General features: G+C 46.9%; 1 protein-coding gene across 1 annotated transcript; it reads left to right on the plus strand.

The window, feature by feature from the left end:
• Window positions 1-11,959: 11,959 nt before the first annotated feature.
• On the plus strand, window positions 11,960-54,265 carry LOC142566627 (uncharacterized). Its single transcript, XM_075677463.1, has 5 exons — window positions 11,960-12,142; window positions 12,328-12,447; window positions 27,116-27,285; window positions 48,897-49,070; window positions 54,127-54,265. Exons 1-5 carry the CDS (start codon window positions 11,960-11,962, stop codon window positions 54,263-54,265), a joined length of 786 nt encoding a protein of 261 aa, XP_075533578.1.
• Window positions 54,266-72,089: the final 17,824 nt, after the last annotated feature.

A 72,089-nucleotide genomic window follows, 5' to 3' on the forward strand; every position in this document is an offset into this window, starting at 1 on the left:
CACCGCAAGCTAGGCCAGCGAAAGCGGACATATCGCAGACGCCGGCACCACCCTCCCCACCCGGTTATCTGCTTTCCCTGCGCTCGCTCGACACCACTGAACCCTTTCGACGTCTGCGTACTCCTCGCCTCTTTTCAGCCAATCAGATAAGAAAACTGATTAACATAGGCAATGCCATTCGCCTTGAAAGCAAACAAAAATGACTTCCTGCAAACAATGAGAGTATTTGATTGGGCTCTTCAAACAATCTTACGGGTTACCGCCCAATTACGGCCTCGGTGTTTTTGTAAATTTCATGTAAGGAGATGGGGATAAAAGCAAATTGGAACAGTTTTACATTATAGGGCCCAGTATAAGCACGAAAATGTAACAGCTTAAAAAGAAAAAGTGTTTCGTATAATTTGCATTTCCTGGGCTTTCAACCGTCAAAAAAAAAAAGCCTTCAACGAAAATTCTTTTATGTAACAAGTATTCGGCGACTGATAGCTAGTTCGGGAATTTCACAGCGAATCTGTACATATAGCTACCCTGCGGCGGTGGTCGATGTCTGTTCGTCTACATGTCGCGTCGACACAAAAACATTTCCTATTCAAGTTTCTCGCGAATACTCTGCAGCCCTCAATATATTGCAGGCATGTTGTAAAACGTTTTTAAAATTAGCCGCTAAGAAGACTTACATTACGCCGAGTTTCATCTACTTTTCTTAATCAGATAGTTCACAGTGAAGTATATATTGTCGAATTCCCGTCTGCTAAGCTACGGTATTTGCACACATCACTACTACATAAAATACTAAGAATAAATCCCTCCGCAGTCAAAAGATGGATTCGTTGTCTGTGCCCTTCAATAATATTAATAATAATATACAATCAAAGAAATATATTTACCGTGCCCAGGAACAACTGTAAGGTCTGAGCGCTGGCGGAGCATACTTTGAAATCCAAAAACAAAAACAATAAGACTGCAGGGGAATACCATTAAAAAAGCAATGAATAAAAATAACAATTTTGAAAATACAAAGTTACAAGAAAGCGCAATATAAATAAAAAAGAAAAGGAGAAGAAGAGCAGTTTAACAATGCATGAAACTATGACAAAAGGCAGCGAACGATGACAGCGAGGTATGAAAAGTATCAAAATCATTAAAATAGGCGTTATAAAGGCAATGTATTCTGTGAACGGTTTCGTGTTGTTGACGACAGGCAGGGGCATGGAAGGGTCTATCTTATCCGGGGATCTTGCGGGGAATACAAAGCATGATACAGCTGAGGAGTTCGGGACAGGTGAGGATACCGACAAGGAGTTTGAAGAGAAACAAAAGGTCAGCGCGATTACGTAGGGAGCGAAGGAAGGGCAATGACAATAATCCAACAGGTTTAGAACATGGTCCAATGTCTGTGCTTGCGAAGCGGTGATAATACATGCTTAGAAACTTTTATCTGGACCTGATCTATAATGTCACTGTTGGATCTGGAAAAGCCATACCCTATGGCCGACGTATGTTAGAGTTGAGGAAGACATATAGTTGTATACAACTTGCGGAGTGGTGCAGGGAACTCGAATTCCGTGGATAGTTTGCAAACATAGCCAAGAGAGCACATACCCTGCATAGCAACGCATTTAGTGTGAGCAGAAAAGTGTAAGGGTGCATCAAAAAGTACACTAAGGTAAGTGATCGCACAGAACTTACACAATGACACAAAACCTAAAGAATGAAACAGAGAAATACTTCCTGTTTTGCGTGTGAAATTCATCACTTTGGCTATAGCTGCGTTCAAGGAGGGATTATTACCTTTCCACCATTTAGAAAAGCAGGTCCGACTACAGGGTGCGACTATCAACAACAGTGTCAATTTTCTTTATAATTTTTGTCTCATCGGCATATAGAAGGAAAGGAGTGTTCCGAATATCGGAATGAATGCCATTATTAAATATTAAAGAAAGGAGTGGACCTAATACTGATCCTTGAGGGACGCCGCTAGTGGCTATGTAAAAAGAATACGTTTGGCCATTGACTCTAACATAACATGATCTATCGAGAAGACAGCTGCTCAAAAGAGTGACAAATTACGAGTCAACATCACAATGTGGAAGCTTGATCAGAAGCAGTGAGTGGCAGACTGCATCAAAGGCTTTGTTCAGGTCACAGTAAACGGTGTCAACTCTCCCTCTTTGAAGTACCGGCGCGGAGATCTGTGTCACGGAACTTGCGAGATTTGTGATAGTGGAGCGGCCGGTTCGGAATGAGTGAGTTCTTTACAGTAAAAGACAATATGTTGTGAAGAGCAAGCTCAAAAATCTTAGACGGGCGATAATTCGAGACATAGGTGTTAAAGCCAGACTTAAATACAGTGAGGGAAATTGGAAGTAGTCAAAGAATTGTTAAATATAGATGTGAATACTGGAGCAAATATACTGCCGTAAGCTTTTAGAATTGCGGAGGGGATGCCATCGGGGCCGCAGGATAGGGAAGGCTTCAATCTCTTAAGGCATTTGGGGATGAGCTTTTCATTAAACAACACCGCACTAAATGTGGTAACCGTCGTGTGCTGCTGACTGACTCCAGCGTTGAGACCTGCAGCTTTATATATTGTCGCAATCGGTAATGTGGGAAGAGCAGGACGATGCTGGTGACCATGGAGACGACGAAGATAAGTGTAGCATTATCGCTGCTGTACGCTTGCTGGCCCAGCCATTAAAAGCCATCTGTAAATAGACGCACGCTTCTTCCTTCCCGTAACATCTTTGGTGGACGTGCGGGGTAATCACTTGCGCAAGACGGAGCTCCGCAGCGGGCGTAACCTGGCCACCATGTCACCCGAAGGAGAGAGTTCAATCACGGTCCCGTCGTCGCCACCGACGGTCATCCTGGCCCAGCCTCGCAACCCTGGCATGTTTTCCGGGATCGACAACGTTGACGTCGACGACTGGTTGCAGAATTACGAGCGGGTCAGCGCACACAACAGGCGGGATAACATGCTTATGCTGGCCAACAATATTCTACCTCAAGAAAACGGCACGGCTCTGGTTCGAAACACACGAAGAAGATATTACGAGTTGCGACCAGTGCAAACACAAGCTTAGAGATTTGTTCGGCAAGCCGGTCGGCCGCCAACGTGCTGCGAAGAAGGACCTTGGGACCCGTGTACAGACGTCCACTGAATCTTATGTGGCGTATATCCAGGACGTCCTCGCCCTTTGCCGCAAAGCGGATAACAATATAGCAGAGGCAGACAAGGTCAGCCACCTCTTAAAAAGCATGGCGGAAGACGCGTTTAACCTGCTTGTTTACAAGAACGTAACACCGGTCAATGAGATCATTAACGAATGTCGCCGCTTTGAAGACGCGAAGAGTCGCCTCATAGTTCAACAGTTTACGCGTCTACTTAATAACGCAGCTTCATCGAAGACGTTTGTCCTCCGCGTGAGCCCACCTCCTGCTAGAACGTCGTACGTATCGTTCGGCGAGAAATCGAAGCAGCGTCTCCTGCCGCGTCAGTTACGCAGTGCTTTGACGATTCCCGGGCGCTTGCGTCTCTCATTCAGTCGGTAATTCGCCAAGACCTTGCCAATGTGGGTGTTCCATCCATCTGCTCCGCCAGCCGTCCTGACTTTGCTTCGCCTGCTGCCTCTGCCCCTGTGCATCGGAGCCAATACAGTCCAGATCCGAGCTATCGCAACCCGGCCGAATGGCGCACACATGACGATAGACCCATCTGCTTTTACTGTGGATGTGTGGGCCACATCTCTCGCCACTGTCGAAGTTCCTGGCCATCGCACTCTCGACCAAGCTTTCCCGCCTACCGCCGCTCCCCACTGAATCCTCGCCCGCCATCACTCTCCACCAATGTTGAAGACGCTCCTGACAACGCTCGAGCCACCGTAACCAGCCGCTCACCATCACCAGATAGTCGCCGCTCCCGTTCACCCCAGCTGCGGCGCTCTCCATCCCCAGCTTACCGTCGCCGCTCTCCGACGGGAAGCTAACTGGGGCAGCTCCTGGAGGTGACGCTGCTCTCGAACCCCGGCCTAAAATTCCTCTGCTGCCCTGCCTACTAATCGGAACCTCCTGGACGTGGACCTGGATGGTTTGCCCGTTACAGCACTCATCGATACTGCAGCCCAAATTTCCATCATGAGTGCGGAGCTTCGAACGCGCTTGAAGAAAGTACTGACTCCTGCTCCGACTCGACTGCTCCAGGTCGCCGATGGTGGCACTCCGGCTGTGCTTAGAATGTGTACTGCTCGTGTCAGTGTCGCCGGTCGCCACACGTCCGTTTCGTTTAGTGTGCTCGAATGTTGCCCTCACAATGTTATCCTCGGACTCAACTTTTTGGCCGCCCATTCTGCTCTGATTGGCTGTTCCGCCGGCATTGTACAACTTGACCTAGCACTACCTGTCCCCGTTTACCATCCTGCTCAAGCTCCAACTCAGCTTTGGTCCGAGGATTTTATACGCCTGCCATCTCTTGCAGCAACCTGCATCCCTCTCTTAGCCTGCCCACCTGTACCTGACGAAGACTATGTCCTTACTCCCGCGATTTCAGTCCTGCTTTCTCACAATGTCTCCTTCCCGCACACCAGCGTTTCTGTTGTGGACAATCAGTCATGTCTTCCCATCCTAAATTTCGGACAGTGCCCACAAGTACTTCCTCGAGGCATGTCTCTAGCCACGTTGTCACCGACGCACGAGTGCCACATGTCCGCTCTATCTGTTGCGCCGTCTTCGACCAATACTCATTCTGCGCCTTCTGCATCAGCCCCGACCGAGTACTTTACAAAGATGATTGCACCGGACCTCTCAACCCAACAAGCCGCAGAGCTCCATGGCCTCCTCGAGTCCTACTCCGACATTTTCGACCTGAACAATCGCCCTTTGTATTAAACTACGGTTGTGAAGCATCGTATAAATACCGGCGATGCAGCACCTGTTCGCAGACGCCCATACCAGGTGTTGCCTTCTGAGCGACAAGTTATCCAGAGCGAGGTTGACAAAATGCTTGCCAAAGGGATTATTGAACACTATTCCTGCCCGTGGGCGTCCCCTGTTGTTCTCGTCAAAAAGAAAGATAACAGCTGGCGATTCTGCGTTGACTATCTTCATCTAAACACGGTCACCAAGAAAGATGTATATCCACTTCCCCGCATTGACCATGGTCTGGATAGTCTCCACGGTGTCACTTATTTTTCATCTATAGACCTTCGCTCTGGATATTGGCAAATTGCCGTGGATGAAATGGACCGTGAAAAAAACCACATTCTTCACAGCAGACGGCCTATATCAGTTCCGGGTAATGCCTTTTGGCTTGTGCAATGCCCCGACGACCTTTGAACGCATGTTGGACATGCTCTTTCGTGGTTTCAAATGGTCCATCTGTTTGTGCTACTTGGATGACGTCATCGTATTCTCTTCAACTTTTGCGACGCATCTTGAAATACTTTCATCTGTTCTTTCTGTTTTTCGCACCGCTGGCTTGCAGCTCAACTCGTCCAAGTGCCATTTCGGTCACCGCCAAATAACCATGCTCGGACACCTTGTCGATTCGTCAGGCATTCGCCCCGACCACGCTAAAGTTCATGCTGTGCAGAATTTCCCCGTACCAACTTGTGCCAAAGATGTTCGCAGATTTATTGGCCTTTGGTCGTACTCCCGCAGGTTTGTGCAAAATTTCGCCCATGTTGCCCGTCCCCTGACTGAGCTCCTGAAGAAAGAAGTTCCTTCCTGTTGGGGCTCTGAACAAGCGTCTGCATTCTCGCCGCTCATGACGCTGCTTACCACACTTCCTGTTCTCGCCCATTTTGACGCCTCCGCTCCGACAGAAGTCCGCACTCACGCCAGTGGCTACGGCATCCGCCCAGTGTTAGCTCAACGCCAATGTCGGCACGACCGCGTCATCGCCTTCGCCAGCCGCCTCCTCTCTACTGCAGAGCGCAATTACTCGATTACTGAGCGCGAATGTCTCGCCCTCATTTGGGCGGTGGGCAAGTTCCGACCCTACATATATGGACGACCATTTACAGTTACAACCGACCACCACGCCCTTTGTTGGATTTCCTCCATCAAGGATCCCACAGGATGCCTCGTCGCTGGGCCCTACGGCTACAGGAATACACATACACTGTGGTCTACAAGTCGGGTCGTCTACATCAGGACGCCGACTGCCTGTCTCGTCATCCCGTCGATGTACCGGACGGTTTAGTGGATGTCGCACCGATCTGCGTTCTTTCGCTCTCAGCCTTGCAAGACATTGGCGCTGAACAACGACGCGATGAGTCGTTACGTTCCATTATCGCACGCCTGCTCTCTGATCCGTCTGACCCATCCCTTCACATGTTCGTGCTACAAAATGGCATCCCGCATTGCCGCAACATGCGCCCCGACGGGCCCGAGCTCCTAACTGTCATTCCGTCTCATCTGCGATAGCTTGTACTGCAGCAACTGCACGACGTTCCCACTGCTGGACACCTTGGCGTCACGCGGACCTGTGACCGAATTCGGCGACGGATTTTCTGGCCCCGTCTCAACCGCTCTGTCCGGCGCTATGTTGCCGCGTGTGAGTCGTGTCAACACCGGAAAAGACCAGCTGTGCCTCCCGCCGGACTGCTGCAGCCTTTGGATATACCGGCCGACCCTTTATTTCGCGTTGGCGTTGATCTTCTCGGACCATTCCCTATATACTATGACGGAAATAGATGGATTGCCGTCGCTACAGACTATAGAACTCGGTATGCCATTACTAAAGCCCTACCGACAAGCTGCGCCACAGACGTCGCTGATTTCTTGCTTCACAACATTATCTTGCACCACGGTGCACCTAGACAACTTCTCACCGATCGTGGCAGATACTTTCTTGCCAAAGTCATAGACGACCTACTTCGATCATGTGCTACTATACACAAACTTACAACCTCTTACCATCCTCAAACTAACGGTCTTACCAAACACCTCAACCGTACGTTAACTGACATTTTAGCAATATAAGTTTCCCCCGATCATCGCGACTGGGACATTGCTCTACCATTTGTCACGTTCGCCTACAATTCCTCGCGCCGCGACACAGCTGGATATTCACCCCTCTATCTCCTCTTCGGGCGTGAGCCGACTTTGCCTTTCGAGACTCTCCTTTCGACCACACTCGACTCGCCGACAGAGTACACTCGGGATGCCATAGCCACAGCGACCCAAGCCCACCAGATTGCCTGCATTTGTCTTTCTGCTTCAGAGACGCGCCGTGCCGTTACGACCAGCGCCATCACGACGTGCACTACGAACCAGGTGCTCTTGCAACTCGGCGTGTTGGTCTTTCGGAGAAATTCCTCTCGCAGTACTATGGCCCTTACCGCATCCTTCGCCAGGTGACCCCTGTCACATATGCAGTGTCTCCGCTGGATGCCTCGGTGCCTTTACCTCTCTCTGACATCATCCAGGTCAGCCGCCTCGAGCCCTACCTTTCTCAGACCGATGAGTCGCACCAATAAGGTGCTTTTTCCGACGGGGGTGATGTCACAGTCGGAAATGTGGGAAGAGGAGGACGATGATGGTGACCTTGGAGACGACGAAAAAGAGTGTAGCATTATCGCTGCTCTACGCTTGCTGGCTCTGCCAATAAAAGCCATCTGTAAATAGACGCACGCTTCTTCCTTCCCGTAGCAATATGGATGAGGAATGGGGAGCAAAACAATCCGCGGCTGCTGAGGCTTCTACTCCTCTAGAGTCAAGGAGGCGAAAACACTGCCCTCATATATTAGAGCGCTTACAGGTGCACTTCCAAAATTCCGCCGGCCGGTCGGAGGCACTCTTTTCCAAGAATGCAATAAATGAGCCTTGATCCCGCTTATAGAGGCGTTTAAAGAGAGCGCAAAAAAAGCGTAATTCTTTTCTCCACTCCTTAGGCACGATATTCTAGATTTTCGGTGCACGCAATCTTTATGTTTTACGGCAATTATGAGTTGAGACGAGAACCAGTGTGGATATTTAAAGCGTTTAGGTCTGTACTGTGGAACGTATTTGCGCACACTCCTCAAAACAAGCTCCTAAACTGATCTACTTGGTCATGAACATTCGTTTTGTCTGTAACCAATGACCAATCTCTGGTGGACAAGAAATCATATAACCCAAAATAATCACCACACCTGAAATCAAAGCGAGAGGGCTCATTTACGCCACTGCAGGAGCTCTGCCTCAGAGATGACAGAGAGGCTGCTATCTTAAGTGACGGATGAAACTTATCGGGACACACGAGGGACGGGTCAGAACGAATGATATCTACAACTTGAGCATTCGAGATGCAAAGGCATAAAAGGGTGCCACATGAATTGGCGATCAAGTTATGCTGCTAAAGTAAAAACAAAGACAGAAAGTCCAACAACAGGTGGCATTTGTTCTCTATATAATGATTGTGATGGGAATATTGAAGCGTGTTTTAATCAATTCTAGGTGTATTAAAATCACCAAAAAGGATTACTCTCTGCTTACTATGGGAAGATATTGTTGTTCAATAGAAGCGATGACCTCGTCAAACAAAACAGGGTAAATATTCGGCTGTGCGTAGAAAAATCCAATCAACAATTTTTCACAGCGCGCTAGGCTGACTTCAAGCCAAGTCGAGTCATGTACACTGTCAATGTTGTTGCGCCGAAAACATCTCAGTGGGTTGTCCACATCTACCAGTGTGCCACCACCTTCTTGTTGAGATCCACTGAAGTCCCGGTCACTGCGGGGGACCTTTTAGTGCGGTGGAAATATGTCTGAAGAGGAAATTTCACTGCTGCGCCAAGTTTCAGAAATAACGAAAATAGGAAACGAAGACGAAATACAATTGCAGAAAAATTCACGCGCTTTCGTGCGAAGTCCACGAGCAATATGGTAATAGATGTCCAAATAACACGCCATTTTAATCCTTAGGGTTTATCTCGGAAGCATGAAGCATGTCGTGAAACTCCCCATGAAACGGCTTGAACAGGCATGCTTGGGGACATTGACGGGTCGTTCAGGCGCTTAAGAGCTTCATCATCGACGGCTACATGAAAAGAATACGGCTTATGTCTTGTTCTAAGCCGGCAGGAGAGGGGAGAAATATCAAAGGCAGTCAAGCGCTTCGGCAAGTCGGAAGAGGTTCTTTCAGTGCTTAGATTATAAACAAAAATAGCCTTAAGTCGTTATGGCTGTTGAGCTACAAACAATGTCGAACTCTTTAGGGCACCAACAGAGGCAGGACTGTTTTTTTTTGTTTTAGCCTCCGGGGAATTCTAAGTGGTAGAACCGAAATCACGTGGAGAAACGGTGGCTCCTTGTTCTGCAGTGCGTAGAAACACAGGTAGAACTTGTCGCGTCGAGGCAGGAGTAGAAGAAGTAGAATACCTTCCGCAGTGGACAAGCGACTTCCCAGGTGTGGCAGCTGCACGACGCAAGAACTCGTCGCGCAGGCAATAAACCTCCGCTAGAAGGGAGGCGACGACTTGGGTCGGTTACTCCGCTCCACGGGAGTGGTCCTTACGAAGGCGTTCATTGTCATCTCGCAGTTGGCAAACTTTGCCGCTAAGGAACGAGATTCCATCTAGCGCGCCGAGGCGGCCACGCAGACCGGCCACGCCGCCATCAAGGTCCCCTAGTGGGGCACAAGAGGAGGAAATGGTTTGGGAAAGGGAAAGCTGCATGGATCACGCCGTGAGATCGCTGTCGCTAGGCTTAACACGTTGCTGTGTTAGATCACACAAATTGCAGCAAAAACAGCTCGACCCGTACTTCAAAAGCTCCAGTTCGTCGTCTGGTGAGGTCACACACTTCGTATGGAAACGTTTTTCACACTTTTGACAGCGATAGAACTGCTGTTTTCCGAAAAAAAAAGAAGGGCATGAGCAGAGCAAGCGTGTGTCTTTACTGGGCGCCATGCTGCGGCACTAATAATAGAAATAATAATAAGAAGACCAACAACAACAACAACGACAACAACAACAATAATAATAATAATACCTATATATGCATAGATGTGTCGATTCAGGCAGAACACACCACAGCTTCGCTGTTCGTCTTTCCTTACACGTTTGTCCTGTATATAATATTTGAGCGGTTCATTAAATAATTGCTAAATAAGTAATTAGGAGAACTATCCTAAAAAGAAAAAGCTTTACACTATGTGGAAATTAGACGAAAGGAAGCCTATGCGGCTTATTTACTTAGAATATTACCGTTGAAAAATAGCCTTGTACCACGTGGCTAGACCATGAATTATTCTCTTGGGTTTTAACGTACTCTCGGACCGCCTAACCACGGCAACTCAATTGCGCTGCCAGGAGCCATCGACGCCCTGTTTTTATTATGCTTTGCTTGCTTGCCACACTGATGCTGGGTTCACGAACGCCGTCTGGCTTCTGAGGCTGCTAACGCATGCCACCTCAACGTTGCAAACATTTCAAGACATCGTCTCACTCCTACGCGCCTTCGAGTTCACAAGCCCCTTTTTTTAATAAAACAGGGGGAGGGGGGGGGGTAGTGACTGACTACTTCCTGAGCACTCATCAAGCCTGATCAAATAATGGAAAATTAACGGGCGTACAAGTGAGACAATGTGACGATGTTCACTCATCGATATAATACAGACTACACAAGTACAGGCTTTGGAATGGACTTTAGTCTTTCTCAACTTCTTTTGGCTTGCTCACCTCCTCATGCGACGAACATTTCATGCAATTTGATACTTCTTTTTCTTTATTTGTTCCGATCGCTTGTTTCCAGCGAGTCTCCACCTAAAGATATCACATCTAATATTTAAAACTAATTGAGGCCTCCCACGTCGTGCCGCATGACTATGTAGCCGGCTGTTAGTCAGTAGATGGTGAATTAATTGATGCTACTTTGTCAAACCAACCCTCGAAGGACACAGCGTAGTTTTTAGACAGTTGGCAGCCGATGTTCTGCAAAGGACAGTAGGCCATCTCACAACCAGTACATCTGAATCTGGCGCTTGACAGGTGTTTCAGCAGCTACATCCATGCAAGCGACGTCCGCAAGTAAAAAAATTGCGATGCCTGTTGTTGAGTGCCGCCGGTTTTTAGTAATTACGAAACACTCAATTCACATTGCATTCAAGCATTTATAGGTTTTGTCACAGCTACAACTGCAAGGCTAAACTGCGGACGTCCCGCTTAGGTACCTTCGTTCCTTTGCTCTCCATATAAAGCTTATGGTGCCCTGCTGGTGAGCACGAGGTAGTGAGAACCCTTCATAGCCGCGGCCACCGAATTCCCATAGCAGTGCAATGCAACAACTCTCGTGTACTGTGACCGCGTCGCATGGCAAAATCCCTATGCAGTAGAGGTCAATTCAGTGCCCCTCACTACGACGTCTCCCACCACCCCAAGTTGCTGTGGTATATTAAACCTTATAATTTATCATCAGCGATCACAAAGCCATGATGTCAACTGCCAGTCTTGAAAACCGCCTTACCGATTTCTTATTTGGTGTCCTCTAGTTTCTGGAAGAAAAAGCTGCGCAACACCGTGGACGCTGTGCAAACGGTCGCTCTAACACACTAGTGGCGCGCAGAATTTTGTCTAGACGACATCGATTACAACTATTGCATACGAACGCGTTAATTTCATGCTCGTATTGAGATTATGATCCTGTAATGGCGCAGTGCCCGCAGCGGAGGGGTTTTATTTCCGTTTAAAGCGCAACCGCAAGTGATGGACATTTGTTTGCCATCGTTTTATATTTACGTACCCTGACAAGCACGTGATAGAGTGACAAATTCAGCGAACACATCCACTTGCGCCTTTGCGAGATGCGAGTTTAGCTATTGTTCGACACAGGAATTCTTCAGGAAAGGCAAAGTTGTGTGAATATTTAAAAGCCTGTGCTGTACCGACCTAATCCAGCGCATTTTATGTCGTGCAATGTTCCCGAGTTCATGACGCGATTTGCATACGCAGGTCCTTCCCGGTGCCCGGAGAACACTCGCATGCTCATCGGTGTGTGGTGGGTAGCCGTTGTCTTCGCGACCACTTCATTCACGAGCCACATGCAGGCCAGCATGGCCATTAAAACTGAGGTTCCCCGTCTCGAAAGTGTCGCCGACATCATCAAGCACCGGCGCATTGTGCCCACCATCATCGATGGCATGGCTTTCGATGTCTTTTTCAAAGTACGTACGACAGATTATCGCGTGTCTACTTCAAGATAGTGAGAGGTGTGCTGCGTTGCCTTTGGATAGGGCTTTACACTTCTTTCTAGGTTTTATATAACTAATTTCCGAGCGTGTAAAAAGAGAGGATAAAGCACCACGTTCTTTGTCTTGTACGGTTTGTTTACTTTTTTTTCTTTCGGCAGTCATCTACCAACCCCGATGACCAAGAGCTTTGGCACCGAGTCCAGCAACATCACAGCCAGCTTCCCTTCAGTAAAGTCTTCCGGCGGGAAACTTATGAGGCCGTGCTAGATGGTCGACAGGTAGGACAAATCACTGCACACAGGCTTAGATCCACAACTCTAGATTGGCTCAAGGATGTTCAGAGGCGGTAGTGCAAATATCTAACAACGAAAAGCAAGCCAACGCCTTCACGGCAACTCATGAGCATCGGCTGTTTTAATTTTTTTCATTAAACAAGAACTAATTGACCCGAATCACGACCTACTGGAATACTCTCGGTTTTGCCATCGGAGCGCACAGATATCCGTTGAACACTCTAAGAGAAGGTGATTTCACCGGAAGTTGAAATTCTTGCGCAAGAAATACGTCGTAAGCTACAGTGCGACAAGGAAAACGGGAGAAAATGCCGCTTGCGTTTAGTCATATTGGGCGCTTTGCAGTCGTGGTAGTTCAGTAGACGCGTGAACTGTCAGTTTGGAAATAAAAATATCTGAGGCATACAATGACCTCCTTTTGAGGAGCATCATAAGGAAGAATGTGAAAGGCAGAAAAGCAACGAATCGAGATCAGAAACCCATAGAGAGATGTTTCCAACGCAGCCAGGCTATAATAGTAGAAACGTGAAAAGGCATTGACTCTAATTACAATGACCTCATAAGAATCACTACAGATATAAAAAACATTACCTGCCTCAAAGATAGATTTACATGGTGTGACACCACCATGAACACCTTACGGGGTGGACGTAGTTTGAGAGATTAGCACTGGATCAAAATTGTTGCACTGTTTCAACATTTACGTCTTGGTTTCTGTTCCGCTGTTAAATTATTGTCGCTACAAGCTGCTTCTATCAAGAGAATATAAAAATAACGATTATTTTTTTGTGTGGCCATCTTGGCTACCTCAATCTGTGAGCAGTCTATCTACCGGCAGCATTTTTGAGTTCGCAAAGGTCTTTATTTTATAGACCAAATAGATTATCTTGGCTTGTTCAGGTAATAATAATAATAATAATAATAATAATAATGTTTATTGCCACACAATATACAAAACAACACAAGCAGGCCGGTCTAAGCCTTAGTTGGCTTGTAGGACCGTGCCAATGAATATGACAGACAAGGCAAAAAGATGTACAAGAATTGATGAGATGCATGAAAAAAAAAATGAAAGGCAAAACATTAAGAAGAACAAGATAACATTTAGTTATCTACATATAACAAAATTGAAGAGGTAAATATTGCGATGCAAAAAAAAAAACAATGTACAAGCGGGTAATTTTACTCTAGCTGCTTTAAGATGTGTTTGAGCGTTCTTTTTGATGTCGCGTTAAATATCTCTTATGGTAATTTGTTAAATATGTCAGGCACATAAGCACAGCGTCTGGCCGTACCATACCTTGTGGCTGAATGCGGAACTACGTAACGGACATGTTTTCTAAGCTCCCTTGCAGCGGCACGTTTTTGTTTGAAAGCGGAATTCCAGAAATGTTTAACTACAACTGTTTCTATAAGTAATGAATGGAAGTTTGGTAGCCCAAGTTCACGGAAGATGTTTGCAGATGTTACTATTGGGGAATTGTACGCAACGTTTTTAAGAATGTTTTTTATAATCCGGTCAACCCTGCATCTCCAACGATCCGAACAAAAGCCAAAGACTGTAATGCCATACCTTAACACACTGTAACCTAGTGCCTGTGCTATAATCTTTTTTACAGACAAGGGTGCAATACTTTTGATATTAAATAACAGCCAGGCTACTGACCTCAGTTTGGAACAAATAAGTGATAAGTGATGTTGCCACGATAAATTACTATCGAAATAGATTCCGAGATATTTCACACAATCCACGTATGGAATAGGTGCGCATTTACAATGAACACAGTCTGACTCATGCAAGTAAAGAGGCAAGTTAATAACAGTAGTCTTAAGTGGGGAGCGAAAACAAACAAGTTTTGTTTTTTGGGCATTTACAACAATTCCATTATTAGAGAACCAAAGCATTGCCTTGTGCACGTCATTCTGCAACATTTCAGTGGATGTTTTATAAGAAAGGTGTTTCGCTAATAATACAGTGTCGTCAGCATACTGGAATACTGAACATTTCGAAATTGCCAAAGGGAAGTCGTTAACAAAGATATTAAACAACAATGGCGACAAAATGGACCCTTGAGGAACTCCAGCTTTTACCGACAGCTTAGAACTAAATATGCCCTTATCATCGGTAGAGACCACCTGAAATCTGTTGCTCAAATAATTTTCGAGAACTTTGTAAAAAGGCCCACGAAATCCCCAAAAATGCAGTTTACTTAACAAGATTTGATGATTCAGGGTGTCAAACGCTTTCGCTACATCTAAAAATAGCGCACATGTGAAAAGATTCTGATCAAATGCCGAGAACAGTTCATCTGAAAATTCCTCAAGCAGTGCCACAGTACCACGCCCTAAAACAAAGCCAAACTGTCGATTGTTCAGGATAGAAAATTTGTTAAGAAAAGAAGACATAGTGTGGAAAAGAAATTTTTCTAAGACCTGAGCAATAATCGGCAATATTGAAATTGGCCGATAGTTTTCAATACTATCTTTCTTCCCTGACTTATGTAGTGGTACAATAACTGCAGTTTTCAAGCATTCTGGAATTTCGTCGCCTTCCAAAAAACCATTCAGTATATGCCGGATAATATCTGACAGCGCATTGAAATTCCTTCTGATGGTGTGTAAAGAAATTCCATCATATCCAGCGGGCTTATTAGGACGGAAACTGAAAATAATTGCCTCCAGATCACCCTTCAAAATTTTCGGAAGAAAAGCCGACGCAGATACGGAATGCCCTAACGGTGAAGTGCTTGTATATGGAGAGACGGCCCTTTGGGACGCTTTAACGAAGTGCCTGTTGAAAGCATCAGCCACTTCTGTGGGAGGTTGTTGAAAAACACCGAAAATAGAACGGCTGTTGGAACTCACTCCTCTGAGATGATTTACCAAAGACCAAGTTTTGCTTACATTATTTGAAGATTGAAATATATTGTAGATAATAATAATAATAATAATAATAATAATAATAATAATAATAATAATAATAATAATAATAATAATAATAATAATAATAATAATATAGCCTTTATTTTTTCCATCAACGTGATGGGGGAGGTAAGGGAAGAAAAGCTGAAACAGACAGCTTGGCTAGTTGCCGCACCCCCAAAGAAAAAATTCATTCCATAAAGGCAGACAGCTCAGCTACCGACAAAAAATTAAAACACATTTTTTGATTGTACAAAAATAATACGTATCACTACAAGCGTCTTTGTGGCATATAAATATGCACATTCGCAAACGTGTGAACATGCAACTGTAGTAATGACTTTATATTTACAGAACACTGCTGGAAGACATATGTAAACACCCATACAGACAACAGCGGCTCACTAACATTTGCATAAGGGTATGTCCCGAATATACATCACTAAATTTCACACACACAAAAAAGAGTTCAGGAAACACGTCAAAGACAAAAAGAAATCTATGATATGCATACCAATTTACACAAACGAGAACAATGTTCAGAGAAATACACCTAAGGTAGAAAAAAAAACAATTTTATAACTCTGTTAATGTATTTTCTAGCTGCATAGCGTGTCTGTGACAAAAATGCCATAATTCTGGCAGGTTTCTTTTCATCATTTGCTGTCCATAGGTAGTTCTACACGTCTCTACATTCCAAATTTCCCAACTACGTGTATTATATAAAGGAGTTTTCTTTGACAAAGGAGCTAAAGCTGAAAGAAAGTTGATGTTTTCTTTTACATCGTTTTTATATACTAAACACAGGAGGTAGGGATACATCTTTGTAATGTTCACAATTTCCAACTTCTCAAACAAAGGCAGAGATGGGTGATTTCGAGGAACACCGAGAACATGTCGCAACATTCTTTTCTGCATTGTAAAAATTTACGTAAATTTGTAACAGTCGTAGTTCCCCAAACTAAATGTGCATAACTAACAAGAGAGTGAAATAATGTATTGTAAAGAATAACCTAGATCTGCACAGGCAGCATCTCTTTATTAATGGACGTAACTTCTACGAAACTTGAAATCTCAGAAACCACATGTTCCACGTGGTCTTCCAGCGTTAAGTTCACATTGTACACAACGCCAAGAGTTTTGAATGCGCGGAGTATCTTTATTTATGACTCACCTAACAAAAGATCTGTATTTATAAAAACGCTCTAATTCTCGGACAGAAAAGTATGGCTTTTGTCTTGGCCGTGTTTATCATTAATGCATTAGCACTTGACCACTCATGCAAACGCAATAGTGAGCTATTTGTTTCAGAAATTAGGTCATTCGGACATGCAACTGAAGAAAGCATAGTCGTGTCATCGGCATAAATGATATGTTTAATGTTCGGATTAATCCATATAATGGCGTTCAAATGGATAATAAATAACAAGGATCTAAGGATACTTCCATGAGGTACTCCTGACGTTATTGTTTTCTTTTGTCTGAGCAGAAACCATTGAGGTAGACATATTGCTGTCGATTTTCTAAATAAGATGCTAATAGTCTTACTGCATTAGCATGGATTCCATATGCATCAAATTTTTTGAGTAAGATCGAATGTTTAAAGGGAAGCTGAAGAGTCTATCGAATTCAATAAGACGCTCATATACGGATGCGGGAACCTTATAAACCATGTACGTAAAATTTGGGGTTTTTTTTTTCAATTAGGAGCGACATAATCGTCGGTTAAAATTGCGCTGTAGCTCCGCCCCCCGTCGAATGCCGCGCGCTGCTGCTGACGCTGATGATGCGAGCGGAGACCGGAAACCGCGTTGTTGTGACGTAAACTCTAGTGTTTTGTTCCTTCGCAGCCTGCGCGACCGTGCCTGACCGTGCTTGTTTCTGCGTGCGTGGCATCGTAATCTGCTTCGATCGACCCTGCATCCCTTTGTTGGTGCGTCTGCGTGTATGTAGAGTGGTAGTCAACGTGCGCAGCATCAACTGAAGTGGTGGGCCGATCATGGCGGCTTTCTGTGCAGCCTACGGTTGCACGAGCACCAGCGGCCGCGACGATGTTGTCTTCCATTGCTTCCCACAAGACAAGAAGCTTTTAACGAAGTGGGAGTCTGCTGTGAAGCGAAACAATTTCAAGCCCTCAAGAACAACAGTGCTGTGCTCCAACCACTTCCGTGACGACGATTATCACGAGAATTTATCATTAAAACGTGCGTTGGGTTTGCCAGTCAAGTCGGCTCGTCTAAGGCATGGCGCAGTGCCGTCAGTGTTCGCGTACACAAGGAGCTCGTCACCGCTGTCAAGGCCAGCTTTCACGAAAATGAGAGAGTGAGAGAATGAGAGAGGACTACTTGCCACTAGCAGGCTTTCTAAACGCAACGCGAAAAGATCGGAGCAACGAAAACAAAGACGGCACGAGTGCGGACTGACTGATGATAACTGGTGTTGGAAGGCCTTATGAATACACGAACTCGCCCAAACCTGGATTTCGATTTACTGCGAGCTCCTTCATGTTAGCACGCTGAACGGAAGGTGCATGTTTATCTCCCGCCCTTGACGCAGGTTTCGTCGCAAAGCGCCGCGAATTTTCTATTTGCACGTGTGTTGTAAAACAGCCTGCATGCAGCTACCATAACGCAGTGCAAATGTAGAGTTTGCATGTGCTGGAAAGCCGGCGCACGCCAGGACGCTACGCTCCCCCCTTCTCTCGCGCACAGCGAATAACCGACCGTCTCACGTAGCCGACGGAATTCGCCGCCTTTACGACTTCGGTTACGAGTAGTGTGCGGATGGCGCATAGATGAAGGTCACTACACGTACTGCATGAACCGGGAAGCTTTTCACGCGTTTAAACCGTCTTTGTAGATTGCCCACAGCTTTGGACAGCGCACAAATGCCGACGATCGCATCCCCGCTTACGTTCCACGAGGAGGCATGCAGGAACATAACACTACAGTTGGTTGACCGAAAACGAGCTCACTAGATCGGCGAAAGATCGGCGAAAGATCGGCGAGATCACTAGATCGCTTTGCAAAAAACATAGTCACCAAAGAGCATTTCCAACACGAAGAGATCCCAAGACTTCGCTTTCGTTCGCGTCGAAAGCACTGCTCGCACCAGCATCGTTTGCTTCTTCGAGAGGCTGGCTCTTCGCAATCGGCTCGTACATGTAGGGAGTAACGCCAAACTCCTCAGAAAAACGCAGTCTCTCTAAATTTTCGATTACCTCTTAATTTTCCATTACAGCACCAAACTACCTGGCACCGCGCTTCATGTGTAGCGGCAGTGGTCGGTCACTAGAGTTGACGTCACGAGGCGCCCGACCAATCACAGCTGAAAACGAGACGCGCGAGCTGGGCGTGTCCGCTGCTTATCACTTTTCGTCGAAATAAAATATATTTGCGCCTTCTTTCGCTCAATTTAGATACGATATTCGAATTCGGAGGGTTGAAAACCATTATGTACATATGTTCACTCATTTCTTCTGGAAAACCTTTCAGCTTCCCATTAAGAAAATCAAACGCCTTTGTGAAGTCTACAAAAACACTCAAGACTACTTCTTTCTTTTTCAAAGCAGTTTAAAATAAATTCTTTCTGCTCCAGTAAAGCCTGTTCCATCGACCTGTGTTTACGGAAGCGAAATTGTGACCGGGAAAATATACTGTATTTATCGCAGGAATTCATTTTGGCGTAAATTACCTTTTGCAGCCCTTTAGAGAAAATCGGGGGTATGGACACGGGTCTGTAATTTCCAATGCCATTCTTTTCGTGTCTTTATAGAGCACTGTCACCCTAGCAACCTGCAATCGCTTTGGAAACACTCCCTGTAAAAAAAAAACACACACACACACTAAATATGTGCGTTAGGCACGGTGAAATTAGTTTAATTACATGTTTGACAGGTGCAACTTTTTTACCGTATACGTCGCTGCTTTTACTGTTATTTAGTACTCGGAACGCCGAAATAACATCAGGCTCTATTAAAGGATTAAAAAAAAGGGATTCCTGGTTTTTAGTTCTGAAGTAACAGAGTGCCCCTTCAGCGGGACGTTCTACGTTAAGTTCAACAAAGTATTTGTTCAACTCATCCGCTAAACGAGAGCCTGTGATGCCTTCATTGTTACGCTCAATCTTTGTAACAAAGCTAAAGTGTTGGTGGCGATTTAGAACTGCATTTAGTTTTTCCCATATTTCGTTTGTTTTTCCTGCAGTACTCTGAAAAAAAATGCAAATTTAATCATGTGTTGTAGCTCTAATCTCCTTCGCTAATTTATTGCGGAACACTTTAAATATTTTTAATATACCTGGGTCACGTGTGGCCATGAATTTTGCAGACAGTTTGTCTGTAATGTCAATCTGTCTGAAGTTTTCCTTGTAATCCATGCCTTACGTAACTTCTTTGGCTTCGAAAATACTTTTTGGGAAAAACATTTATTCTATATATCGAGAAACAGACTAAAAATATAATAAATGTACTTTCTTTCAGCATCTGTGTCGTTCAGCACAATTTGCCAGTCTACACAAGAAATTCGTAATTTGAAAATGTCCATATTCGCTAATGAAAATTCTTGAAAGTATTGCTGTGCGGGTGTCGCTTTATGCATATGTATATCTAATCACATATATATACCGAAGTTATCACTTATATGTGTGTGCATTATTGCAGCCTCCATATTAGACGCATGCAAGTTGGTTAAAACATTAAGCAGCGAAGATGTGGGAGTAATTATAGTAGGCTTATTAATGACATTCATACATCCATAGATATTTCGTCGAGTTGTTGTCTTATAGCGGTCTCGCGTCCAAACTCGGTAAGGGCTCTGGCAAAGTGGTCGAGCGCACTCTTCGGTTATTGTGCGATGCTTTACGACCGATGTTTGTCGAATCCTCGATGACGTCGAAAAGTAGTCTTTGTATCGTCGAAGCAGACTTCTGAGCTGTTGCTGCTTAATCACGGGGAGACTTGGATTTATGTCGAAGTCTGGCTCGGGAACTATGGTCGTCGGGGTAGATGCGACAGATTCAGAGAGGACAAACGCATTGCTGGTTTTCAGAATTTCCTCGCTGTATGCGATCGTCGTGCCCTTGTTGATGTGCTTGAATTCCTGGCTGAAGTTTGTCAGCAATACTTTCGTGTTTCCTCCGTGCAGTCGAATGACTCCTCTTGCGAAGCAAATTTCGTGATCGAGCAGTAGACGTTGGTCGCCTTCGATGACGCCTTCGTAGACAGCAGGTGTTTTGGTGCCGACCGAAATAACAATGCTGGAGTGAGGCGGGATGCTCACTTGATCTTCGAGCACACTCGAGGCGTGGTGACTAGGAAGCCTCTTCGGCGGTATCGCTTGATCTTCCGACAGCGTTATTGACTTCGACTTCAGGTCGATGATTGCGCCGTGCTGGTTCAGGAAGTCCATGCCGAGAATGACGTCTCGTGAACATTGTTGGAGGATAACAAAAGTGGCAGGGTAAGTCCGGTCGTGAATGGTAATTCTTGCCGTGCACATTCCAGTCGGCGTTATGAGGTGTCCTCCAGTGGTCCCAATTTGAGGGCTTTCCCATGTAGTCTTAACTTTATTCAACTGGGCGGCGATGTGTCAACTCATGACGGAGTAATCAGCCCCTGCGTCCACTAAGGCGCTAACTGCGTGGCCGTCGAGAAGCACGTCGAGGTCGGTGATTGTCTGGCGTTGCAGTTAGGTCTTGGCGTCGGTTCACGGCTGCGTCGTGTTGAACTGAAGCTGGGACGTCGCGTAGTCAAGTCGTCTTTCGTCGGTGTAGTCTTGGCTTCCTGACTTCGTCTGGACGGCGGCGTGTAGTTATGTCGTCGAAATGGTCTCTCCGTCGTCTTCGTCGGCGGGGGAGGATCTTCGTCAGTTCGACGAACAGCAACCGCACCTCCATTGGTTGCTGCTTTTAGTTTTCCGGATATGGGTTCGCAGACCGGCCCCGGGCTGGGCCGGTGTATGGTCGGCGCTGCGGCGACAGGTAGCGGCCTGGTGACGGCGAACGGGAGGGTCGTCGAGGGCTCCACTGAGTGGCGGCGAGGTAGTCAGGGATATCGCGAGGTCGTTCTCCAATCTGTGGTCGCGGCGCGTTAACGGTGAACCCTCGGAGTCCCATCTCCCGGTATGGGCATCGGCAGTAGATGTACCCGGCATCTTCGGGCACATGACGCGCCCCCGACCACCTCCAAGCGGACGGTGGTCGGGGCGCGCCAAACGTCAGTCTTCCTTGGAACGCCGCGTGAGGTGACGGCTTGACGTGCTGGCGACGGTGATGGTGGTGGACGACGTAACTATGTCGTCACTGGGCCCTGCCGTGGGCGCGGATGGGAAACGTGAGGGCGGGCTACAGCAGCGTATGTCATTGATTGCGGCTGAGCCTGCGGCGATTGAGGGCCTACTCCGAGTTGTCGGAGCTCCTCACGTACGGCGTCGGGAATCGAAGACACTTGAGACTGTGATGAAGGCAGCAGCTTCTGTAGTTCCTCCCGCGCGACCGCTCGGATAGTCTCGCGCAGGTCGTCGGTGGCCAATGACGCCACTCCGGCGTAGTTTGTCGAGTTCATGCGGCGGTTTAATTGCTGGGTCCGCATTTCCAGTGTCTTCTCGATGCTGGTGGCCTCGCGAAGAAACTCGTCGACGGTGTTCGGGTGGGCTCCGTATCATTCCGGCGAAAAGTTCCCGCTTTACACCACGCATCAGTACGGGGACTTTCTTTTCCTCGGACATTTCCGGGTCGGCGTGGCGGAATAGGCGGCTCATTTCTTCTGTGAAGATCACAGTGGTTTCATTAGGCAGCTGCACTCTGGTTTCTAGTAGTGCTTGGGCTCGTTCTCGGCGTACGAGGCTTGTCAAGGTCTGCAGGAAGCCGCTTCGGGAACATGTCCCACTTCGTTAAGGTGGCTTCTCGGTTCTCGAACCACGTCCTGGCAGCGTCTTCCAATGCGAACAAGACATGTCACAGTTTGTCGTCGCTGTTCCAGCTGTTAGAAGCAGCGACCCTCTCATAAGTCTCAAGCCAGGTTTCCGGGTCTTCGAATGTTGAACCACGGAACGTCCGAGGCTCTCTGGGCTGCTGCAGCACGACGGGGGACGCTGGGGCTGTCATTGGGGTCGCCTTGGCCACAATCTTCTTGATATTCTCAGGTAGAAGTCCGTGCTCCGGGAGCAGCTGTTGAAGACGGCGGCTTGCTCGATGGTCCGGGACTACATTGGTGTTCTCTTTGCGGTCCGGGTTTGTATCACGACTTATGGGGGCGTCCGGTACGTGAACGAAAAGTACCTCCACCAGATGTCACGTGGTGGTGACTTTGAAGAACACAGTAGCAATACTGTGAAAGACAAAACTAACTTTTATTGGGCGAACCTGTGCCCACAAAAACAGGCTACACTTATAGCACAACGATAGCGGCGAACACGGTCGGCGATCGTCGAAAATCTGATCGACGGGTCAAGCGCGTCGGCTGTTATACATCAATTTTCGAACGTTCCAGACTAATCGTTGGGACCCGCGTGCCTTCCACAAAATTCTAGACCATTCGCGTCACGCGATGATATTAGATAACACAAGGTTCGGCGACAACAGACAGCGGATAGAAGCATCGATAACTGTCCAGTAACTTCGGATACATGCAGGCGCGTCCTGCGCTGTACGATAACATGTGTTAGGTGGTGAAACGTCTCGCCGGAAAAGACAAACAAGTACGCGTGTCAATATGAAAGCATATGCTCGGCGGTGCTCGGTCAGTTAACGCCATGGGGCGGCCTTGGAATGTTTGTACTGCCGAACTGTGCGCATCGCGAAGCTAGAGTTCTTGCGATAAGGGAGAAACAACGGCAACGACGAGCCGATCCGAGCAACTTGGCCAGACAGGCTATAAGCCAACTGGTTGCGACTACGCGAAGACCCAGAATACTGCAGTCCAGAGATAGCCAGGATTGCTGCGAAACATCGAGGATTACGCCAAGACTCTCGCATGAATGCCAAATCTCGCTGCAAATCTGCCAGAAATATGGGAAAACCACTTGAAGCCAAGTTTCAATCTGGCAGCTGCCAAGTTACAACCTACCAGTAGCCGGAATAGCCCCCAATCGACCAGATTCGCTGTTTCAAACCTCGCGCGACCGAGTACGAGCTTGCCTGTTTTTTTTTTCTTTTTACTCTATTACTTTGGACTTTGCTTCTTTGTGGTTTTGTCACGTTTGTTTAATAAATGTCCTGCTAATTTTTGGTTCTCCTGTCATGTTTGCAGCATCGCGACGATCGTTTATAAGAGGAGGGCATTGACACGTGTACTTTATCTTTTTCGGGTGACCGCTTATAACGGCCTGACAAATGTTATCGCACAGCGCAGGATGCACCTCCATGTACCGGGAGTTTCTCGAATGTTATCAATGGTTCTATCCACTGTCTGTTGCCACCGAACTTTGTGTAATCTGATTTCAGGTATGCGTAAAGGAAATGGTGTAGAACTTTCTGGAAGATCCAAGGCACCACCGAATACTCTGGAACATTCGATGACTGATGTATAAAAGCCGATGCGCTTGACCCCCTGATCAGATTTTCGACGATCACCGCCCGTGTTCGCCGCTATCATTGTTCTTTGAGTGTAACTTGCTGTTGAGGGCAAAGGTTCGCCCAATAAAACGCTACTTTCGTCATTCACAGTTTTGCTGCCTTCTTCACCATCACTGCCACGTGACAGCAGTGTCTATCATATACGCATATTACGTTTTGGTATGTACCCTAGCTGTCTTTACTGTGCGCCCCCCTTACACAATGCCTCATTCGAGGACTGTAAGGAAATTTTTAATCAATAAACAAATAAAACTAAACTAAATCGCCAGAACTCATCTCACGATGACTTTCGACGGTGATGCGTTTAGCGCTGAATCAACACAGCGGCACAGCATTGCGGCCATCGATAAGGGTTATGTATTACGCGTGTGCTGCAACAGGACTCCTCTTTCGCACTTCCTTAAGAACACGGCGCCATCTAACCGGGATGCCGCTAAGACTGCGCATGGCCTCCAAAATAGATGGAGCGCCGTTACATGAACTACATAATGCGGCAGCAGGCCACCTCTTTCGCGCTTCTCTCGCATCTTCTGGCGAGGCCCAAAAGACCGCGCGTGGCCTCCAAGACGAGAAGCGTGAACTGCCGGTGCCTGCGAGCTAAGAGAATTGTTCCATCGCTTGCTGCACTCCTTGTTGCACGTGCTGTGTGATCAAAGTTCGCGAGACGTTCATTGAAGAGCGGCTCATACCAAGTGCATTCCTTGATAAGCGGCGCGTACGAAGTGCATTTGAGGCGAATCCTGCTAAAGCATCGGGTTGCTATCTTCGAGAAACCCTAATGACGTGGCGCAATTCCCCCCTGCATCGGATAAACTTAAACATCTTTTAACATATTAGAATTCTTAGGTTACGCCACGTACATTTTGGTGTTGGGCATGTATCTATGTTTGTATCGAATCGTTCTCCCGCCTACTTGGGTAACTAGGTGGTCCATGTCTAATGGGTAGCGCATCTAGCTGCTGTGCTGAGGAAACAGGGTTTGAAACCAACCATCGGAACAACTTTGGTCACTCGGTATGTGACAATGTGTGCATATGTACGACTCTTGAAGAACCACCTTCACGCCGACATGCTTCATTGCAGGTGCGCGACTGGGTACAGGTGTTCAGTTAAACCCTTTGACGCCGACTTGGTGCACTAAGTTTGTGCACTTCGGTTAGTGGTAGTCTTCTATGAACCTCTTTGATGCTAACTTAGGTAAGTGGATATACACCAGCAGGTGTGTGCCGCTCTTCAGTGAACGTCTTTGACGCCAATTTGGGTAACTAGGTATGGGCGACTGGGCGGGGCTGTATGAGTGGATGAACCCTGCTAGTCACTAGGACCTGACTCATAATTGTCAGCGTAATCTTCACTCTTAGCGGAAAAGCCTACGTGAAGTTTTAAAGTCATAAGGATATTGGCAACATGTAAACAGAAGTTCCGTGACGTGTTCAATACCGGAAAAATCCTTCACTGTTTGTCGCACACAAACTACTCACCTTCGTCGGTTTCTGGACTTCTGTCACACCTTTACTTCAGTGATTGTTCAATAGGTCAACTATCTCTTTGACAACATTGGATGGCCTCAGGTTACGTGAACCATTTCAAGCACTGTTCCAGCGGCATCGCCTTCGCTGAGGATCGCGACCACGTCACTTCATTTCTTCAGGCCTCTTAGGGGTATTACAGAAGAGAGTAGAATCAACACATATACAATAAATGTTGCCACAGGTTCCAGTTTGACGACGAGCGCCTTTTTTCTTTTACCAATTACGGTAAGCAAGTAGACGCAGCTCCCTGATGACGAAAGACATTGCTGTTTTTGGATGCTCGGTAGGAACACAATACTGAAAATATTTTTCTGCGAGCATAAATGCGCTACCTGAAGGAGATCAACATTGCGGTGAGATCGACGTGATAAAGGGACAATGTACGGAGTGCGATTATGCGATTGATAGAAAAAAGTGTGGAAACAAAAATCAGAGCGATTCTAAAAGGTCATCATAGAAGTTGTGTACAGATGCTTGTTCATGTATGATAAGGACATGTCGCCTGAACATGAAAATTTATTGTTCTCAGCGGCGCCATCTTCATTTGCCAAAAAGGCATTTCCGAGCAAAGCTTGATTCCGGTCCCAGATGGAGCATCCATATTCGAGTTTAAGGGTTACTAGTGATTTACAGGCTGTCGCTTTTCAATCTATGGAGAGAAGCCAAGGTGACGTTTCAAAAACCAATGTTTATTTAGCGAATGAGATGACAGCAGTAGCGTTATCAAAACAGAAGTCGACCAAACGAGTTAACCAAACTTATTCAAGGTCGTTGGCGTCTCTTATAGCACCATTAATCACTTTTTTTGCGGAGTACCAGCACTTAAACAGCCACACGCGCAAGCACGTATGCTGTTTGTCCTGCATCAATGACGGTTTCGGCTGCTTCCTTGGAGGCACGTGTTTTCCTTCCATCGTCCTAAAATCATCCTGTAAATCTTCAAATACCCATCGACGGGCTATTGGAAGATTTGAATCAATGTCATTCAGTGCGAAAGTTTTGCATTCGTCATACAGACAGCCTCTAGTTAATGAACGTTATGCCTTCTTAATTGCATCACGGCCACGTGACCTTCGAGCGCGTGATGGATTGTCTCCATAGGGACATAGTATGCTTGTCATTGCTGCGCAAACGACCAAATTGCCCTTACACCTACTTTTGAGAGACAGATATGTTAACAGAAACACTTGCGTCACTTGTAGTACCGAACCAACTTGACTGATTGAATTATTGTTTAAGTTTGGGGCTATAATGCGGCAATATGGACTAATAGACACTTCGCAGTAGAAGCTTGTAAATTATTTTTGGCTGCCTGCGATTTTTTAACATGCGTTCAATGCCCAGCACAGTACTATTTTTACTTTACACCACCATAAGACTTTTCCACTGCGACCACGAGTCAAACATCTGTACTCGGGCACAGGAGGGCAACGTCCCAGCTGTCAAGCCAGTTCTATGGTGTTTCAGCAGATCTAGGCTCAACTAACACGTATACTTCAACCAGCGAGCTTAGTGCGACCTAGCTCGTTTAAAAGGGTAAAGAGTGCGCTAGAAGCACTCAATGAAACACCACCATTGGCACATATGCGCATCTAAACTGCCCTACTTTTGCTCCATCACTGCAGGTGGTCTTCATGGAACAATCGCTCTACCACTACGGCATTAGGCGTCACTACTCCCACGAGCCTCCAAGGGGCCAGTTCTATTTCGGAAAGGTCAATGTACTAACAGTTCCATGTGCGATATTCGTGAGCTACAACGCCAGCAGCGTTCTCAAGAAAAGTCTGCACCAAACGTGAGTTACATGGCTGGACATGCGGTCCCTCTTTGAAAAATTCATTGAAGTGGCGTTCTCTTGCTGCATATGTGAATAATGTATTCATTCTATTCACACAGTCCGCAACCTCGAAGCAATATAATGGCATCTTCGATTGCTTGTAAATAGCACTTCGTTAGCTCGAAAAAGGGGTACAGTGGAACAAAAAACGCGCACACAAGGAAAAGGCGTGCTTACCTATCGGGTAGGTAAAAGATGACTATAATAAATAAAAAAACTGACACCGATGCAGGGGTCTTGGGAGGAGTAGAAGTTGCGCTTGCGTCGGCTGTTTTTGGGCGGTAATGTACTGTCGAGGTGTTATCTACGTACATGTCTTGGGAGTAGTTGAAGATGCGCATGCGTCGGAGGTTATGCACAGCAACTTGAATTCTTATGAAGTACATTTGAAAGTCCAGAGTGCGTCCGTGTCTAACGCCTTGTCCTTGTGCGCGCGTCCTGTGTGTTTCGCTGGTACCCCCTTTTTCAAGTTCATCATGCATCAACTGGCCCAAGAGCTTGCGCTAATGCACTTCGATAGCGCTGCTAGTGTGGCGAATCGCGGTGAATATTTATCGCTGCAATGGGTACCAATGCGGATACAGAATAAATAATAATAGCGACAATGATTTAGGTGCTTCTGATTCTATTAATAAAGCTTCAATGGTATTTACACAACATTTTTAGCCCGTCAAATGATCTGAAATGACCATGAGTAAACATAACATCATTTTAGTGTTCAAAATAATTCTCAAATCTGGTTAGCTGTAGCATCACTGTAACGTTACTGTAATATTACGTAAAATTAAAATATTGTGTATTAAGGTCGAAAACACGTTCTGGGCGTTCTACACCGAAGTGGGAGCCTCCGGATATATGTTGACCATCTCGTATTCTTTAACCTGCATCTAATGCGAGGTACACGCGAGCGTTTAGGCATTCCGCCGCTATCGGAATGCACCCTACGTAGCTGCCATCGAACCTGTAGCGCGAGCTCAGGAGAACAGTGTGATCTTCGATGCCTACAGCTGCTCTCGAAATTTATTAGTATTTCAAACGGCACCCTCATCATCTCCCATCATCAAGTGATCGATGTGTCATGTGCACAAGTTTTTAGATTTATTTATTTATTTATTTATTGTAAAATTTTGTTTATTTATTGTAAATTATTTATTGTAAAAGAAATGCAGTTTATAAAATTATTTTATAATTTTATAAACTGCAGTACTATGTCGGTGAGACTGGTGGATGCATCAAAGTTAGGTTAAGAGAACACCTGGCCAGCTTGAGTGAAGGCCCTGCACGCATTTGGCAATGCACTGTGCGCAATGTTCATGCAGCCCCCGAGTAGGCCATCGCTTGACCAAATCTCCATTTTGCATGTTAGTTCTAATCAGACAACGAGAGAAATTGTAGCAGCTTGGCACATATCTAGACGGCAAGGAGCATGCGTTAGCCATTCGCCTATCGCTTCGAATGAGAGTGAAATGAAGTTACTCAATAATCAAAGATAGTGTGTCGCTTATGCTGCATTTCTGAATGTTGTTAGAATGGATGCTCTGTTGCCCATGCGCGATGATCGTGAGATGGGCCTTGCGGGTACACGTGTGCTGTTTATAGGAATAAAGTTTCGTTGCCAGTCAGCGCTGTTACTTGTGTTCTTTTCTTGTCGTCTTCGCTTAGTGTACGCAAAACTTTCCACAATGAAGCCAAACCGACCAGCCAGCCTTTCAGCCTTATTGCCATTGTCATTAGAGAGGAAAAGGCGACCAGGAAAGTCGGAAAGGCCATGAGCTTACATTGACAACTACTGTTAAAGCAGCGTTGGTTGTAGTACTACCCATAATCCACTAATGTATCGGCCTGCAATGTGATCTCTGGCATGCTTCCTGTTTTAATGTGATTGGCATTCCTTGCCTACTTCAGGCACTTCGGGTATAGCTATCCTCGTACGCCTAGCTAGCCTCATACGCCAACCCTGTGGCCAAATTTTCCTACTAGCTTGGGCCACTGGGAACTTGCTCATGTTCGTGGTGCCGTCGTCGTCGTTGAATCGTCGACAGGCCAGATTCATCCTGCGATTCTGCTCACAACGCCGTCAGCACTCCTCTTATGCCCACCCAGTGGCGAAAGTTGTCTACTAGCTTAAGTCACTTGGTATGTGCTCATGGTCGTGACATCATCATGCTCGTTGCGTCATGGTTACTCCATCTTTTTCATTTAGTTCTCATTATGCCGTAGTCGTCACACCTCTCAAGTCGAACCATTGCCTTAACTTGTCAAATAATTTGGACCACAAGGTGTCTCCTCATTATCTTGGTACCGTCGTGGTCTTTCATCGTCGTCACAGCAGCTTCTCCACGCGATTTTCGTCAAGTCTTCGTCATCATACAGTTGCCGTCATGCATTAGTCGCCTTACTATCATCGTGATGCCCTCATGGTCATCGTCGTCACTCCAACTTCGTCTTCCTATTGTCGGTATGCCTTCATCACGCCATCCTCCCCGTAGTCATCGCGATGACCTTGACGTCACCCCATTTTCTTTGTACTCTTATTTCATCGTCGTCCTTGTGTTCTCATCGTGAAGCCTTCGTTGTGCATTTGTTGTTATGCCGTTGTGATGACTTCGTTGTGGTTATTCCATCGCCATCATTCTACATTTCTCATCTGACCTGTTGTCATGCCTTCGTCGTCATACCGTCGGCGTCACGCGGTCGTCTTGCCATCGTCATCACTTAAAAACACCATTTCAATGTCTGCATGTCGTCGTCGTTCTTCTATTGTAATCAAGCTGTCATCATTCAATCGTGACTACGCCACTGTTGTTGCCACTATGCAGTAATTGTCATACCATTGCCCTCGCACTGTAGTCGCCACGCTGTCGCCGTTAAAACACCATTATAATTTGAAAAACCTCATTCATTTGCTGTCACGTCATCGTCGTTATACCGCCTTCGTCCTTCCATCGTCATCCCTTGTTAGGAACGGCCTGCAGAGGTGCCGACATGCAAAGTTTTCGCAGCCAGCTGCAGGTGCGAGCGTGGCGAGCTTCCCCGAAGCGACCATGGAAGCCTTCACCCCCTGCCATAGTGTTTCGTTTCATAGGGACGACGATGTGCTGCGTCAATTCCCCCTCGGCGCCGCTATGACTAAACGCTGTCGGCGGACCAAGCATTGTTCGTGGATTCGTCGTGTCCGCTGTTTGAAGCAGGGGAGCCACTGGAAGATATCTTGCGCAGCCGTCTCACGGGGCTTAGAAGTCATGGATGGACGCGGTGGCCATTGTCTACAGGGTCAACACTGGGATGAAGAGGCGCCTACCCGGGCCAAACCCCTCGGCGTGGCCACCTCGGCGTGGTCAGTAAAACCTGCGTGGAAGTGTGTGTAATCCTCCCCCTAAAAGGCGGATCGACTACGATGACGTTGGACGCTACGAATTGGCGGTGAACTGCCGTTTTTCCTCACATCGGAATCTAGGGAGGACAGAGTGTTTATAAGCAGCTGTTGTGCGGCTGCTGATTGTGCTGATTGAGATAGGGAACGACGTAGGCTTGTTTCTAGGAAATTTTGAAAGAACTTACGAGAAGATGAACTTCGGCCCTTGTACATGGCCACAGCGGTTGCTGTCAATGTTGCCGTGTGAGGGTGCGGAAGTAATCGCCGTCTGGGTTGGACAGCTCTTCCAATGGCGCCCGGTTAGCGAGCTCTCGGGCTACCGCATTAGCGCGTTCATTACCATGGAGAGAGGCGTGTCCAGGTGTCCTGACGATACGCACCCTGTGTAACGCTGTGGGGTGTAATGATGTAAGGATGCGGTGTGTGTAGGGTGTCACCCTCCCTTGTGCCAAAGTCCTGCAGGCGGTTTGAGAATCAGTGACCACTGTGATAGGTCCATCCGGCGCCGGCATGGTTGAAGCATGTTCGATGGCTAGGGCAATAGCAGCCTCTTCCGCCGTGCCACTGTCCACAGTGTTGAGCGTGGCCGAAGCTCTCAGAATGTCTGCACTATCTAGTACGACTAGACATAGGGCACGTTTCTGTGGGTAGCGTGCCACGTCGGTGTATAGGACTGGAGTGTGATTTGTCATCACCAAATAGGCGAGCCAGGTCTTGTGCTCTTGCCTTTCGTCGACCTTTATGATGGTCAGGGTGCATTTTCCGGGGAATTGGGGCCACGTGAATTTTGTTGCGAATGCTAAGCGGAAGAAGTTTGCGGTTTTCCTGTTGTGGTTTTCTTGGTATTTGGTATCCTAGCCGGGATAGAACGTGGCACCCTTACATTGTTCGTTGCAGACGTTGCAATTGGCTGTTAAAATGACCTTCAGCTAGTTCGCAGATGGTGTTGTGCACCCCCAATCGTAGTAGGAGCTGCGTAGACGCATGTTGGGGTAGTCCCAGCGCTGCCCTTAGTGCCGTACGGAGGAGGGTGTCCATCTTGTGCATCTCAGTCGGAGTCAAATTATGATAAGGGAGGTGGTATGTTAATCGGCTAATTATGAGGGGTTGCACGATTCGGAGTACGTCTTTTTCTTTCATTCCTTGTCGGCGGTTTGTAATGCGCTTTATCATGTGCGTTATATGGGTAAGTTGTTGGCGGAGCACGTGTAGGGTATGTGTGGCCTTCCCGTTGTGTTGTATGTGAAGTCCTAGTACACGTAGTCTGTCTACCCTTGGAATAACGTTGCCATTGAGATGCAATGTGATGGCTGGTGGAATATGGGCCTTGTTCCGTTTTTTGAATACAAGCAGGAGCTCCGACTTCTCAGCCGCCCATGTGAGTCCTCCGGCTGTTGCATACTCTTGAACTGTATTTACGGCTTCCTGTAGTGCGTCTTGAATGGCGCCGTCTGACCCTGTGGTCACCCAGATTGTAATATCATCGGACTACAGGGCGTTCTGCAAGTTCGGAAGTTTGTCGAGGAGCGGTGGTAGCTTTGTCATCGCCACGTTGAACAGGGTGGGTGAGAGAACCGAACTCTGGGAGTCCCTCTGCCGGAAAGGTTTATGATATCAGACCGAATATCACCTAGGCCGATGGTGGCTGTTCGGTCAGATAAAAAGGCTCGGACATAATCATAGATGCGCTTTCCGCATCGGGAGAATGCAAGGTTGTTTAGAATGAGGTCACGTGAGACGTTATCGAAGGCTCCTTTGAGGTCCAACGCCAGAATGGCTCTTGTTTGAGCTTTACTTGGACCATCCACAACCTCCTCCTTAAGTTGTAGGAGTATGTCCTGCGCAGACAGACCTGGTCGATAGCCGAATAAGGTATTGGGAAAGAATTGGTTCGCTTCGAGGTGAGGCTGGAGGCGATTAAGAACTACGTGCTCGAAGAGTTTGCCAATGCACGAAGTCAAGGAAATGGGTCTGAGATTTTGGAGGGACAGCGGTTTCCCGGGTTTCGGAATTAAGGTGATATCGCCGTGTCGCCATTCCTGTGGACGTGTTCCGTTTTGCCAATTGTCGTTGTGGTATGCAGTGAGTTGCCGTATGGCCTGGTCGTCGACGTTGCGTAGCAGTGCATAGTGAATGCCGCCTGGTCCGGGGGCCGTGTTTCGTCTTATGCCGTGTAGGGCTGCCCTCACTTCTGTCTCTGTAATATCGCCGTTCAATTGGGTTTCTTCCTCGTGTGGTTAGTCTTTGTACTCCGGTCGGTGGCCTGTAGCCATGTATCTTTGTTGCAGTGTTTGGAGAAGCCCGTCATCATTCATTTGTTCTTTGTGGATGATAGTGCGGACTGTGTTCGTTGTGTGCGTTTTTGTGTGCGTTGGGCGGAGTAGTGCTCCGAGAAGGGACCACGTTTCGGAAGTACTTAGTGTGCCATTAAGGCGGTCGCAGAGGTTGTGCCAATTACTATTAGTGAGGCTGGTGGCGTATTCTTCAGCTTCTGCTGTGATCCGGGCGATTCTTTGTTTCAGCCTACGGTTGTGCCTCTGCCTCTTCCATCATTTTGTCAGGCCTCTTCGAGCATCCCAGAGATGTAGCAGATGTCTGTCCACATCCGGTGTCTCCGTTGTTGCAGTAATTTGCTTAGTGGCTGCTTTAAAATCTGCTTGTAGCTGTTGTGTCCACTCGCGTAGAGATAGCGGGTCGTGTTGTTCAGATTTGGTTCTGTTGCGCCGGAAAGTGTCCCAGTTTGTTATTTTAATTGAACGTTCTGAGGTGCGTATGGCCACCAGTTGGACGTCTGTGGCTACAATGCTGTGGTCACTGCCCAGATTCTCCATTAGGTTGTTCCAGGAGCATTGAGTCAACCCCTTGACCATTGTTAGGTCAGGGCAGGTATCCCTGCTTACACTATTACCCGTTCTGGTTGGTTTGCCAGGTTCTGTCAGCAGAGTGAATTGATGAAGGTTCATGGCGTGGGCTTGACGGCGGCCTTTTGGAGTTTCTGTTTGGTACCCCCAGGCTAGGTGGGACGCAGTGAAATCTCCCAGAATAATCAATTTTTTGTCTTGTTTACTGGCGGCCGAAAACAGTTGTCCGAAGTCGTCTCGTCGCGATTTGGGTGCACTGTAGATATTAAGTAAAAACAAGCTGGTTTCATATCGATTCCTAGGTACAATTTCTAAGAGCACATGCGGAATGTGAGAGCTGTCGAGCGTGTGCTCGATCACTGTGATTTGTTTGGACACAAGGGTGGCAGCTAGTGGTTATTTGGTGGTGTCCTGCTTGTCGGTGTATGCATTGAATCCACTGAGTGTGGGAGTGCAATGTACTTCTTGAAGTGCTATAACGTCTGGTGGGTGAAGACGTGTGGCTAGGAACCGTGTGAGGGAACCCTTATTCCTTCGGTACCCTCTACAATTCCATTGCCACACCCGGAAGGTGGTGGTAGTGCGCCTCTTAGGTTTGCTGGCCATGATTGGTTGATACCGCCTCGCTGGTGAGGGCAGGTGCTGTTGTACGAGCCGGACGGGTATAAGGGTGTGACCTTCTTGGTTCTCTAGTGGCGTTAGTGTCATGTGGATGTAAGTCGTTTTGATGGCTGAAAGTTGAGCTAAAAGTTGCACTTATGAATTGTTTCATGTCAGTCATGGCTTGTTGTATGACCTGTTGTAGCATGTGCTTGACATCAGCCATGATCTCTTCCTTCATTTTTTGCATCTCCGCTCTTAAAACAGTCGCCATTTCCTCTATCATTTCGCACACTTCTTGTTTGGTGCAGGAATTGTGAGGGAGTTTCTCAGGTGCGAGTGTATGTGTCTGGTTGAGTGAAAGCGTCGCTGTGGGAGACAGTTTATTTTGTTTGTTTGTTTGCTGTGCGGACGGAGGTGAAGGAAGGGAGGAGGAAAGAGGGGGAAACTGCGCTGACCAACTCACCGCTGTCGCCTTCCTGGTGTGATCCGCGCGGCCTGAGGTTCCTTCGGTGGCTGTTTCTGCTGCGTCAGGCTGCGGCTCCCAGATCGGCTTCGACCACGTGGTTGCTTCTGGTCCTTGAACCGCCTGCGGACCCTGGACCTACTGCGACTTTGGGACTGGCTGTGTCCCCGGGATCGGCAAGACAAGAATATGGAACTTTTAAGCCCATATCTTCACGACCTACAAGTTAATGGCAAACCATGCCGGGTGCTGCGAGACAGTGCCGCCACTATGGACATTGTCCATGCATCTTACGTGACGGTAAATGAATTCACGGGAGAATTAGCATGGATCAAACAGTTTGTATAGGAACACAACGTGTGTCTGCCCATGGCCAAAGGGAAAATCAGTGGACGAGCTAGTGACCGAGGCTGCAGTTTCCAAATTTTTGTCGCTGCAGTTCCCCTCCATTTTTTCGAATCGTTCGGATGAGTTATTACGTGACAAAGGGCTTAAACTCGGAGAGGGCGTAGTACAGACATTGACGCGAGGCCAAGCTCGTAAAATCACGTCGCTTTCGGTTGAAAATGCACAAGCTGCTCCAGCGGAAGTAGCTGGAGCTAGGCTCGAGGGACAAGAAAACGGTTGAGGGAAGCCTGCCCGCTGACCAGCTCAAAGAGAGCGTATCACTAGGGTGTCAAAGTTCACGGCTGCAGGAAGAGCCCGCTGACGAAATCGCAAGCGAGACAGGGTCGTTATTATCAGCGGCCTCCAAGAACTTTGATCAGCTTTTAGTCTGGACAGAGAGTCACTGGCAGTCGAGCAAAAGAATAATGACAGCTTAGCTGAATTACATCACACAGCTAAATAAAGCATTGCTAGGCGCAACGTGACGATACATGAGAGAGGAGGATTGTTGTATCGGCACTAGAGAGACCGAAAGGGCAGGATTCTAGATCAGTTAGTCGTACCTACTAAGTACAGGGAGGATATTTTGAGTCTCTATCTGGGAAATGGGTGGTCCGGCCACCTAGGCATAAACAAGCCAAAGGAAAGATTGCTTATGGAACAGTACTGGCCTGGCTGTTTCAAACACGTAGAAAACTTTGTAAGATCATGCGACGCCTTACAGCACTCGGGTAAACCACGAGAGACCTAGAAAGCCTCACGGAAGGTAGTGCCCTTAATAACAGAACCCTTCAGACGACTTGCGATAGACACGGTAGGGCCTCTACGAAAAACAAAATCAGGTTACAGGTACTTGTTTGCCATGCTGTGTCCGGCTACAAAATTTACAGAAGCAATCTCTGAAAGAGCTCAGCTCCACCGAAACAGTAGACGCGCTTTTGACCGTATTTGTACGAGTTGGGTTTCCAGCCAAAATTCAGGCGGATCAAGGGTCAGTATTCACCAGCGCACTGACTTCCACATTCTTCCAAAAGTGCGGGGTAAAGTTGATACACACTTCCGCTATAACCCTCAATCAAATAGTGTGGAGAGGTAGCATTCAGTGCATAAGCAAGTTTTGCGAGCGCTTTGTTACAAATACAAGGAGGACTCGGAGAATTGTCTTCCGGCCACTTTGTTTGCTTTGCGAACGGTTCCTCATGAGGCTACAGGGTTCTCGCCAGCAGAACTAGTGTATGGGAAGACACTCGGTTCTCCACTGAGAATGTTAAGAGAGATGTGGGAGGAAAGAGGAGAGATTCCAACAGTGGTAGAATATGTGCTAAATCTGTTGGAAGGGCCAAGTGCAACCCAAGAACTGGTCGAAAGGAACATAAGAGTAGCTCAAAAGAACGCCAAATTCTATTACAACAAGAACGCGAGACTTCGCACGTTTGACGCCGAAGACCAGGTAATGATCCTCAAACATTCAAGAAAGAACAAGCTTGAAGGTCACTGGAACGGGCCCGTTAAAGTGTTAAACAAATTTTCAGATACTAACTATGCTTTGAAAATGCCCGGTCGCAGGAAGGAGTTGAGGATATACCAGAGCAATTTCATGACGCCGTACCTAGAGTGGAACGGAGTCGTTAACTGGTACTATCAAGGAGAAGGATGACACTAGTACCGAGTTTAAGGAGTGTAAGGCGACTTCCAACTCTGAAATCAGCCTGGCGCAAGTGGTAAAACATTCGGTAAGCTCGCACTCTCTTAGACACGAGCAGCTAGATGAGCTAAGAGAGCTGTTAGGGGAATGTTTCGACAGATTCAGCGATTGACCAGATGAAACCAAGCTAATAACGCATGAAATAGACCTGACTTCAACCGAACCCGTAAGATCGAAGCCAGAGAAAAATTATGGAGGCAGAGATACAGCGCATGCTAGTGTTGCGAGTTATTGCGCCCGCTGAGAGGGACTATACGTCACCGCTAATACTTGTAGAAACCCCTAACAAGGACCCTCGTCCGTGTGTTGATTACAGGAAGTTAAATGCCATCACAAGGAATCAGGTGTACTCGATACCCAACATTGAGGAATGAATTGAAAGTGTTGGCACTGCTAAATGCATTTTAACTATAGATCTCGTGGCAAGGATACTGGCAAGTTCCACTTTCGGAAAGTGGCAGCCACTATGCCGCATTTATCTCACCTGTAGGCACTTTTCGCCCTCTCGCATTCAGCTTCGGGCTGAAGAACGCGCCGCTCAGCTTCTCTAAGTTAATGGATATTGTCCTGAAAGACTTGCAGGAGTTCACCTTGCCATATCTTGATGATGTGGCTATTTTTTCGGACAGCTGGGAACAGCACGTATCGCACCTAAAACAGGGGCTCTCAGGGTTGAGGGAAGCCGGCTTAACGATGAAAGTGGAAAAGTGTAGGTTTTTTGAATTATTGGGTTTTGCGTGCCAAAACCACTTTCTGATTATGAGGCACGACGTAGTGGACGACTCCGGAAATTTCGACCACCTGGGGTTCTTTAACGTGCACCTAAATCTAAGTACACGGGTGTTTTCGCATTTCGCCCCCATCGAAATGCGGCCGCCGTGGCAGGGTTTCAGTCCCGTGACCTCGGGCTCAGCAGCCCAACACCATAGCCACTGAGCAACCACGGCGGTGTAGGTTTGGCTGCGAGCAGATTACTTATCTGGGCCCCGTTATGCGTCAGGGCATGAGACTGCCGGTCGAGCTGAAAATATATACGATTGGAGAATTTTCACAGCCGCGCACGAAGGCAGACATTCGTTCATTTTTGGGACTTGTGGGGTACAATCAACGGCACATTTCGATTTACTCGCAAACAGCAAGTCCTTTAACGGACGTCTTCAGAAAGGGAGCACCGAATAGCGTGCACTGGGATAAGCACAAAGAGAACGCTTTTCAAAATTTGAAAACGCTATTGGTTTCACGTCCTGTGCTTCGCGCGCCAGACTACACAAAAGAATTCATACTTCAGTGCGACGCAAGCGACAGAGGTATGGGCGTAGTGCTTAGTCAGGTCGGCGACGATAATGAGGAACATCCTATCCTCTATGCCAGCCGTAAACTAACTTTAAGAGAGGAAGCCTACAGCGCTTCAGAGAAGGAATGCGCTTGTTTGGTTTGGGCAGCCCAGAAGTTGTCGTGTTACTTGTACGGAGCGAGGCTCATGTTCGAGACCGACCACTGTCCTCTGGCGTGGCTCAATCAAATGTCACACAAGAATGGCCGCTTGCTCCGACGGAGCCTCACTCTCCAAGAGCACAACTTCTCCGTTAGATATAAGAAGGGAAAGTTCCATAGCAATGCAGATGGTTTGAGCAGGCTAATTTGAATAGTGCGTTTAAGGGTCCCGCCTAAATTTTAGGGTTGTTATTGTTAATTTTGTTAAGCATGAACCTCCATGATTGCTCAATTTGTCAGCACGAAATTGCTACAAAAATTGGCGTAGCGAAATGCAGCATTTTTTATTTTGCACTTATGTTTTCTTTGAAGCCTAGCGGGTCTGAAGTGATATCGAAGATACGTCATCTCGGTGCAGAGCCGTGTTGTGGGGTTCGTTTGGCAGTTGCCGGTCCTTGTAGGATGTTTTGGGGCGGTGGCATCATTGCACAAGTGGTCGCTGAAGCCAAGGCATCACCCCCTTGCCACCAGCTGTTCTCTTGCTGCCCAGCGGCTGTCAGTGCTAGAGAGTCGAGATTTTCTGGGCCATGGAGGAGCTGTTAGGAATGGCCAGCAGAAGTGTCGACATGCAAAGTTTTCTCAGCCAGTTGCAGCTGCGAGCTTCCCGAAGCGACCATGGAAGCCTTCACCACCTGCCGGGGTGACTCATTTGGTAGGGACGACGATGTGCCGCGTCAATTCACCCTCGCCGCCGCTATGACTAAACGCGGTCGGCGGACCAAGCATCGTTCGTGTATTCGCCGTGACCGCTGTTTGAAGCAGGGGAGCCCCTGGAAGATATTTTGCGCGGCCGTCTCATGGGGCTTAGAAGTCATGGATGGACGCGGTGGCCATTGTCTGCGGGGTCAAGAGTGGGATGGAGAGGCGCCTACCCGGGCCAAGCCCCTCGGCGTGCTCACCTCGGCGTGGTACCACTCACCTCAGTGTGGTCAGTAAAACCTGTGTGGAAGTGTGTGAAACTCTCCCCCTAAAAGGCAGGTCGACTACGATGACGTTGGACGCTACGAATTCGCGGTGAACTGCCGTTTTTCCATCACCTAGGGATCTAGGGAGGACAGAGTGTTTATAAGCAGCTGGTGTGCGGCTGCTGATTGTGCTTTCTCTCGCAATCATGCTAGACTGATGAACTGCAACGTCCTTATGTAGATACAGTAAATAAACCCATATTCCTGGTTCTCGATGAGAAGCAGTCCTTCCCTTCCACAACGTCCTCAGCGTGGGTAAGTTGGACGACGGCATGGGCCAGCTACCATCTATTTAATGCTCGACTCCAAACATGACACCTTGCTTCTTTGCGATACAGTTCATCGTCATGGCCGTCATGGTCATGGCCGATCCTAGCATAGCAACGGGGACCAATGCAGGTGGCAGTGCGTTTCGCTTATAGCCGAAATATACAAATGTCCGAATGATCACGGCGAATTTTAAATAAATGTGTAATGAAGGGGCTGTATTCTTGAGCGATAATTTTAGGGTAGATCAGTTTCTGCGGACGCTCTTTTTAAAGTCAGGCCCATAGCGCCTTTCGTTCCTGTGGTTGTCACGTAAGAGCAAAATATAGCCAAAAGTGAGCACTCGAGAACACAGCTTGGGGTTTTCTCATCTATCTTCTAGTGCAAATCTGTTAATAACCAAACATCCTGATATTTACTTAGAGAGTAAAGGAAATGTTAAGGCGACCATTGTACCAGATGATGCATCATTTCGATGCTGTGCAGAAAGTTAGACAAATGAAGCTGAAAGACAGAGACAAGCGTGAGCTTCTTATTGCATTTCAGTTTATAAATATAAGCGATATGATACCGTTGAATTGAAATAAGGGCTTTTATGTGCTAGAAGCCGGATTTGATGATGAGGAACGCCGTAGTGGAGCCCTCCGGATTAATATATAATACCGTGACGTGGGTGTACACATTTTCCCATTTTAAGTTGCGAGATAGAAAGTAGTAACCGAAAACAGAAGGCTATGCAAATAATTGAGTGAGGCACACAAGAGATCCAGAAAACCGCCGCACTAAAATAATGCAAGAGTACAACTTGAACCACATCGAAAAACATTTAACCTTATGTGAACACTGGAAATTCAATTACTTTTTTCAAAATTGTTATTGAAGCCGCACGCACATAGCTGTCTCCTGATCAATTCATTCTGTTGACTTCCTTGATATTCCTAGTCACCGGCTTGGGATATCTTGCTGTAAGCGTATGTTTTAATTCACGTTAGCACGTGCATCTACGTGAGCCGCTAGCTTTCGGCAAAGGAGCACAAGCTCCGTGTCTCGGATCTGCGTTTTCTACGGCACGCAAAGAGAGCAGCGCTCGACACAAGAGCGGGCCAAAAAGATCAGAAGAAGATTTGTGTCAAATGATGAAATCATCTTCTATGTGGTCTCCCTGTCATATGGTAGAAAGCACGTGGAACGAAGGGCAATGTACTTGACTGAAAGGCCCATTATTCGTGCACAAATTGGTACAATAGTGCCTTCTAGGTATGCACTACCGTGACTACGGGAGCCAGCCTGAATTTAAAGAATCGTACTGTTATCACAAAGCATTTTAGCAGAAGGCAACAAATATTGCGGAGCTAACAAAGCTTAGTCACTTTAGTGATCGCTGTGCAATTGCGACTTCAATAGCGCTTTCACCATAAACAGGTCTCATTTATTTTCCATATTGCGCTGAAACATTTTCTACTTCGTCACATTCCGGTAGTTTTCTTGGTTTAGTTTAGTAACCTTGATTTCAGATATCTTACATTTATCTTACATTCTTGCAGTAATAGAGTAAAATTTATTGCGATAGCAATTATATGAACACTCCAGGTGCACTTCGGCCGTCAGTTTTCCGTATAAAATCCAAGTGCGATAACATCGTCGCCGCACGCCGTATGGTGTATGTACGAGAAAAAGCTTGCGAGGGTGAGCTGACGATGACGGTCCAATCTCTCGCGCAACAGGCATTAAAGCGCGCAGGAAGCGCACTGTCTTCCGTCGTGCGCAAGGCACCGGGAATGGGGGGGCGGGGTTCTACTCCGGCGGCTGCTGCGTATGGCTCGGCCGCCCTTGGCCGCGCGGCCTCTAACTTGAAAGCGATTTGCGATGAGTGCAGAGTCTAGGGGCGCCTGAGGCTCACTGCTTCGTGTGCCCTGCGTTCCCATCGCTTAGTTTGCGGTGAAGCGAGAGGCCGCACGAAGGTAAATTAAAAAAAAATTAAATTATGAGGTTTTACGTGCCAAAGCAACCTTTGATTATGAGGCACGCCGTAGTGGAGGACTCCGGAAATTTCGACCACCTGGGGTTCTTTAACCTACACCTAAATCTAAGTACACGGGTGTTTTTGCATTTCGCCCCCATCGAAATGCGGCCGCCGTGGCCGGGATTCGATGATGGCGATATTCTAGACTTGTTGCCGAAGTAGCGTGCAATATGGAAGCCTTACGGGCACTGCTAAGTCGCCTGTGCTTACACTCATCTACGGCGGGCCGCTGAGATAGTGACGAGCATTGTACTCTGCTTTACAGGTCAACTGACATAAACTTTAACAGATGATTCATTTCGGCGTCGGACGTAACTGCCGGTGAAACTGAGTCAGAAGCTAGTGCAGAGGGTCGGTCAGATGACTGTGACCTCAGAGCACGGCTTTCTTTTTCTCGTATAAAGCTAAGGATGGAGGTCGTGCGGCGGAGCCTGTTGAAGGATGTCGATGAGCATCGCTGACTAGGTCAGAGATGGCACGTTAAGTGCACGCAGACAGCAGATGTTTAGCTGCGTCACGTCATATAACCTCGGCCCGGCTCCTGTGCGTCAACACAGCATGCTAATCGGCTAATGTTTGTCATGCAGGCGTCACTTCACATCATCGTCTACCTTGTGTTCCCTGCCCTGGCTACGATTTCTCCAGATGTTCCCCAACCGCATCCTGCTTGGCACGTCGACTACGATGCAACTGGCATGGCTTCTTCCTCTCGTTCCACCGTTCCTGTGCCTGGCAGCGTCACTGTACCCGGCAGCATCACTCGAATTACGGCCGGAATGCCTATCGCCACCGACATCAATTCACCCGTCTGCTATAACATAGCAGGCGTGAACGTAGGCGTTTTGTGGACCCGGCTGCTGTGCGTCAACACAGCACGCTAATCGGCTAATGTCCGCCATGCAGGTGTCACTTCACATCATCGTCCACCTTCTGTTCCCTGCCCTGGCTACGATTTCTCCAGATGTTCCCCATCCGCATCCTTCCTGGCACGTTGACTACGATGGAACTGGCTTCTACCTCTAGACTTACGCCAGCATCGCTTCCAGACCGTTCCACCGTTCCTGTGTCTGGCAGTGTCACTGTACCTCGCAGCATCCCTCGACTTGCAACCGGAATGCCTATCACCACGGACATCAATTCACCCATCAGCTATAGAAGAGCAGGCGTGGACGGAGGCGTTTTGTGGGCCCGGCTGCTGTGCGTCAACAAAGCAAGCTAATCGGCTAATGTTCGTCGTGCATGTGTCACTTCAGATGATCGTCCACCTTCTGTTCCCTGCCTTGGCTACGATTTCTCCAGATAATCCCCAACCGCATCTTGCCTGGCACATCCACTACGATGGAAATGGCTTCTACCACTCGATTGACGCCAGCATTGCTTCCAAACCGTTGGCACCGTTCATGTGTTTGGTAGCGTCACTGTACCTGGTAGCATCCCTCGACTTTTGACCGGAATGCCTATCGCCACCGACATCAATGCACCTGTCTGCTATAACGTAGCAGGCGTGGACGGAGGCGTTTTTTGGGCCCGGCTGCTGTGCGTCAACACAGCATGCTAATCCGCTTATGTTTGTCATGCAGGTTAGTAAATCATAGTCTTTTTACAAAGCGTTCGAGTAATTACTTTCTCCTGCAGCTGCCGGGCCCGCATTGCTGCCTTTCCATTGTTGTTCAGTGTTGTGATGTTATTCGCTCTTTATTGTTGCTCGCGGGCTACATCGAAACTAGCCCTTGACCTGATAGCAAGCCTTTCTCAAAGAACTTAAGTCTATCCGCAGGTCAATCGCTACTGATCACCGAGATTCAAGGCCTCAAGTTTGGGTTACCAAGAACTGACGAAGAAATATCCGGTCTGGGTGTACGTATGACTAACCTGGAGACCCAATACTGAAGCCTAGCCCCCTTACGTTCTGATATAGAAAGCGTGAAAAGTGATGCTGCCCAAGCAGCACACACAATACAGAGGCTGGAATCGAGTCTTGGTAATGCCGTGAACCATTCGCAGCACAACAATCTGAATTTTATGGTATTTCTGAGTTTTGAAGGTCAGAGTCGTTTACGCACTCGGAGCATGTAATCATTGACCACTGTCGCAAACATATAAGCATGACGCATGACCGGAAAGAATTCAAGAGCGCGCGCACCTCTTGAGCAATCTTGCAGCTAATGGTAACCGCCCGATAATAGCGAAATTCAAATTTCACATAACAAAAGATCTTGTGCTTTCCAACGCTCGCAAATTTAAAGCAACGAACTTCAGCATCGGCGAAAATTCTACAAGTCCTGTTCAATTTGCCTGCAGACACCTAGTTGCATTCGTAAAAAGCAAATCGGCACCTTACTCCCTGCGCTTCAAAACTGTGTTATTGGGTAATATTCGCTAGGTTTTTGAAAACAGGCGCAATAGCAGCGAACTCGACGCGGGAAACTCCCATGCCGTACGGTATCGGCATGAGCTAACCTTGGTTTCTCCGTAATGTTTGCCAACGCACGCAGCTTCCTCCCTAAACACGATATTCCGTCTAACCTCGCGCTGTCGTCTAACAGTAATTTGCTGATAACGGAAACCTGGCTGACGGACGATATTACCTATACCGAGGGTTTTGCTGATCTGCCGAACTTCCGCCTTTACCGGAAAGACCGCAAAATCTCACCAGGTGGCGGTGTGCTAATCGCCGCGCATTATGATTTATTGTGCTCGCTTACAACCATTGAGAGTGACTTGGAAATGACATGGCTAATCTGCCGTGCTTCACCGTAGGCTGTTCTCTTGACCGTTTGCTACAGACCGCGTCATAACACTCTCGATTTTTCGAATAAACTTAATAACATCTTGAGCGAAGTTAGTGAAAAACACCTTAACGCAGAGATCCAGCTTTTCGGCGACTTTAATTTTCCGCAAATCAACAGGACTAACAATAGTGCTTTAATCGTAGGCAATGATGCTGCTAAAGAATTTGTTAATGTGTGCCTTAGTTTCAGTCTAACTCAACTTGTACTAGAGCCGACGCGGGTTACAAGACACCTCTAATGTACTCGAACTTATAGTAACCAGCCATTCTGACAGTCTATCATCGATAACTTACCTCCGTGAGGTAGGCGATCATAAAGTAATCCAGGCCACATTCACCTTTCAACCCGTGCGATAACAAAAATTAAAAAATATGCTATATGACAAAGGAAACTACGAAGCTATTAATAATGAGGTAGGCTACTTTTCAACCTTTGAGACGTCATTCCATATGCACTCACCTCAAAGAAAACTGGATACTATATAGAAACAAAATTAATGAACTCGTAAACAAACATATACCAAAAATAACTATACACACGAATCAAAATACGCCATGGTCCACTAAAGACGCCTAAAAAAATAAAAAAAAACGTCGCTTACGAATAGCCACGCGCTTTGGATGCATCGAGGCATGGTCAAACTACTACATGGCAGAGAACGCCTATCTAAGTGCCATTCGCACTGCAAAAAATATTTTTTATAACCTCGACCTGCCCAAACTACTTACTCTAAATCCTCGGCAGTTCTCGCGCATTTTAAATCCTCAAAAAGCTCGTACTATCAGCGTGACGAATGCAGCAGGCGACACCGCCATGGACGCCGAGTGTGGTGATATTTTCAATACAGCATTTTTCTTCCTTGTTTACAAAAAAAAAACTGACACTCCAGGCTTTCCGCCGCCTACTAACATAGCACTGCATATGCCACGGATTGTGTTTTCTATAGAGAGTATACTGTCAATTATTGAAAAAATAATTATGTACTTCTTCTGGTGTAGACGAAATTAACTCAAAGATCTTAATGATTACTAAGCATATATGCGCGGCATGTTTCACTCTGTTCTCGCAATCATTGTCTACTGGTGCCTTACCGGATGATTGGAAAGTGGGAAAAGTCGTACCCGCATTCAAAGAAAATAACAAAGATTACCTTTAAAGCACCGTTAAGTTTCATTAACTAGTGTCCTTTACAAAATCATGGATCATGTCATATACTCGCACTTCATGAACTTTTTAGACTCGGTAAACTTCTTTCATGCTCCTCAACACGGGTTTCGTAAGGGGCTTTCATGTAAAACACAACTAGCTATCTTTCTCGATGGTCTGCACGTTAATATTGATAACAACGTTCAAACCGATACTATCTTTTAGGGCTACTCTAAAGCTTTTGCCACAGTGCCTCATAACCGCTTACTAATAAAATTATCCAGATTGAACTTAGATCCTCACGTAGTACAATGGATAAAAGAGTTTCTTGCTAATCGTTCCGAGTCCGTCCTTGCCAATAACTTCTCCTCCAAACCCCTCCCTATCACTTCAGGCGTCCCTCAAAGCTCAGTCTTCGGACCGCTTCTTTTCCTAATGTACATTAACGGTCATCCGCTGCATGTATGTTGTCCTATTTGCATGTTCGCTGACGACCGTGTCATTTATCGTACTGTGACTAACTTCTCTGACCAAGCATCTCCCCACAGTGACCTTAATAACGTAGAAAACTGGTGCAACCGTTGGAAAACCGCCTTGAACCCTAACAAGTGTCAATTTATTTCGATTTCCTGCCGTCGTAATCCTTATCTCTGCACTTGCATAATCGCAAACATCCCAGTGGAATCAGTTTTAGTCTATATGTACTTAGGCCTAACCCTGTCCCACGACCTTTCCTGGAATGCGCATACGGCTAACGTAATTACGTCAGCGAACAACACCCTTGGGTTCACGAAACGTCACCTTCGTGATGCCCCACACCACGTCAAACTACTCGCATACAAATCCTTTGTCAGACCACAACGGCAATATGCCGCCGCCCATCTGGAACCCTCATCAAAAATAAATCATCAATGCACTCGTGTCAGTTCAGAATCGTGCGACTATATTCATATATTCTTCATATTCACATAACATCAGCCTTTCAATCTTAAAAACAAAATCTAGCTTGACATCTCTCGTTTTTCGTCGTCGTATCGCCACGCTCTCTTTACCACAATTTTTTACAGTTCGCTAAACCGCCCACATTACGTCACACCACCATCTTCATGCACGTCACAGCGCACCAGCCATGAACTCCAAGTTTCTCCTCCTCGAACATGAACTGTTACTTTTCAAGCGTCATTTTTTACTCGAGCTTCCAAAGACTGGAACGACCTACGCTTCAATGTCGCTGCCATCACATGTCATTCAGAATTTCTGCAAACTGCTCAAACTTGTATTTTTTCCGTAACACCTGCCTTCTGTGTACATCTTAACCACCCCTTATGTAATACAATGAAAAATGAAAATAGAAAGACCAGTTAAGTCATTGGACGATTTTACGTTCGGAAGGTCTCGCAGTTTCGTCAAATGGTACTAAATGGTCATTGTTGGATCGTCGAAACTTCAACCTCGCAATGGCGTCCGCGTAGCCCGATCCGGACGTCGGCAAAGCAGGGATTGCTGCTCCTGTATCTTCAGCCAGAAAACTTTCGAGGTAATAAAATTTAGTGGAAGTCGTCAAGCCATTGTTTAGGTGATAGGTCTGTTCAAATTGCTCCCACAAGCCTGTCCAATCATTCAGCTCCCCTTGAACGTTGAGATATGTAGCTGTGGCAATCAGGGTCCCATAAATCTGACTGGAGTCTCATATCTGGTGGGCGAGCTTTCTACCTGGGCAAACTAGCAACAAAGCTCAACAAGCCTACTAGTGGCTTCATCGCTATATTCCGCTGCGGCTGTATACTCTTGTTCGAACTGTTCGCTGGGAATATATTCATCAAACTGCGCGTTAATCTGCGAAAGCTCATCGTTGCCCGCGGAAAAATGATGTCGAACAGCTGAGAGTTTCGCGATGTTGGCTTTGGAAGAATCAAACCAGGATCAGGCTTCCTGAATGATTTTACCGTTCTCAGCCCATCGTACAGATCACTTGTCTTTAATTCTATCCATGATAGCGTCGAAGCTGGCTATATCCTGGTGTCCGCGCCGGTCTTCATATCCACGATCAGTTGATTCCTCGCCGCCCCCAACACGAAACGAGAGTAGAGTACTGTCAGGTGTGCGTAGAACAAGCACAGTTGCGCCTTCGTGTTTTCGGCAATATGTACGTGCTTAGACGGCAACGGGCGAGAACAACTCAAACAGGAGCCCTGGCATAGCACCTACGTATTCCAACGTCTTTCTTTTCTTTGTCTACACTGCCTAGCCACGTTTATTTAACTTCGTGTTTTTCTACAACAGCCTTGCCACTATAGCCGTCCCGTACAGGGGTGATAAGGCGGGCGACGTAAAGGTGACGTGAAGAAGGCAAGGAAACAGCGGTTATGGGCAAACTGAAGCTACGATACGGTATGCTTCTGCTATTTCTTCAAAGAAACACCGCGAAAATTTGTCAATCCGGCAAATGAGCAGGATGTGCAGATGCAATGCCGTATTAAAACACCGTGGGGTCTAGGTGACCCTGCGGAAACTCTCGAAAGTCAAATCAACACTTCTGTGCCTGCTGTGGTAGCTTGACGGCTCTTACATTGCTGGAGGTCGCGGGTTCAAACCCGACCGTGGCAGCCGCACTTCAACGGGAGCGAAATGCATCAACGTTAGTGCCCTTACATTTTGGTGCACGTTAAACAACAAAAGAGTGTCAAAGTTAATCCGGAGTCCACAACTATAGCGTGCCTCATAATCCGATCGTGATTTTGACACCTACAGCACCACAATTCAATTAACGTTTAACACTCCTGCCACGATGCCATGTTCCATGTGAGTCAATGATAATGCTCAACCCTTTCAGAGATTATGAGCAATGGCGCACAACAACGCTTGAAGCAAAGACGTCTTCCTGTGTGTTCTGTGTACTGCGCGAACAAATATTAGTGCTCCACGCAAGGTAACGTTTAACATCACATTCTTAAAACGCTTTCACGCCCCTTTGGGGTGCATATTTATCCCACAGCAATAATCGTTATCTGCCTTGCTTGCGTTTCCTTTCTTGAAAGCTCGGCGCTCGCTACTTTCCTGTCGGGAATGCTGTGTCACACTGATAACGCACAATCCGTTCGTGACTGGGCAGTACCGGGCACGCAGCGTTCAAGAAAGGAAACGCAGGCAAGACAGATGACGATTATCACTGTGGGACAAGATAAGGTCCCAAGGGTGTAATTTTTTTAGGGGTGCAACTAACCATTCTTGTACTAGACACAATGCTGAATATATTGCACATTTTCCGTCAACATTACCGCTAATCATCGTCAAAGCAAACAGCATAGAAAGCTTCGGTTACATCGATTCCCACAGTGTGTAGGATCCGCATATTTATTTTTCTCCCTTGATTCATTGAACCTTTTAGGCCTACTATTGCATGACTTCATTCAGTAGTTTCTGATCGTTCGTTCCGGAGTAAGCGCGCTAATCTTTCTGTGCCGGCCTCTCTCGGCGATGTTTGCAGGACCCGCTGGATCTGCGAGTCCGGACTGCTGGATCTTCACCTGGAAGGGGTTCTGCTGCAGACATGGCGACAGTTAGAGCGCGCGCATAGCACAGCCGAGGCCATCCGCTCCGAAGACGTCTCCGGGTTGTTCGCCGTCTGGATAATGGGAATGGGAATGGCAGCCGTCGCAACGTTAGCGGAGGGAATCATGGCATACCGAGGGCGCGTTGGGACCTCGGGACCACGCAGTGGCCTTAGGCGGCGCCGCAACAGGCTCAAGCCGGGTGTTCGGGAACTTCTCTGTTCTAGATCGTAAAAGGCCGCGGAACAGAACGCGGTTTGATTGATGCACCATGAGAACGATATAGAGAGTGCAAAGAAAAAGTGTTTTCAGCAGAGTGTTTTTTTTTATTTGTTTGTCTGATTGAGTTGTCTTAACGTTACCAGACGACGTAATCGTTTTCCTGAAGCATTTCTCCTGCAGAACCGATACGGCTAAAGAATAATTTGAACGTGATGTTTATTTGCACAGTCCAAATTCGCGACATTTAGTTACATCGATCATAGAAACAAGGTCCTTCAGTGCTTTCGAACTAGTCACGAAACCCGCGTAACGCTATGGCAGAGCTCCATATAACACCCGCATTGGACGCACCGCGATGCTGGCGCAAGTAGAAGTTGCACTGGAGCAGACGCCGAACGGACGCCACAGGCGTTCAGTGCGTACGTTCGCTATGGCCCAAGGGTCGACAGCCTGTATCGGCGTTTGAATATTGCCGACACAACTTCCAAATCGCCATCCTGTCTTTGTACAGTGTTCAGAAACTTAAACGCGAAGAATTTCGAACTACGCCTTGTTTCATTCCCAAGTTCAACTGCGTAAGCAACAGGGGCTCAATTCATAATTGAAATTGTACACTTGGGCGGACTCCGTCGTTTGAAACAGACTAAAGAGCAAGTTCATGTTTCATTTTTAGATGATTGCGTGTACAAAAACCTGTGTTCTGAACTAACAAAGCTAACCACCTGAATACTAAACTAATAACTAATTATTAAACTAAAGAACTCATTATTAATCAGAAAAGTTACTGAAAAAATTAATAAATTACCTAATATATTACTAATTATTTTTAAATTACTTTAAAATCAATCAATATAACTAATTATCGCTCAACTAATAACTAAGCTAATAACCAACTAGTTAACTCACACAGATAGGCAACTGATTAGGCGATCAAACAAATATGCAATTACTAAAAATTCCAACTAATATCTTCCTAACCTTACTTATCAACTAGCAACTACATTAACTAAGGAAACTCAAGAAGTAATGTAACCACTTCAATAAGAAAATCGACTAAACCAATAAACTAATGACATAATAACTGAGTAATACACCAACCAAGGTAACAAAATAAATCATGTAACTAACAAAACTAATTAACAAAACAAACCAACAATGCTAACCAACTGATTAACCTAACTCTAATAGCTAAGCAAATATAATTAACTGAGTAACTAATCAACTAATAACTAACACAATGAACTAGCTAACCAAATATAGCTGACTTGTCCAACTAACTAACAAGACAAAGTACAAATACAGACAGTCGAAAGAAACAGTCTGTGCAAGGAAGGCTACTAGGGGGTGGGACTCGGCGCCAATCATATAACGGTGCCGTGTATAATTTAAACACAAACGCATCGCACATATACTTGAATTTTGTCAAAAGTTACCATTGCATGTTCACTCTACAAACGTGCTGAAATAAATGAGGGAGAGGCGCCTTTCCTCGTTAAACATTTGCATGATCGCGCAGCCAACCCATCTGGCGCGGCAGATTGTTCATCTTCCACTTACGCCAACATCTCTGGTGCCAACTTCTGTCTCTATATGAATCTTTCGGGGAAGTTTCATGATCAGATTAAAAGTATTGAAGGACCCTGATAGTAATAAGCCACGAAGATTGCCGTGCAATGTTTGTAGCGTTCTCTAACTGTTTCACTGAGCCATCATATATTCGTAGATAGATCGGTGTCGTGGGCCATATATTATTCATTTTTAGAGAACCCCTGTTCTGTCGCCCTAACACTATCGCCACAACCGAAGGCATTACGAAGGCTTCGCCGCGTCAAGGCTTCGAGTGGTGAGGCACGCATTGCATGCATTTGCAAATCACCGGCCTCGATAGCAGCAATAGCTATGTTGGCAGGTTACGTTTCACAGAATAGCCACTGCTCGCCATGCGGACCACGACCAGATTTGCCACGCGGTTCACGGGTCCCCGGGCCGCAGCAGCTGCTGCTTCTCAGCTACGACTCTACTGCAGTGCTGTGAACACTGGTTATTTACTGAAAGAATAAACCAGCATATGTTGGCCCTCGGTGTTGGAATTCGTCACTTCTCAATCCAGCAGTCTCCCCGGACGCCTCAGATGTAGCCACTTCGTTCTCCCGGACTTCACAATTCACACCTCCTCGTGTAATATTTGAAGATATTCTTGATCGAGGCGCACTCAGTTTCTCCAGGGACTTCTACGTACCAGATGATGACAGCGCCGCTTTGCGATTAAAGAAGGCGCTACGCTTCGCAAAGACTGCCGTGGAATATCAGTGAACCGCAGTGACATCATCCGTCGAGGAGTAGCACTACAATCCACTTTCCTGGCGCAGTGGTGCCAGCGCTAACGTTCGCAGCTGACATAGCCGTGGCATGATGTTTCCTCGCACGCCAGCTTCACTCACATGAAAAGCGCAATCCACCAGTTCACTACACATATAGCAATTACAGATTTAGCTAAATGCATTAAAGCAAGCTTGTTCGCATGATGGCTGTGCTTGTCTTTGTGAAGAAACACGAAGAGTGAAGCTGCAGCACTTTCACGGCTCGTGAAAAGCTCGCACGATGGCACAAAAAGCACCGATGTTACCGACACGATAACTGAGTGCACAATATTTGCCGGCTGACGCGCAAAGTGCGCGCACAAGCACACGGCATTTTTCACAACGTGGCGGCCAACGCCGCCGGCATCTTTTTCAGAAAGGAGTCGTTTGCTAGCTTCTTGAGCTAGTCCGAGCAAAAATCTGGAGGAGGAGGGTGGTTATTCTGCAAGTGTCCACCTAGTGAAAATTTCCCTTCATCTGCTACTGTAGTTCTGTGTGCCTGGACTGGGGTACACATCAAAAGGATACACTCGCCCTCGGCCAATCCGCAGTACAGCAGCACAAGTGGACATGTCCACCTGGTGCACATGTCCAGCAGAATACCCCACTCCCCCTGCTCACAGCTCCGAGAGCCGGCGGTTCGTCCGCGAATTCCGGTCTGTGAAAAAGGACCGCGATTCTGCCAGCTCTCGCAATGGTTGGTGGAGCTTCCAAATCTGCACGAGTAAAATTGAATGTGGCAGAGCAATCCAAGCAGTCCAGCACTTCCAAGCAGTCCAGTCCAGTCCAGATTTCTGATGCCGTCGTTGTGAACTCCAGGTACCGCCATATACCACCGCCACAACGGTGTCGATCTCCATTGCTGCAAGCCCACTGGTCCTTGTCGCCTACACGGCCTGAAACCTACCTACGCTTCGGAAAACTACGCCGTCCATCTTCACGCTATCTTTATTACTCGGTATAAAAATTATTTCTTGACAGCAAGGGCGTAACCACGGCAGGGGTGGGGGCGGAGCACGTGCCTAGTGTTTATCACTTACCGTGTATTGACGATACACTCGACCGTCTTCACAGTGTAAAATTGTTTTTGTTTATTGATGGCCCCTTAGGTTAATGTTTAATGGTAGATTGCTCTTGATCAATTGAACCGGTAATAACGAATTTCTAACTTCGGATGACCTATATATATTTAAGCGCATGACCTTTGGTTTTTGCAATGCACCGGGCACATTCGAGCACATGATATATTCGCTTCTCCGTGGCTTCAATGGGACAACTTGCATGAGCTACAACGACAATGACGTGTTTTTTAAGCCACATTAAGCAGCTATGTTCAGCACCTATCCACCATTATAGAGTTATATCGCTATACTGACTTCCGGCTCAACTCTTAAAATTGGCGCTTCGGACGTCGTGAAATCACTGCATGTGTGCTCTACCAACTTGTCAACGTTGCAGATATTCCAGCCTCATCTAGCCAAAGCTCGCTCCGTAAAGAATATCCCCATTTCCTGTTCGGATAAAGATATCCGTAGCTTCATCGAGTTCTGCTCTTAGTACTGCCGTTTCAACCGCAAGTCCGCTTGATGTCAGGCCTCCCCTCTCTGCGCTCTGGAAAAGCCAGGACATTGCTTTTACGCGGGTCTCGCCCCAAGATGCGGTTCTTTCAGCACTTATCTATGCTCGCGCGACTTCTCCAATTTATGCGCAGTTGGATACAATGCACCTGTAGAAGTTCGCACAAATGCCAATGGCCACGAAATCAGTGCTGTCCTGCAGCTGAGAGCCATCGAGGGCAGATAAAACCGCGTTATCGGCCACACAAACCGCAGTCCAGAACGCAGCGAAATTATTCAAATAAAGAAGGAACATGCCTTGCTCTTGTTTAAGCTGTCGCGAAATTCTCTCCCTACCTTTTTGACCGCAGCTTTACTGTTGTAATTGACCACCATACTCTCTGCTCTTCTCATTCAATTAAATATTTTACATGCCTTTCGAATGTTGGGCTCTCTCCCTGCAAGAAGTTTCGTTTTCACTTGTATACAGGTTCGGTCAGCTGCATTAGAACGCCGATTACTTGTATCGGGACCTCGTGAATTTCCCTGACTTTGTCGGACACGCCTGCGTTTTGTCCACCTCGTACCTTCTCATTATAGGAGACGATCAACGTTGTGATCCGGCTTCACGTTCTATTATCGACCGTGTGAGCTCCGCAACACCCGACACTTCGCTTTACCAGTTCTGCCTTCCCAACGGCACCTTATACCGTCACAATATGCACCCCGACAACCATGAGCGCATTCCTGTCGTGCTGGACTGTCTGCAGTCAGCAGTCTTTCGCTTGCTTCAGGATCAACCCACTGCCAGACACCTTGGTTTCATCCGCCGGTAATGACCACTTCAGGTGCCGCATCTTCTGGCCCTCTGTGTCGCTTCGTACAGCGGTATGTCGGTAGCTGCAACTTAAGCGGGCACCTAAAGCAACCAGGAAGGCTTCCAGTCGGTCAGCTACATTCTGTTGGCATCCATGCCGAAGGGTTCTTCTGCGTTTGGCTTGACCTATTTGGCCCTTTTCTCATCTCAGCATCAGGCCACAATTGTCACCGTCGCCACACGTGCTCTCCCCACTGGCTACGCTGCGGATGTCGCTGACTTTCTTCTTCGTGACATCATCCGGCATCATGGCGCTCGTCGTTATCTCCTTACTAGAGGCCGTAACTTAGTCAAAATGCCTCTTTTTCCTTGCGTCCGTATCGTGCCTATTCAGTATACATGTATAAGCGCCAACCTTCTAGCAACATTTTAGTGACATCTTTATCGTGCCTATATATCCCTGTTAATGCTTATATCGATGTCGGTGCCTATACTAGATTTTCAGCGCCTAGAAATGCCTTCGTATGTGTTTTTCCCTAGCCTGATTTTGTTTTTAATGCTACCACCCACTTTGGAACTTGGTCGAAAGCACCAGGAGATATGTAAATTATGAAACACGCAACTTGCCGGTGCAAAGACTGTCATTACAGGCTTTGCCGCAGACGAGTGAATTGCTCTGACAAGGGCTTAAATTTATCTACGCGACGACACAATTGAAGAATAACTAGCGCACTTGTGCGATTATTTCACGGTTTTAGCTTACACCACTGAGAAATTGGAAGGCTCAGACGTAACTCCCACCTAGAATGTGGGGCTCATTTCGAACGTTCAGAAAGGTTCGCCACCATCCGCATTTTATTTTTTGAAGAGAGTTAGTTCGACACTTAATCTCTGAAAAAAAATCCTGGGCTTTCGCTACTGAAAGATCTGTCGAAGGTTCTATTCTATCTTATGTTTAGCATCCCAGCCTTCTCTCTTTTCTCTCTCTGGCTGTCTCTTATACCCACCACAAGCTCACAACCGCTTCGCATATAAATACCGAGAACCCTCCTTAGTGCATGAGCGCAAAGTCTCGCCGAGGTACACCAGCGGACAAAAGTCTACAAACCATAGGATCAACAAAAAAAAAGAATTTATATATAATTCAGACGCCAAATCGAAATTGACGAGTGCACTATAAATTGAAATGTGCCATGTTTGGACTCAGTCCTAAATTCCTAGGAGCGGGGAGATGAAAATCGCCTTTGTCACGTAATCGCTAAGGGTAATACTTTTGCTCAGGGAATTACGTTTCTGCCGGCCGCCGTTACTTCCCAGTCACGGCGGCCGCCTTTGCCGTACACTATTTTCGTCTACAAATGGTCCAGGCAAGACACTCCCAGCTATTCACCGTTTTGTCCACTGTTTCGACACGAACCTTCTCTGCCCCTCCATACTTAACTTCAGCCACTCTAACCTCATATTCACTACGTACGCTTCACAGCGTGGGCTATGCACAGCCCTTCGACTACTAATCAGCGCCTGACGGTGTTCAATATTTCTCAAAAATTCCTGTACGATTTCCACCACAGGAACGTCTGTTATTCTCCAGGCTCCTTCCTGCTGCTGTGGTATCTGTTCCACCACGTCGGTCTTTCCGAAAAACTCTCTTCTCGCTAGGACGCTCAGGGTGTTGCGCTAAGTCATCGTCGGTATTTGCGAGATTAAACCAGGGATGGATCTAGCGCGGTCCCCACGGCCTCCGATTAATATCGTACACATTATGTGAGTTAATCCGTATGTGCTGATGACATATATTATGTCACCACAAGTGTCGGCTTGGCGCTCGCTCCGGGAGTAGTGTCGCAGGACAGGAGAGGGACCGGTGTAGTAGGACGCAGTACGACGACAGAGACAAAGTGGCCGGAGGCATGCTCCAAATTTGGATCAGTCGTGTCTAGTTCTCGTTTTCGCCTAGTAAGCAATTGTAAATATATGTTATCGCCCTAACAATAAGCAGATATATGTATTATAAGGAAGCTTGTTCTACCAAATCAACCAGATTGATAACTCCGGAGAAAGTCCTAGTGGTGTAAGGACTAAGAGCTGCACAGAGTCCGAAAATGAGCTTTGCCCTTTTGAGATGCGCATTGGTGAGGGCAGTAGCTTGGGTATTGTTCACCTTCCCAAAAACAGCCTACAGGGGAAACAACAGCCAGTGGCATGTGAAAAGTTGGGCACGACAAAGGGTATTTTTAAAGTTATAGCAACTATATGGACACACTAGGCAAATTTTTGTCGTCGGCGTCGTCGCCCCAATCCTAAAGTGCGAAAAGATCGTGCTCTGCGCGCCGTGCGGTGTGGGCGCGAAGAAAGGCGTGCGCGCGTTAGCCGAATTAGGATGGCGGCTTGATGCGGTCGGCGTTCCCGCACGCACCACGCGGGAAATCACGTGGTCAAGCGCGCTCTAGAGAAGGTGAGTGCATGTATCCTCCTCTAGGAGGATACATGCACTCACCGCGCGACCGCAGTCACATGCGGTCGCGCGTGGCGCGACCGCATGTGACTGCGAAAAAGCCATCGTACTTAAAACTAAGTTTGGAAGAGAGACCAGTAGTCCATGAGAGGGCGACGTTAGCCACACCAGGGAGTCATGAGAAAAAGCAGGTGTGGTGTGAGATATCCGCAGAGAATTTGATGTGGCAATGAAGGGAAAGCTAAAGGGGCGGAGCCTCTGCACATATGTTATTGCGCCAAAAATTCCGGCAACGTTTGACAACGCTTTCGGTTTCTTGGGACAGATAATGGGAATGAGCGTGGCGTCCAGGTGCAACGGTTTCATATTTGCCCAAACGCGAAAGAGAAACGTGTGAAAATAAGTCAAACTTAAGGATACACTAAAAACAAAAATTAGTTGAGCTGTTATAGTAAAGCATCCTTCCACAATACCAGCAACGTAGCTCTTACCATGACAAGAATTTCGTTAAGCCAGAAAAGCGACAAAAATGAAAGACGGGTGGCGACGCCACCTTGAAATTGCCGCTACAGCTTGCCATGACGTCATGGATTTTGATGGCGTCTGCTCGGCCCCAGTTAACTTGTTATCGGCAAAGTTGGACGGTATGCTTTTCTAAAAGAGCCAAAAACTAAGTTGGCAAGTTTCAGGAACTTTTATTGTGTCAGGAACTTTCATTGAGCTAGAATGGGCCAAATACAAAAAAACATAGGGCGCGTTAAGTTAGCGCGCTCCGAACTCCAAAGAAGCACGCTCGAGTGCGCTCGTGCGACGTCTTCGGAGCTTAACTTCACGACCATTTTCACCGACTGTTTTCGGGTGCACGAACGCGCCGTCTGGCGAATGTTATGTTGCTTCCGCATCCGCTATTGCACTTAGCGCGCTTTTCGAAAATGGCCTCGCCGACCGTACTCCTGCAGTTCTTGTTAGACCATGAAGAGGTAGAACAACTTGACGCGCGGCGACGGAGGCAGCAGCAGCGGCTTACGTATGCGATGCAAGCTCAACGTTCGCGCCAAGCTCATAGGGCGCCAACACGTTCCAGATCTCGCCTGAGAGCAGCTTACGCCCGCCTGCGCGGCGGCGGGAGGAACGAGTGGGCAAGGAGAACGGACTTGCATCAGTGGAGAGAGTAAGAAACACGTCATCCTTCCGGAAGCTGTAGCAGGCACGCGCTCTCGCGCACGGTTTCTAGGGTGGGGCGCGTAGAGCGCGCTCCGTAATCACGCACCGGAAGTCGCGTTGTAGCCGTTAAGTTTAAAAGAGCGCACTCGAGCGCCTTAACGCGCCCATAGTTTCAAGTTCGTGACGTCACACAAGGGTGTGCACGAAGCTGCCGTGTCATTGGCGCCCGCCGGTGACGCGGTTGCCTCGTGGGGAGCATTCAAAGAATGCGCACGGCCGTTTTTGGACACAAGGGACACTAAGTAGAAACGCTTATTCATTTGAGACTGATAAAGTGCGCTTTCAGAACAATATTTTCGGGAATTTCGCAGTAATCGGCTGATTATTAGCAATATATATATATATATATATATATATATATATATATATATATATATATATATATATATATATATATATATGGCTCCTCTTCATTTTTTTTTACGCGGCCGACACAGACTGTGACGCGCAAACAAAGAAGCTCGTTTTGAGGCGACAACAACCGCCACCTTCCGTGGAAGGGGTAACGACCGCGAAGGCCAGTCTCATGACGCTGGCAAGTTGACCGTTACGGAGAGCAAGGAACCACTGTCGACAACTTTCATAGAAGGAGCGTGAACCCCTGTTTCCACATTGCCGCGTGCTTGCTTCCAAGGTTGTACATCAGAGGCGGAGTTCAGCAAAGTGTTGCGACCACGGGTGAGATTTTGCGAACATTTCGAACATTATGATAGGCAGAGAGAGTCGTCAGACTCCCTTGTACAGTAACCAAGGAAAAAACGACTGTTTTAAAAGCGGACACCTTGCGTGCCGTTAGGTATGAGAAAGAGAGAAAAGACAAATCAAACAGAATGTAGAATATCGCAGAATAGACCGTGTATTATCGCACAGTGCATCGAAACCAGATAAGTGAATCTATCTCTTGATGATGACTGTTAGACGGCGCAAACTTTATTGCGCACACCGGTGCCCGCGTTTTATTCATCAGCACATCCGGTTTCGCCCAACTGTGCGATAATACTCGCCGTATACTGCAATATTCTAACTCTTTGTTTTCTTTGAATAATTTTCTCGCTTTCAAATAAAAGGGGACTAGAACCGAGAAGAAAATGTAGCGGTATAGGCGAAGCATCGTCGCGCAGTGCGGTCAACGCCTGCCAATGGTGATGACTGGAGGGCGCGCACTAAAAGCTCAGTTATGCTTCGACCATGCCCTCTGCTGTTCACGTTTCATTTGACGCCGATAGTATATGCTGCGCCACTACTAAATCTCAAATAGGCCAGCATAAGCACACTATGGATAGATATCGAAGGAGGCGCAGATTTCAGGGCGGGAAGTTGTAGGTATGACGGGGAGGCATCTACGACTGTCTGGCGTGTAATCATACCCAAGGAATTCTGGACATTGCCCCTGCGACCATCTGTCGAACATGACCGCAAGGCATCAGCATAACTCTACAGGCTACATTCTTAAAAAAATATTTCGAAAGACCACACAAATTTCGGCAAGTTTCAGTTAGCAACGTCAAGACGGTACGCACTTGACGTTGCTAATGAAATGAAAATGTGCATTTACGGTACTCAGTGTTCGTACCTTTCCGGCAGCGTTGTAGCAATCTTTTAGTCCTGAGCAAAATGCTGCTATAACGCAGCAAAAATGTTACGGCTACGCACCATAAATGATGTGCTAGTTATTGGAAGGGGGGATCCTCTCGACGTTCTTAACTGAAAGTTGAGATTCTCGCGGTCTTTCGAAGAATAATTTTTGAAAATGCTGCACAGTTAGTTACGTTGGTGCACTGCGGCGAAGGTCGACAGATAACTGCAAGGTAACTTCCAAAATCATTGGGCGTGTGCGGTGATAGAGGAGCTGATTACGGATGTCAAACGCTGGAGTTGAAAAAAAGTGACAACCATTCCATTCTGTGAAAATGTAATGGCAGCGAAAGCACCTTGCTTTTCGTTGTAGAGCTTTGAATGTCGTCAGATTTCGCTGCCATTCCATCTTTACAGAGTCGAATGGTTCTCATTTGTTTGAAGTGTTTGATGATTGAAGTTGATGGGCTTGAATGGATGATTTATTAAAGATAGTGGTTGATGTTCGACTGAAACTCTTTATTTTGTCAGGGCAGTCACAATTGCTTTATGATCACTGTGATATATACTCAGTGGTTCGACTGCCACCCTAGAGAGGTTCTTCGCTAGAATCAAATCAATGCACGTCCCGTGATGCGTGGTTGGTATCATAGAGTTAGAGCTACATTGCAGGCCAAGCTCATCCAGCGTGTATTGAATGAGCCAATTCTTCTCTGGCTTAGAAATGTCCACGTTGAAGTCTCCGTTGATGATCACAGGTGTGGTATCATCCTTTCGAACCCACTTTCTTGTCTTTTCTCCTAGCCTTCCCACTTTCCCGCTCTTGTCCCCTCGTCTTGCGAATGACGCTCACAGACGTCAGGCGACATCGCTCATTACCTCTGAAGTCTCTCTCTTTATAACCAACCGCCACCGACGACAAACGCACGCGACGTCACTGCCTTACCCTTTCAAACTAACATGCCGAGGACGACGAGGCGGCCTTTGACGAAGATAGGTCCTCCTGTCGAAACCTTGGCCAGCCTTTCTGACGCACCTTATCCCTGTTTACAAACTTTATACCACAGTGTGCTATTCCATTTGTCAACCCCTTTCTTGATTTTGGATTTCTAACTCACTGGAAATACGTGGTCATAAACTCCTTCATTTCGGACTTGGAAGTAGTTGGAGAGATGTAGACCGTTAAGATTATGATTCCTTCTTCCGTCTCTATAGCGCAAATTGTTTATCCAGAAAGTCTCGTCGGAACTTGGCATCCGCCCCTCTGAAGTCGTTCACTCGGTCCATCCTGTACCTCTGCCGCCGTATTTCATTGCGAGTCTGGCGTCGTTGCTCGTTCGGAGGTGCCCGGGTTCGCGATTGATGTTTTCATTTAACATCGCCGTAAAGTTCTTCGTCGGTGGTCGTTTCGCACTGGCGCCGTGTACATTCTCGTTGCTGTTCCCTCCGGCGCTCCTCGTACGCACGCTGTTCTTCGGGTGTACGAAATATACGTGTGCGCGCCATCTATAACGGAGCTTTTGAATGGCTCACACCCCCATAATTAATGGCTCATACACTGACTCCTATGGCACATACCCTTGGGGGTATGTGCCATGAAGCTTTTATCCTTTCTGCACTATCACCAGGATCGGCCCACATGATGCTTTTTTTGTTGTTGCCGGACGCCGAAAAAATTACGGAAGGTTAGTCATACGCAGCTTTCGCTGGAATAAGGTCTGTGTGTATCATCTAGGAGCCACGTCGCTCCTCGGAAGCAATAGTGGTGACATCGATGGAGGACAACATGGGGTCAGGTGTGGAAAAGCAGTCAGTGGAATTAGATGACCGTGGCGAGCGAGACCGAACGTCTGCGTCCGAGTATACGCAATACTGACCGTATCGGCATAATAGAGGTATGCCGTACACCTGAATTTGAAAAGGCCTGCGAAAACGAGAGCCAAAAGGGTCTTTCAAAACGGAGAGCCAAGAAAGAGCCTGGTGGTCTGTGACCACTTCAAAAGGGTGGCCTTAAAGGTGAGGGCGCAACTTGCCGAGCGCCCACACGATAGCCAGGTACTCTTTGTCTGTGACGCTGTGTTTGTATTCGGCTTTCGCGAGTGTGCGACTCACATATGCGATGATGTGGTCGCCGCGATCACGTGTACTATACACAAGAACCGCACCAAGGCCAATACCGCCGGCGTCTATGTGGAAATTTTTAGGTGGATGAGGCTCGAAGTAATGCAATATAGTAGGTGATGGTAAATGATGACAAAGAGTGTTAAATGCAGCGTCGCAGTCTCGAGAACATAGTAAGTCTCAGGAGACCCCGAGCAGATTAACAAGGTGATATGTGATAGACGCGAAGTTGCGAACAAATCATTAGAAATGCGAACATATTCCAACCAAACTTCTCAGCCCCCCATTTAAAAAAATAATAAATTATGGGGTTTTTACGTGCCGTAACCACGATTTCATTATGAGGCACGCCGTTGTGGAGTACTCCGGAAATTTACACCACTTGGAGTTATTTAACGTGCAACTAAATATAAGTACATGGGTGTTGTTCTACATCTTGTCATTGGTGGGTACACACCAAGGACAACACAGGAAAATTACTTGTGCTGACTAATTGAAATAAAGAAATAATAAATTAATGGAAATAGGAGTGGATGAAAAAAATGGTAGGCTGCCCTAATCTTTGACTTAGGCGTCTCTTAATGGCACTTGCACCTTGGCGTTGGTATTCTTTAGGTTAAAAGGTTAAACGAGCGAACGCATTTCCCGTATCACGATGTGCGGGCGAGGAACGAGGGATGGCGAGGAGGAAGTGCAGCGCGCACCATCTGGCGGGGCGTAGTCGCATAGCGAGCGGCGCACGAAGTGCACCTTACGCGCCCTCTCCGGTGCTGACGTCAGAACATGTAGCGGGCACGTGCGCGCAGCTGTTGCGAGCAAGCGAGCAAGCAGGTGAGCGCCGGGAGAGGAAAAGCGAGATAGGAGGGCGCGAAGTCACATCCGCTCTGGTAGGCAGATGTGTAGTCTATGAAAGGCAACACTTTTAGAATTAATTAACTAGATAAATATCATGCCGCCTTCTTGCGTGCGACATCATTAGTCACATCATAAAGTCCGTCTTCAACTTCCCGGTTTTCAGGAATTTCGCCAAAGTCTTGCTCACGTGGCCAATCTCTAAAGACTACGATTCTGTGCTTTGGTATACGGTCATCAGTGATGTAAATTATTTCTAATTATTCCAGAGACTTAGGTAACTCAACTTGTAACAAAACTTGTACTCTAATATCATATCAATAATGAAAACCTTGAATTTTGTTCTCTGCTATTTCGTTTATATTTTTTTTCTTCTTTATTTTGAATTTCGTTCCCGGTCGATTCAGCAGGCGAACCGGAAGTGCTGCTCAAGAAACAGGAATGTCACTCGATGCTCGTTCCACTAAAAACAATTGGCCGCAGGTTGGATACGAACCCACATCTTTGAATTACGCGTGCGATGCTCTAACCAAGTGCGCTACCGCGGCGCGGTTTCCCCATCCACCTACTGTGGTATTCATGCTTTACTACTAGAACCGACCCCGGGAGAGAAGCCAGCGCCACCACTCACCAACCTTGGGAGCGGATATGGAACATCCTTTCTCCCGCAGGCCTCACGACTGCGTCGTCTTATTTCAGTGACGGCAACTAGTCAATTATTGCAAACATTCTACCTGAAGGGATCGACGTTGCAGGATCGGAGGCCCTGGTATGCAATGAACGAGAAGAAAGGGAACTAAGGGGCCCGATTTTTCATTAATCATACCATGAGAAGCCAACAAACAATGACACCAAGGACAGCATAGGGGAAATTACTTAGACTTACTAATTGAGTTAAAGAAATGATAAAAAATGGAACAGAAAGTGGATGAAGGAACAACTGAACGCAAGTGGGATACGAACCCACGTCTTCGCCTTACGCGTGCGATGCTCTAACCAAATGAGCTACCGCGGCGTCATTTTCCCATCCTTTTTCTGGGGTAATTATGTTTTACTACTAGAACTCCGTTCCCTTTCTTCTCATTAATTACATTATGATGGTCATGAATCCGGCAACATTGATGCTTTCAGGAAGCATGTGTCGGTTTATTGACGAGTTGCCGTCACCCATGTAAGATCACGCACTCGTGACGTCTGTGGCTGAAAGGATGTTCCACATCCGCTACCAAGCTTTGTGAGTGGTGGCGCTGGCTAACAGTCCCCGGGTTAGTTCTCTTAATAAAAAATGAATACCCGAGATATTGGATGGGAAAACGGTACCGCGGTAGCTCAATTGGTAGAGCATCGCACTCGTAATGCGAAGACCTGGTTTCGTATCCCACCTGTGGCCAGCTGTTGCTTCATCCGCTTTAATGTCCAATAATTTATAATTTCTTTAATTAAATTAGTAAGTACGGATAGGGAGAGAGCGAGATAGAAGATGGAAAGGCAGGGAGGTTAACCAAACGCACGTCTGGTTCGCAACCCTACACTGGGTTAAGAGGTATAGGGACGAAGAGAGAGAGAGAGGAGATAGAGAGAGCACAGCTTGGCGCACATATGAAGGTTCGCAAGTAGTCTACACACTGTTGCCAAGACCTGTTGACTTGAGGTATTTCAACAACACTTTCGTGGTTTTCTGTGCCATCGACGAGTACGGCCATGGTTCAAGGGTCTTCATTTCTGAAAATGGTCTAGAGTCTACCTGGTTCAATGCTGTCCGGAGAGCTTCACGCTCGACCTCGTACTGGGGACAGAGACATAGCTTGTGTTCAATGGTTTCTGTGGTTCCAGAAGTGTCGCACATGGGTCCATGCGAATGCGGAACGAGTAGGCTTTCGTAAATGTCAGCCCGAGCAAGAGGAGGCACAATACTGTCGCCTCAGAGCGGGAAATTGTTGATGGTACTTGTAGCTTTAAGGATGGATCAAGATGGATAGATGACAATTGGGGAGGTTGGGAGAAGACCATTATTTGCGTGACAAAGCTTTAGCCACGATATGCAGGTTTTTTTGCAGCGTCTGTTCTTCATAAAGTGATTGGAACTGGTCGGGCTTCCGGATGGGCAGACCGTGCGGCTTCGTCGGCGAGGTGATTACCAGCAATGCCTGTATGCCCAGGTAGCCACTGGAATATAATTTCATACCCTTTAGCGATAGCTTCATTGTGGTCTTCTCTTATTTCATATGTCAGCTGCTCATGAGTCCTATGATATAGGGCAAAATGCAGACTCTGAAATGCTGCCTTAAAGTCGCAAAAGCTAACCCATTTCTAGGGTGTCTCTTTCAGGAGGTATCTGTGGGCAGTACGCAGGGCAGCAAAATCTGCTGCCGTTGATGTCACGTATGACAGTTTCAATTTCATTGTGGTTTCGTAGCCGGAATGACAACGGCACCTGAAAAGCTGCTAGATGAGACCGAACCATCGGTATAGATGTGTATTCAGCCCCCGTATGTCTCATTGATTAATAGCAATTTCATCTGTTTCAGAGTTATTTTTTCGGTGATTGCCTTTTTATTTACACCCGGAATACTTAGTCACACCTGAGGTTGTTGGAGACACCACGAGGGCAATGAAGACTTTGCTGCTGGTATGTATCCTAATGGAAGACAATTTTTATGGGTGAATATAACTTCAGAAATCATTGCACAAGGTCTCTGTGATGGCAAAACTGCCAAGTGATGATCGGGGATGCGGGAAAGATGACTGATATGCGTCCTGAGACAGTACACAGCAACGCATGTTTGGATGGGATGATCTTTGGCGAGCACGATTGTTGCAGCTGTTGACACACAGCGAGGAAGTCCTAAACACGTGCGCTGAGGTTGGCCCTGTAAGCTCTCCAAAAAGCGAATATTTGACTTGCACGTGCTGAAAATACTGGAATGCTGTAGTGTAAATAGCCTAGGAATAGAGCTCTGTACAAGTGAAGCATGGAGCGTACAGATGTGCCCATGTTTTGCCTCACATGAATCTCAGTACCTGAGCAATCGACAACAGTTTTTTCTTCAGGTACATGCAGTGAGGGCTCCATGAAATATTTCGGTTGATTATTACACCCAAAGTTCGATAGGTCTTTCCATGGGTGATAGTGTGCCCATTAATGGAGACTGGGTGTGGTGTCGTAGATTTACGTGTGAATGCAATCAATGCACATTTCTCCTTCGATACAGTCAAGCCTTGTGTTTGAAGGTATGTTGATGTCAAAGTTGCTGCCCGCTGCAATTGCCCGCGAACTTGAGGACGAGTGACCGCAGAAGTCCAAAGGCAGATGTCATCTACGAATATCGAGAGGTAGGTTGTTTTAGGGAAAACTTAAGCTAGTACAATCAGTGTCACATTGAACAACGTGGGACTCGATACTCCTCCTTGAGGTACGCCGTAGGTGTAATATTCAGCTGTGGGGCCATGTTCTGTATGTACGAAGTACGACCGGCGAGTTATGTATTGGGATAACCAGCAGAGCATGCGGTCGCTGATTTCAATATTCTCCAGGGAGTTGATGACGGCGTCATGTGCAACGTTGCCATACCCGCCTTTCACGTCGAGAGAGAGCGCAGCTGATATGCGCTTACGCATATCATATTTCTCCTATGTTGCCCTAGGTGTCTTTGTTTGTTGTCTTCTTATGGTATTAGTAATAAAAAAATCGGGCGTCTCAGTCCCCTTTCTTCTCGTTCATTAAATATATACATAGCACCACGCGACCGGCCGCCTCAGGCACTTTCCCTGTATTCACGGGCTTCTCTCCTGCGTGGAAAAAAAAAAACACTTTATGCAGCACGTATTAAGAAACAGATGCCTGTATCGGGATTTTCTCGTGTTACTCTACAATTTTTCATTCACACTTTTCGTCTGATTATATTTGAGTAGTTGATTATTTATTTAAGACTAATTATGTAATAAGGTGGAATGCAAGATATTATATGAGTATCTACAAGCCACGGCAAATGACATTAGCTTGCTTTTGTCCGGCTAGGCAGAATTTGAAGATTTATAATCTTTGGCTCAAGCTACGTGGTACAGCCTATATATAGCTGCGCCACCATCGTGCATTGGTTTAGAAGGGCAACAATGGAAACAGGTACATTTTTTATTGCCCAAATTCATGCTGCCTAACCACGATAACCCTATTAGCCGCCATAGTAGTATAATCTAAACATGGTCGTATGATCACCACGGCAAGTTCCTGCAATAAAGATGAAGCGAGCTGCTATATTTCTGGAAAAAACTCCACGACTAGTTTAACAATGCCACTCCCCTTGTTATTTCTCCGAGTTCACTGGTATTCTTGCCAATAGCTATTCTTTAAGCCTCATTTTACTGCGCAGATATTGAGCTAGATTTTGACCGCATTCCTGGTTTAAAGGTTGGTAGGCAGATACTTAGACATCGTTGCAAATATGTTCACTTTCTTGGTAATGTTATGTATAGCGCACACATACATCATTTGAACACTTTTACTGTTTCGGGCTGTTTTCTGTCAGAGAGATATTGTTTTTGGTCCGCTTGGAAACAAGAGCGCCTGTCATATTTCAACACTCTTGAGGCGCTCGTAATGCCCTGATAAGTCCTGGCTGCACATCTTTTGCTTAGGCGGAGGCGTGCCGTTTTAATAGGGAGCTGCTTAACTTTCGAGTAAGAGGCTTTATAGACTGAACGCTTGGAGCGAGGCAAAAGAGGGCTTGCGGTTTAATTAGTTATTTGCGCTACTGAAAGTAACTTATTTTCTTTCACCATTGCTGTTCTCGCGAAGCTCGGCTTCAAGCTTTGCATATTTACAGCCGACAGTGTTTTACAGCTTGAATGCCCACAAGATGCCAAGTTTCCCCTTGACTTGCTCGCAAAACTAATTTAGTCTCAGCTTGAAGAAGAACAAGGAAAGGGGGCTGACTTAAGCTCCCTAAGCGAATTTATTACGCGGTGATCGGAAAAAGACAAAAGACGCCTCGAGGCTGCCTTCACTGAGAGGGCTATCGATTCTTTTACCCTTACGCCAGGCCTGCGAAAATTGTTTTCTCATTCATGTTTTTGACGACAAGCCTCCCCCTTATATACATGGAATTCTTCAGCCTATACACGTCGCCCATATCTCTAGTCTCCATGCTTGCTTGCCTGCACGCGACTGTTTAAGTTTCCGCAACGCTTTGAGCGAAGCGCTTACCTACAACTAAATATATTCAGCGATAGAAGGAAGCGGTGGTAGGGCGGACATTCGTTTAACGTGCTCCGCGGTAACTTACGGTAAAGAATGGCCTCATACGTGAGCGCCAGCGTACTTATTTTTTAACGCGCCTAGTGATGAGCTTTTTCTACTCCATAGAGTCCGGAGGGAAGCTAATGAAAGCATAAATGTGGTTGTTCGCTACGCATCATTTACAGTGTAATCGAATTCTGCTAGTTTGACGTCCCTTAGTTGAACCACGAGTTTAAAAACAACCTTATTTCGAGCTTAGCGGGACACCAAAGAGCGGTTAGCTGCCTTAGTAAAGTATACGCTTTCGCATTGTTGAAATAGCCACACTTGTGGTGAGGGGAGCCAGCGAAACAAGCAAAAATTATAGGTAGGTGGCGACTCCGATCTCGAAGTCGTCGCATCAGCGCATGGTAACGCCATAGGTTTGCACACCGTCAATCTGCTCGTGTCTGGTTAGTTGTTTATTGGTAAGGATCGAAGGACAACGTTGCATGCTAAATGTGCTAAAGACCCGGCACAGCAAGCTTCGTTGATTTTTTCCGTGCGACAGCGGAATAAATAGGCGAAAGTACTTTAAAATTGGTGTCGTCACAGTCACACATTGACGCTGAGATTTTATCGTGAAATTCAGGAAAAGGAAATTTCGCCACCATGTTGTCAAGTAATGATAAGCATTATTTTCAAACAATAAGTTGTGAGTTGTGAAAGAATAATTGATCAGTATAAACTGAATTTGCGTTGCTCTTTAATAATCATTTCGTGTGTTCAACATGGACCACTCAAACTGTATTCAATAGCCGACAAAGCATCGAAAATGGCATTGCCTGGTGCTGTGCTGACTTCAGTTCTGAGCTTATACGTATACTAAAGTCAATAACTAAACAGCTGTTAGTGAAATTTTGTTCAATAATAGACGTGTTGGGGATATAGATGTATGTATATTTATATACACACAATTTGCAATTTTAAAAAAGGAAGCTACACAACGTACAGGTTTTGTAAAAAATATAGGGACTACGTTGCCTGCCATCACGCGGCTGACTACAGGCGGTACAAGAAAGTTCCTTTGGAGTGCCATATCCAACGGCCTGCGGAATAAAAATAACTCTCACACTGACCATCGAGAGCTCTAGAGTGTAACAAGAGCCAAGGGAGCCATGCCACGCAACCGAAAAGGCGCTGAGAAAACCCACATACTTTTGAGAAAGGTTGTCTCTTCGAATAACCTTGAACCGGCTCGGCTCGAGACCATTTTCTGCGTCTGACATATGTCAAACACGTCGTCCCATACGTCGCTGGCGTGCGCTCAGTCTGCCAGAGTGACCACTTATAGTGTCCCTCTGCATCCTCTCGCGTGCACGCAGTGCTCATTATCTCCCTCTTTTCTTCTTTCAGTTCCCCCTTATGCCCAATGTAGGGTACAAGACCGGACGCTCTTCTAGTTGACTTCCTTGCCTTTGCTCTCCTTGCTTTTCCTCTTTATCTCTGTGTACTCGATTTAAATCACTTGTATGAAAAACAAACGCAATTGAGTCATGACTAATTAAATAAGCCAATTACGTCAGAACCTTTTCAATTGAAAACTTTATTATGTTTATATTAGAAAGCTGCAAGCAGCAGTCATAAAAGTCTAGTTCCGTGCTTTAGCATTTCAGACTGTTCCCCCAGATGGAAATACTGCCGTCGAATTGCTTCTTCAATTCAGCTCATTAGGCACGCGAGTTGTTAAGTGAAGCTGCCTCCGCGCTCCCCCTCATTCGATAAGGCGAAGGCGCCTGCCACATGCGAGTACGCGCAATTCGACGACAGCTTTTTCTATCTACACGCAACTTTGAGCTCGTCTCCACAACAACGGCATCCATTCTACGCCTTATAGCCCTCCACCAAGGCCGTTTGCAGGTTGTTATAGCCGAAGATTTCTGTGTGAAGATGGCGGGTAGTGTGGTCAGCGTCAATAACAAAATTCTGGGCGATGTTCCTGCGACACGCTTCTCAAAATCGGAGGTCAGGAAGAACTGCACGCTTCTCTGGCCACATGTAGGTGGTCATCATCGCCAGGGCCGGAAGGCATCACAAACGCAGCTTTGTGCCACTTAGGCGAAGATGGTCGAGGTCGACTTCTGGAACGATACTATCAGTCATGTAATGATGGCGTCGTTTCTGAACGGTGGAAGTCCAGCCGCTTGATACCACTTCTGAAGCCTGGAAAGCCGACACTTGACCTAGCATCCTATCGACCCATTGCGCTGTCCAACTGCGTTGGGAAGGTCATGGAAAGTGTATGGTTCTCACAAGCCTCGAGTGGTACATTGAGCGCCACAACATACACCTCGAGGCCGTGGCCGCATTTACAAGAGGCCGCTCCTCTGACGACAACGTCACATACCTTGTGACGTCCGTGCAACACTAAAAACACCTCAAACGTACATCGGTTGCGCTTTTTCTCGTTGTAAAAGGCGCCTATGATAATACAATATATATTTTATTAACTCTCTCAAGGTTACATCAGGTTACAAACGTACATTCAAGTAATGCATGAATGTATTCTTGAAGACCTAGAGCATAATGGAATTGGTGGAGGAATGTCTCGGTGGATTCTGAGCTATCTATTCAAAAGATCCTTCTTCGTGCAAAGTGCGGATGGCCGAACTGCTGACCATTACACTTGCCGTGGCGTCCAGCCGGGCGGGATTCTCAGTCCCACTTTGTTCAACTTTGCTATCATTGACTTGCCGAGGTTCTAGCACATGCGATCAACCTTTCCATTTATGCTCACGACATATGCATCTGGGCCTTGGCAGTTACACGTCCCCAGCTGCACGTACGGCTCCAAAAAGTAGGGACCCTCACATCGTCGTACCTGCGTGCTCAATGCAATCAGCATTTCGACTGAGAAGTGCACTCTAGTCACTTGTACTCACAGGCGCCCATGACAAGCTACCTTGTTTCTATTGACCACAAAACAATTTCATACGCACCCACCGTGGTTGCCTAGTGGCTATGGTTCTGGCCTGCTAAGCACAACGTCGCGGGATCGAATACCGGCCACGGCGGCCGTATTTCGATGGGGGCGAAATTCGAAAACACCCGTGTACTTAGATTTAGGTGCACGTTAAAGAACCCCAAGTGGTCGTGATTTCCGGAGTCCCACACTACGGCGTGCCTCATAATCAGAAAGTGATTTTGGCGCGTGAAACCCCATAATTTAATTTCTAATTGTATACGCAAGATCTCGCCGATTCCTAGGTGTTATTATTAACAGGGACGTTTCATGGAGCCCCCACATCTCATAAGTGAAGAACGGGCTTACATATATCGCTCATATACTAACGTTTCTTTCCGGTAAAACGTTGGGTGCATCCGTGGCATCTATGCTTCAACTATACAGGATGCTCTACCTGGGATACTTGCGACATAGCACACAACTGCTGTCCAATGCTAACAAAACTAACATTCGTGTCCTACAGAGCATTCAAGGCCAAGCCCTTCGAACGTATCTGGGGCTACCGCGATGTGCTTCAGTCGGAGTAACAATTGCCATCGCAAGACACCGCCTAATAACGACTTATACATCTGTCGACGCACTCCGGGTGCATGTTCGCCATATATCCAGAGTTCTTGGCCACCATCCTACTCACTTGCCTGAGTAAGCACCCAAGGCAGCGCTTTCCAGATCAGTTGCGGCTAACCAGCACTCTTTGTCATTGAGATACTCGTCCGCAACAAGAACGCCATCCCCTCTGTGGTGCCGGAAAAAGATGCCTGTGTACCTTGCTCCTCCAAGAATTGCGAAGAACGCTCGCCTGACCTCCGTGGCTCTCAAAGAGATCACATTGGAGCATTTGCATTGTTCGTATGCTACCCTAATCTATGATTATAGGGGCAGTTCAGTCTCGGAGAAGGTTCAACGGCCGCCATTGTTAAATCATCTCGATCGGTCGTCTTCAAATTTAAGACTTCACACATCACGACAGCTACAGGTTCAGAATCCGCCGCTCTTTGCGCTGCTGCGAGATACATCCAAGAAGAACCACCTAGAAAATGGGCAACATTTTGTGACTGCAAAGCAGCTTTCCATATCGTGCAAAGTTTAAGACGTGGAAATTACGAACAACTGGTGTCCCAAATCAAAGAAATTTGTCATTGTGTTTCTGAACTAGGACGTGACATAACCTTTCAGTGGCTGCCGGGACAATGTGGCATTGTTGATGATCACTTCGCCAATGACACTGCCTGATGCTCCCAGGTTGCAGCCCCGACACTCTTTCTACCTTAACCGAGAGTAGACACTACAAGAGAGCTTCACAATCTCGCGCGTACCATCACGTCGGGTTATTGGCATACTCTGCAGAACTCTAACCGTACATTATACAGGCTCGACCCCTAGCTATCACTCAAACTGCAATTACCAACAAATCTTTCATGACGGGACACAGCACTTGTGTGACGGCAGCAGGTAGGAGCAGTCTTCACTAACTCCTACAACTATAGCATTGAAATGGCGGGTACCCCATTGTACGCTAAGTGTAAGTGCGAAGAGACCATCGATCACCTTCTGTGCCACTGTTCTCGCTTCGATAAACAACGCCAGACTCTGAAGTGTGCCTTGAATAGACTGGACGATAGGCCATTTACAAAAACAAAGGTCTTGGGAGCCTGGCCTCACAGCTGATCAGCCCAGAAAGACATTCGAGCTCTTTCATAGTAACTG

This window comes from Dermacentor variabilis, unplaced genomic scaffold, assembly GCF_050947875.1.
Source record: "Dermacentor variabilis isolate Ectoservices unplaced genomic scaffold, ASM5094787v1 scaffold_13, whole genome shotgun sequence".
Classification (NCBI taxonomy): Eukaryota; Metazoa; Arthropoda; class Arachnida; order Ixodida; family Ixodidae; genus Dermacentor; species Dermacentor variabilis.

Coding starts and splice junctions, on each gene's coding strand:
- LOC142566627 (XM_075677463.1), top strand. CDS start 11,960: ATGCTCATCGGTGTGTGGTGGGTAGCCGTTGTCTTCGCGACCACTTCA. Junction 12,143..12,327: donor CTTTCGATGTCTTTTTCAAA/GTACGTACGACA, acceptor TTCTTTCGGCAG/TCATCTACCAACCCCGATGA. Junction 27,286..48,896: donor AAGAAAAGTCTGCACCAAAC/GTGAGTTACATG, acceptor CGATGTTTGCAG/GACCCGCTGGATCTGCGAGT.